This window comes from Cornus florida, unplaced genomic scaffold (assembly GCF_030987335.1).
Source record: "Cornus florida cultivar Cherokee Brave unplaced genomic scaffold, ASM3098733v1 CherokeeBrave_3.0.0_Hap2_Chr06, whole genome shotgun sequence".
Taxonomy (NCBI): domain Eukaryota; kingdom Viridiplantae; phylum Streptophyta; class Magnoliopsida; order Cornales; family Cornaceae; genus Cornus; species Cornus florida.
This window is the reverse complement of record NW_026775576.1, coordinates 26,187,823-26,259,911: the sequence shown is the minus strand read 5'-3', so window position 1 is coordinate 26,259,911 and position 72,089 is coordinate 26,187,823. Positions and strand designations below refer to the sequence as shown.

General features: G+C 36.5%; 1 protein-coding gene and 1 long non-coding RNA gene across 2 annotated transcripts; both read left to right on the top strand.

Annotated features, from left to right (window-relative positions):
• Positions 1-16,091: 16,091 nt before the first annotated feature.
• LOC132311226 (uncharacterized) lies at positions 16,092-44,554 on the top strand. Its single transcript, XR_009482882.1, has 3 exons — positions 16,092-16,694; positions 39,683-39,775; positions 42,206-44,554. It is a non-coding gene; the product is annotated as an uncharacterized LOC132311226 (long non-coding RNA).
• Positions 44,555-51,954: 7,400 nt separating this feature from the next.
• LOC132313892 (uncharacterized) lies at positions 51,955-52,377 on the top strand. Its single transcript, XM_059812830.1, has one exon. The coding sequence runs from the start codon at positions 51,955-51,957 to the stop codon at positions 52,375-52,377; it is 423 nt and encodes a 140-aa protein (XP_059668813.1).
• Positions 52,378-72,089: the final 19,712 nt, after the last annotated feature.

Below are 72,089 nucleotides of genomic sequence, written 5' to 3'. Positions count from 1 at the left end.
CCGAACATCGTGGGATGTGTCAGGTGTGTCTAGGAGCTGTTTGAGGTATTTCATGGAGTTTAGGACTCTTTGAAATACAAGGGTTACCATTTTGGCATTTTTTCATTTTTCGGGCTAAACAGTTCTGGTTGGGACCAGCTACCGGGATTCTTGTGTACGGGAATTTTTTTTGGATCCATTACATTCTATGCAAATTTTTATGGTTGTGTGTCATTTCTAAGTGGCATATTTATATATGAATTTGTGGTAGAAATTAATGTTAAAAGAAAAATCTTTTTGGAGGGGGCCCACCATCACCCATTTTAGTGGTCATGAGACCATGTTTGGTCTCATTTTTCATTCTTTCTCCCGTAAGCCCTCTCTCACTCTCTCATTTCTTGGTTTTTCTTTTTCTTTTCTTCACCAAATTCAATCCTTGATTACTCCCTTAATTTTAGGAGTTTTTGGGTGCTGTTTGCGGCAAATTGGAGGGCTCTTTGAGATCTTCACATTGATGCAAGCAATTTCTTGTTTGGCCAACTATTGATACAAAATTAGGGCTTGGAAATTGGGGGTTTTGCATCCTAAGAGGTAGGGGTGTTCTAATTCATGATTTCTTATGCTTTTAGTGAATTAATTCTTTATAAATTGTTGAATTGCATTCTTAATTAGTTTAAGTTCTTGCAAATTGTTTAAATATTACAAGTGAAAGGTGTGTCTATGTGATCGTTGATATAATGTGTATACGTATACATTTGTGTAATGGAATTTGTGTTTTGTATGCCTAATATGCTTGAATAATGTGAAGTGAAAGCATGAGTTATGGATTTTGGAAATTTACTTTGAATAATATGTGTGAAAGTTTTATGGTTGAATTGACGAATTGAAGCATGAAGCATTTATGCATCCATTAGGGAAAAGAGAAGGGAAAATGTTTTAAAACAAACAAAACTTGTTTTGGGAAATTTTTTTCTAAAAGTGTTTACGAAAACCCGGACGCCAAGGAGGCGTCTAGTGGTCTGTGGTGTTAGTATAGTCTAGAGCGGAGTATGGTTGAGCTAACTAGGCCGGATGTGACGCCTTGGATATGCCTTGTGGTCGTGGATGGTTAGCCAATCCTTCTTATTGGCCTTAGGATTTTATCTAAAGGTTAATCTTATGTTTTGATGATTACAAACCATTAATGATGTTTAAGTACTAATATTTTCATTGAGTGAAGTATAGTTGGTCAATCATTCAATTCTCAATGATGAGCTAGAAGTTTCATTTCAAGCATTCCAAACACTTAAGCAATGGATTCAAGGAAGCATCAAAGTGCAAGAAATTAAAGAAGAACTCGGACTTCAAAGATTACACAAAGCATTTCAAAGAAAGAAAGAAAGTCTTCATCAAGCCTAAACGATCATGGTCAAAGAATGAAGAAAAGAGTAGAAAGGATGGTGAGAGCTTAAGATTCAATGTCAAAGTCTTTATGAATTCATTTGAAGCTCATCTCTATAGGACCATGCATATCATACATCATTTATATGCTTCTACATCATTAGCAATAGACTATGAACTTCAATACATATATATTTAACATATGAAGTCTTTGCTAAGAATGAGTTAGTTCAAGCTTACATAAGCTTTGAAAGAACTCACAACTTAAGCTAGAAATGCTAAGACCATGCACATTAATTATAACATTTATTTTGGTCTCTAAAAAGAAAAGGAAAAGGCATTGAATTAATTTTTCATCTTTAAAGCCTTTGTTGCCAGAATTTGGTAAATGACTCTAGGACACAATGCACTTGACATTTATCATCTTCATATGCCCTAGACTCTTAGAAACAAGCGTTGAACAAAATTGAATCATTCATCAAAGTCCTAGGGGCTAGAAAGATGGATATCTCAAAAGAAGCAATTTTCAGCCTAGAAAAATTTCAGACTAGCTTGCACTAAAACTGCTATAACTATTTGTGTAGTTGGAATTTTTACACAAGGCCAGTGGCATTGGAAAGCTAACTTCAAGCCCTTGAGTTTAGACTCAAATTTCACCTAAATTGGATTTAAAATGCTGAGATATGAGCTTCACAAAATACCTGATTCTGCTCTGCGAAAATTTTGACCAGGTTGCAATTAAACAGCCATAACTTTATCTATGGTTGGAATTACTGAGTAAGGATGATGGCTTTAGATAGCTGACTTCAAGGAAATAAATTTAGACTCAAATTTCACCTCATTTGGAGTTTCATGGACTGAGTTATGTCCATTTGAAGTCATGCACTTTTTTCTGTCGAATCCAATTTAGCAGCAGCCTTCATAAAGCAAGAGCAACCTCTATAAGAAATAGAGCCAGCTCTCTCAAAGAATAGAGTATGCTCAATGAAAAATTAGAGAAGGCTCAAAGAATAGAGAAGGCTCAATGAAAAATTAGAGAAGGCTCAAAGAATAGAGAAGGCTCCATGAAAACTAGAGAAGGCTCTACAAAATTAGAGAAGGCTCAGGAAAGTAGAGAAGGCTCTACAAAACTAGAGAAGGCTCCATTTTTTTACTGAGCCGTCTCCATTTTAGAAAAAGAGCCTGCTCCACTTTTTTAATGGAGCCGCCTCCATTTGAAATTGAGCCGCCTCCACTTTTGCAAAGAGCCGGCTCCTTTGAGGGTTTTGAATTACAACGGCAATTTTTCTGCATTTCTTTCCTCTAACCACTTCTAACAGCTATATTGAGCTATGAAATTCTATAAATACAGAGGGGTTGTCTATTGAATAAGTTGACCATTTTTTAGAGACATTATAGTGCATCAAAGAGGGCTTTTGGCTCTACCATTATACAGAGCTTTTGTTCTGGTTATACTCACTCATAGAGCCTCTGTTCCGACATTGATCTTTATCTCATATACAAGCTTCCATAGTTGAATCAGAGTGAACTTCAGAGAGCATTTCGTGAGCATTTGCTAAACTTTTATTTTAGTATTTCATCAGAGCTTTTGTTCTGCATTTTCCTCATTATCTCTCAACATTTCATACTCAGAGTTTGAGCTTCACTTGATTTCATATATGCTCTATTGTGAGGTTTGATTTGTATCAGTTCTTGAGAGGATTTCTTGTACTACAAATTCTTTCTACAAATCTGCTGTAAGCCTAAAAGGAAGAGTTTCTCTTAGTAAAGAAATTGTAAAGGCTGGTGTGGCCTATGTAAAACTATGAGAGGTGGTCTCTTAGCAAGGATACTGTAAAGGGTTGGTGTAACCCAAAAGGAAGCCTAGGAAAAAGGTGTTCTCTTAGCAAGAAAGAGAAGCAAGGTCTTGCTTCAATTGAAGGTTTGCTCTCTACCATTAAGGAGAAGCTCTAAGGAATTTGGAAGTCTCAAGAGGAATCTTGAGCCGAGGAGTAGAAGTTTTTGAACCTCGCAAAAATCGCTGTGTCATTGTTTGCAATCTCTCTTCCCTTATCTCTTTTACAATTGTGCTAAATTGATTACTTTCATATCTTGTTTATTGCATAATTGGTTATACTGTTGATTAGAAATTGTATTTCCATAATTTGCGAAAATTGGCCATTGACTCTATTCACCCCCCCTCTAGAGTCAATTCTTGGGTAACAATTGGTATCAGAGCCTAAACTCTATTAAAGGATTTAATAGTCTTAGAGTACGATCGTGGCCAATAATAGTAGTATCACACACTTAGAAGGTTATCCCATTGATAAACCTACTTGTTTTGATGGAAATGATTATATTTATTGGAAAATTAGAATGGGGGCATTCTTAAAATTTTTTGATATTGATGTATGGAAAGTTATAGAAAATGGTGGTTATATCCCAACCAAAGTTATTAAAGGGAATGAAATTCCTAAATTAAAAGGTGAATGGGATGAAAATGATCATAGATTAATACAATGCAATACTTTAGCCATATGCCATCTTTATTGTGCATTAAGCAAAAATGAGTTCAATAAGATTATCTTTTGTAAAACGGCTAAAGAAATTTGGAACTCACTTGAATTAGCCTATGGAGGATCAATTAATGGTGAGGAATCATATATGCCTATGCTTATTGAAAAAGATGTTGCTTCCATCATAAATGAAAATGAATTAGTTAGTGAGATGTTTTCTAGTTCTACTAACATTACTAATCATTTGAATTTTCTTAGTAGAACTTACTCTTCTTCCTAGAGTGAAGAAAATAAAGCAACTCAAAAGAAGAGTACTGCTCTCCAAGCTTCTAGCAAAGAAGCAAGTGACATTAAAGAGTTGGACAAACTTTGTCTCATGGCCGATGAAGATGAGGTAAATTCTAATCATGAATTTTTTGATATAGAAGCCTCTTATAGTGAACTAGTTGATGCATATAATGAATTACTTGATGCGTTTAAAGAGTTACATGGTGTGCTAGATAAAATGACCGTGAAATGTTCTTCTCTTAAAAAGGAAAATCACAATCTCTCTCAAAGACATGAAAAAGTCCAAATGGAAAATGATTCTTTGAAAATGAAAAACCATTATCTTGTGCAAGAATTACAAAAGATCCAACTTGAAAACGAATCCTTGAAAAAGGAAAAAGGATAATGTACTGTCTATAGAGCCACCATCAATTGATTGTGTTTCCGAGTATAAATCTTCAAAGGAAGTCATTGATGATCAAAATGGCACTGTAGCAAAGACAACCAAAGGAAAAGAGATCTTAAGTCTTATGCTTAGAAATCAAAGAGTTGTCTATTTCAAAAATGAGATAAGATATGATCCTCATACTAAAGATGCATGCTTGTTGAGAAGAAGAAATCCTTTGTATGAGTACCCAATCTTCTAAATGTAATTATTATAAAAGATTAGGACATAAGATTCATAATTGTCTATTTAGAAAGAAGTTGAGGTCCAAGAAAATTTGGGTTCCAAAAGGAACTTATGCTCCATTATCTAACTCATATGGAACCAAGAAAATTTGGGTACCAAAAGGAGAATTTGTAACCTTTCCTTGTAGGGTTACTTGATGACATCTTCTTCAATCAAGGATTAGGAAGGAAGCATCACACTTGGGAACAAACCCAAGGGCTAGGTAATTGGTAACACTCCACACAATCTTTCCATACTATGAATTGCTTAATTCATGGTTTGTTGAAATCATTCATACATTGTGGAAATTTTCTTTTATTATAATTCAAGTATTCATCAATTATGCAAACTATTTTTAGTGCATGATTTTTTTTTGGATTGAAAAATTATTTTTCATGCATTACATTCACTTGAATTACTTGTAAATTATGTTTGGAATGATACATCTTAAACAAGAAGATAGATTTTGCTTGCTTAGAAGGGAAATTGGAATGTCCTCAGAAGAGGAATTTTTTTAAGTGAAGCAAGCAGCAGCAGAGCAAGCTCCATTCAGAAAAAGAGTCGTCTCTTTGAAGAAAAAGAGCCGTCTCTACACAAGGCAGAGCAGTCTCCACAGATGATATCAAATTGCTTGCTCTCGGGATCTCAAAAATTTTAAGAAAGAGCCTGCTCTATAAAAACAAGAGCCGGCTCCCCAACGTGCATACAAAATTGGAATAGGAAGAGCCGTCTCTAGAAAAAGGTAGAGCCGGCTCCTTCAGTGCTATTTTCTTCCAATTCTCGGGATCTTCTCTGCAGACAATTGAGCCTACTCAACAAAAAGGAAGAGCCGGCTCCTAAAATACCTTAAACAACCAACTCTCAGCATCTCTCAAAAGCCCAAAAGAGCCGTCTCCAAAAATTACTTGAGCCGTCTCCAAAAACAATCTTAAGCCGTCTCCAAAAATTTTAAGAGTCGTCTCCACAAATTATCTGAGCCGGCTCCACTCATGTCCTTTGTTTTTTTCTACTTCCTCTCGGCACTTCCTCGTTTGAGGTCCTAACAGAATCGTTCCAGAGAGTTAGGAGACTTCATCTTGCTTTGGGCGAATTCCTCTATTTTGTTTGGGCGCTTCCACTGATAGTGACACTTCATTGAAGAACCCATCTCCAGAGAACTACAATGAACAGATCCAACAGGTCCAGTGCTCTAGTTCAGACCCTATACTTCTGGAGTACTCATGTCCAGGTCTGGCCAAGTTATATTCTATCAAAACAGTTCGGCGAGCTTCATTCTAATCATCAGTAACCGAACCATTGATATCGGCCACCGTCAAGGTTCAAAGACCAAACCAAAAGCTACAGCAGCTCTGTTCACAATTTACATCATCCTCAGCCTCCGGCGAGCTTTCCTCTATTTATGAACTGAGTATTTCAGTCCAGTGAAGATGCTACAGTGATCAAATTTTCCAGCGACAGCTCAGCTCAACGAGACCCAAAACTGAAAGCTCTGAGCTTGTATTCAAGCTAGTTCCGGTGAGCAAATTACAAGTTCCAACTGTAGTTTCAGTTGGCGGATGAGACATAGCTATCTCCATCAGTACCGGCGAGCAGCACCAACCAAACCAGACCCATCAACCTCCATTGTTTCCGGCCCAGCTTCATTCCCATCATTAATGTCCGGCGAAGGTCCGAGCTAGTACGAACAAGTAGAAGTAGCCCATAGTAACAGCAGCATGCTCCAGCTGAGGCAAACATCAGTTCCAATTTATTCTAGTCCGGCGAACTCAATTATTTTGTATATCAATCCGATCTAAATAAATAGCACTTCCAGCAAGCTTCAGTCAAATCCAGTAAGTTGCAGAGTCTAATTTCCTCCGGCTCCATATAAAATTGAGCCGGCTCCAATCCTGAATGTCCCTCGTTTATACTCTTGGTATTCTCATTATTGGACATATCAGTTGCGAATTCCAGAGAGCAATTCAGCTATGGCATCCCTTTATCTTCTTTGGGCATCTTCACATAATCTTAAAAATGATGAGAGAGAGCCGGCTCCTTATAAAACAAGAGTAGGCTCAAGGAATTTATAGAGCCAGCTTTATACAACATAAGAGCCGGCTCCCATGATGGTTATAAGCATCAGTCTCTCAGCATCTCAAGAAGAACACAAGAGTAGGCTCCAATAATGCTATGAGCCGGCTCCATCTTTGTTGTTATATTAGTCTCGGCATTTTCTCTATTGGGCGTTTCAGTTTAAACTTCTAGAGACATGAACTAAGAACTCTAGGACTACTTCATGTGAATTGGGCATCCTACCAAGTATTTCTCTTTCTCACATAAAAGATTCAATCATTCTAGTGAGATTTGCTTAAATCTATGGTTTTATTGCGTCTTTTCAAGTATTTAAGCATAAACTTCTGTCCTTCCTTTGTTTAACCTTTTAAATCCCTTATATAGAGATTATATTTTAGAAATACTGCATTCAGTTTATTATCAAATCCCATTTGTTCTTGAATAGTTTAAACATGTGTCTTCTATGGGTCATTTGGGTAGTATTTGCAAGGTTCTCTAGATTTTCTTTTTTTGACTAAATTTATCACATTTTCAAACCCTAGACATTATTATATGAAAATTATCTTGGTGGTTTTCAAGCATAAATTTTTCTTAGCACTTGGTATCAAAATTTTGACTGGATGAGAATTTTATACCAGGATATTTTATTATTTCAAAATCCTTTTACTCATCACTTTTTATCTTCAGTCAAAACTGATTTGAGTTTTGAAATTATCAATGAGTTTTTCATTGGATTTTTTTTTGAGAATTCTATCTGTAATTTTCAGTTCAAAATTTAAAATTATCCATGGCTTCTATAGATGTAAAATGAAAATTTGCTTCAAATTTCTTCTTATTTGTATAAATCTTTCAAGTTTCTTATGCACTACTTGCTACTAATTTAAATATTTAGTCATCTATTCTTAAAATCTTCACTATTGAATGAGTATATGAATTAAATCTCCAATTTCATTTAATGTTAAGTTTATCCTCTAAGGTAAGACTCATTTACTTTTCCTCTTAAATTCATGCCTCTTTGATATTCCCAGTTACCATTATTTAAGCATGATTCTCTCTTTGCATTCTATCTTAAATCCTTCTTTGTCAAACCCTCATAACCCCAGAAATATCATGTGGTGATTTGAACACAAATTTTGGGCTTGTTTTGTGAATCTATGCTCTAAATTGTAAGTTTTCCTGTGATTCCATTCAAGTTCCATATTAGGTTTCCATTTCAAGGCTGATTTTATCAATTCCATATCTATTGACCTTGTTGCTCAACAATTGTCTTAAGGGGTTTCAAGTATGCATTCTCTTTGCTCTTAAAACTATGGCTGGATGTGCAAATTAAATTAGTTTTTATTTGCACAAATGCTTGGGATTTTAACTTTTACTTCTATTGAATTTCTATTTTGAGTGTTTCTTGAGCATTTAAAATTTTTATTCTATGGCTTTTTCTTTACGTATAAAGAATCCTTCTCATAGCCAAAATAGGAGTACTCAACTTACCCATGATCATGAATTTGGCCCTAGTGATCCCAATCCTCCTCCAGATGGCATTTGTGTCAACATTCTTCTTATGAATTGAATTCTGCTATCTATAAAATGAAATATTTGCCCTTCATTTGCCTTTTAATTCATTTTTTCTCTGTTATTTCATGCGATGGCAAGTAACTTTTTTATTCCTCCCACCTTTTTGAGATGACAAAGGGGGAGAAAGATGTGTGATTCATTATGCTTGTTATGCTTATGCGTATATTGCTTTTCACTTATTTTAGATGTATATTGAAAGGGGGAGTCTTATACACTTTAATGTCTAAAACACTTTAATGTCTAAAATATTTGTTGTAAATTCAAGCATGCTATGATATTCAAGATATACTTATTGATAGGGGGAGCATTCTTTCAAAATGCAACTCCATCTTGACAATAAACACATCAATGTTTTGTCATCATCAAAAAGGGGGAAATTGTTGGCCTAAGGATTTTATCTAAAGGTCAATCTTATGTTTTGATGATTACAAACCATTAATGATGTTTAAGTACTAATATTTTCATTGAGTGAAGTATAGTTGATTAATCATTCAATTCTCAATGATGAGCTAGAAGTTCCATTTCAAGCATTCCAAACACTCAAGCAATGGATTCAAGGAAGCATTAAAGTGCAAGAAATTAAAGAAGAACTCGGACTTCAAAGATCACAAAGCATTTCAAAGAAAGAAAGAAAGTCTTCATCAAGCCTAAACGATTATGGTCAAAGAATGAAGAAAACGGTAGATAGAATGGTGAAAGCTTAAGATTCAATGTCAAAGTCTTTATGAATTCATTTGAAGCTCATCTCTATAGAACCATGCATATCATACATCATTTATACGCTCCTACATCATTAGTAATAGACTATGAACTTCAATACATATATATTTAACATATAAAGTCTTTGCTAAGAATGAGTTAGTTAAAGCTTGCATAAGCTTTGAAAGAACTCACAACTTAAGCTAGAAATGCTAAGACCATGCACATTAATCATAACATTTATTTTGGTCTCTAAAAAGAAAAGGAAAAGGCATTGAATTAATTTTTCATCTTTAAAGCCTTTGTTGCCAAAATTTGGTAAATGACTCTAGGACACAATGCATATGAAATTTATCATCTTCATATGTCCCTAAACTCTTAGAAACAAGCCTTGAACAAAATTGAATCATTCATCAAAGTCCTAGGGGCTAGAAAGATGGATATCTCAAAAGAAGCAATTTTCAGCCCAGAAAAATTTCAGACCAACTTGCACTAAAACTGCTATAACTATTTGTGTAGTTAGAATTTTTACACAAGGCCAGTGGCATTGGAAAGCTGACTTCGAGCCCTTGAGGTTAGACTCAAATTTCACCTAAATTGGATTTAAAATGCTGAGATATGAGCTTCACAAAATACCTGATTCTGCTCTGCGAAAATTTTGACCAGGTTGCAATTAAACAGCCATAACTTTATCTATGGTTGGAATTACTGAGTAAGGATGATGGCTTTAGATAGCTGACTTCAAGGAAATAAATTTAGACTCAAATTTCACCTCATTTGGGGTTTCATGGACTAAGTTATGTCTATTTGAAGTCATGCACTTTTTTCTGTCCAATCCAATTTAGCAGCAGCCTTCATAAAGTAAGAGCAGCCTCTATGAGAAATAGAGCTGGCTCTCTAAAAGAATAGAGCATGCTCAATGAAAAATTAGAGAAGGCTCAATGAAAAATTAGTGAAGGCTCAAAGAATAGAGAAGGCTCAATGAAAAACTAGAGAAGGCTCTACAAAATTAGAGAAGGCTCAGGAAAGTAGAGAATGCTCTACAAAACTAGAGAAGCCTCCATTTTTTTGTGGAGCCGTCTCCTAGAAAAAGTGCCTGCTCCACTTTTTTAATGGAGTTGCCTCCATTTGAAATTGAGCCGCCTCCACTTTTGCAAAGAGCCGGCTCCTTTGAGGGTTTTGAATTACAACGGCAATTTTTTTGCATTTATTTCCTCTAACCACTTCTAATAGCTATATTGAGCTATGAAATTCTATAAATACAGAGGGGTTGTCTAATGAATAAGCTGACTATTTTTTAGAGACATTATAGTGCATCAAAGAGGGCTTTTGGCTCTACCATTATACAGAGCTTTTGTTCTGGTTATACTCACTCATAGAGCCTCTGTTCCGACATCGATCTTTATCTCATATACAAACTTCCATAGTTGAATCAGAATGAACTTCAGAGAGCATTTCGTGAGCCTTTGCTGAACTTTTATTCTAGTATTTCATTAGAGCTTTTGTTCTGCATTTTCCTCGTCATCTCTTATACATTTCATACTCAGAGTTTGAGCTTCACTTGATTTCATATATGCTCTATTGTGAGGTTTGATTTGTATCAGTTCTTAAGAGGATTTCTTGTACTACAAATTCTTTCTACAAATCTGCTGTAAGCCTAAAAGGAAGAGTTTCTCTTAGCAAAGAAATTGTAAAGGCTAGTGTGGCCTATGTAAAACTAAGAGATGTGGTCTCTTAGCAAGGATACTATAAAGGGTTGGTGTGACCCAAAAGGAAGCCTAGGAGAAGTGTGGTCTCCTAGCAAGAAAGAGAAGTAAGGTCTTGCTTCAATTGAAGGTTTGCTCTCCACCATTAAGGAGAAGCTCTAAGGAATTTGGGAAGTCTCAAGAAGAGTCTTGAGCCGAGGAGTAGGAGTTTTCGAACCTCGCAAAAATCACTGTGTTATTGTTTGCAATCTCTCTTCCCTTATCTCTTTTACAATTGTGCTAAATTAATTACTTTCATATCTTGTTTATTGCATAATTAGTTATACTATTGATTAGAAATTGTATTTACATAATTTGCGAAAATTGGCCATTGACTCTATTCACCCCCCTCTTGAGTCAATTCTTGGGTAACACTTCTTTCGTGATGCCTTAGAGGTGCCTTGAGTCGGATTACGCTAACGATTTGGATGTTAAAATGGAAATGTTTCGGATATGGGGAGCGACATTTACATGACGTTGCACTTCATTAGAATATATGGTGTGTATGTGTTTGGATGAGAATTGTTATATACTTGTCGTTGTAGTTGTTGCCATGTACCTTTTATGGTATGATCCCATTTTCTTTTACCTATTCCTTACGTGATTCACAGGGTTATAAGATGTGTGTCTTAGGCACTTCCTACTGAGCGTTTAGCTCACCCCATTATTTTAACATTTTCAGATTCGAGAAAAGAAGTGGCGGACGACAATCCACCACAACCTTAGCTTGGATTAGAAGAATGTCTCTGTTGCTATCTTTTGAATTTAGGCCTCATTTTGTAAAGTGTTGACCCAAAATGTATCATTTTGCAGCATGTGAAGTATTTGATTCATTTTGTATATAGCCATTGGGATAATGTAATTAAGTTTAATTACACTAAATCCTTTAGTGTATTTTATGTAATGTGTTATAAATTATGTTAACACTGTTGTTGTTGCTTTTGTATTAATGGCTGAAATGTATAAAAATATATACGTGGGTGTGTTGGTGCTGGGTGATTGGTTATCAATGTCGGTATATTTTAGTTCTTTAGGACAGTGAACATTTTGAGTGTGTATAACCCAAAACCAGTCGACGTGAAATTCCTACACGTTAACCGAATGACCTGAACCAATCGACGTGAAATTCCCACACGTTGACCGGTATGTGGCAGTGATCTTTTTTGCTGTACACGTCTTAACTCAGTCGACGTGAAATTTTTTTTACGTTGACTGGTTCCTATGTAGTAAATATTTGTGGCTTATTTTTCCATTTTGCCCTTATCCATTCACTCAAGTGTATTGTCACACATTATAAGGCCTAGTAAAATACAATAATTATATTTTAACTATCGAAAAAACTATATTGCCCTGGACTTTATCTTATTTATCATGCGACACAAGTAAATGACCATTATACCCTTTGAGTCTCATACCATTAGAATTGTGACAAAGACCATCTTACCCTTGTTGGACTTTAATATACAAATTTAACGTGAAAGGACGATATTACCCTTGGATGATTTTGGGTCGGGTAACGACCCATTTAATGATCCAAATCCAGTGGATTTGGGTCGTTACATGTCTTAACCTTGGGATTTCAATATTATGTATAATTCAGAATTAAACTCAATAACATTCATTTAATTCAATTTAAAAAAAGATGAATCATGAATTGCAGTTAATTATAACCTATTTTCGGGCGGCACAAATTATCTACCTACCTACTTCAAACTAATTTTGCAGTATAACCTATCTTCCTTAGGCATAGATTATGAAAACATTCATTCACAAAAATAGTTTATGATCTCTATTCTTATTGTCTGAGAAACCTTTAGCCGCTAATCTCACACAATAAGAATAGGTTGAATTCGGTTTTAGAAGAATTAAATTTAAGACAATGTATTTTTTTTTTTTTAATTTTTTTTTAATCCAAAACTAATTTATTTAATAAAAATCCCAATTGCTTAGAAGATTTAAGTCAATTGTTCAAAATCATGTAATCAATTACACATAATAATAAAATCCCAAAGTATAGAACAGTCAAACCACAATAATCGAATTCGGGTTACATTAATGCCCTAAGAGAGGATTTAGCTACTCATGATGATGAAATATATCATCTTTGTTGGTGTAGACTTCATCATTATAGACTGCACTTTTCTTCTGTGGATCTTCGTATTCAATTCTTCAGAGAATATCCCAAAAACCTTAAAAGCTGCTACTAGATTTAGAATTATTTGCAAGAGAGAAGAACTTCTTTTCTATTATGTAACGACCCTAAAATGATACCAATCATAAAAAAATAAATAAAAAAATAAATAATAAATAAATAAATTCGGCATGACCTCTGCTAAAAGGGGTCCTTTCACAACCTGTTGAAATGCATAAAAAAAATATATAATGGCCTCACTTGGCCATAAACTAATCTATTATGTCCCAACGCACAATACAAATAATACATTTCAACATTTCTTTGATCCATTCATTATGCCTCAATAGAATTCATTTTATGGTACAACAACCACATACCATTTAATCCAAATATCATAATTACAGTCCCAAAAACATGGCTAAGATTAAAAGTCTGTGTCTTACAATGTTTAGATAACTTATATTAAAGTTACAGCCCATAAATATAATTACAATAACAAGAGTCCATAAGTCTTAGTACAGAATAATGTGCTAAGTTTTACAAAAATAGTGGGACTTAGATATTAAAATAATAAAATAATCATCTAATCCATACTAGGCCTGTGGTGGAACATCATCCGCCACTTCTTTCCCGTTATCCTAAAAAATGTTAAAATTAAGGGGTGATCATAAACTCAGTAGGAGGTGCCTAAGGTACACCTCTTGAGACCCCGTGAATCTACATAATGAATAGGAATAAGGAAATTGGGATCATACCATGCCGGGAAAAACAAATATAACCATAATACCACATCATAATGAATAGGAATAAGGAAATTGGGATCATACCATGCCGGGAATAACAAATATAACCATAATACCACATCATTATTCCGATACCACAAATGAATATGCCATGTAATGAGATGCCATGCCATGCCATGCAATGTCACTCCCCATTTTTCAAAACCATTTCCATCATCATTTCTAAACCGTTAGTGAACCCATCCTATGGCAATTCCATGGTGGCACGAGAGGATGATTGGCTACTGTCCCTGACCCATGGCAACTCTATGGTATCATTTGGGGCCCAGGTAACTCAACCACACTAAGGAGATCTCCCTAGTCCCCTCTAGGCCTCACTAACGCCACGGTCCCTAGGCAACTCCTAGGCGGCCGGGTTTTTTGCAAAATTATTTTCAAAACTTTTGCCAAAAGCCTATTTTCATTTCTTTCAAAATCATGTTCCCATTTCTTTTCCCGATTCGTGTATGGATGCTTATTGTTTCACAATGTCATAAAAATAAAGAATTTCATTCTTTGTAAATCAACATTCACAATATCCATGCTTTATAGAAATCTCTAAAATTTAACATCATGCTTCAAAGTTATAATTTCAGCACATAAATTATAATAGGCATGAAATAAAGTCATTGAAGCATAATTTCTCATAACACATAAACACATACATATAATCATATCTTTCATGATACAATAATTAAATCATTTTAAAGAAATCAACACAAATGTAGCATGTTAAACATCAAACAAGAAGAATAATTCATAAAGGTGCAAGAATGTATGAATTAGGAACCCCTACCTCCAAAATTATGAAAACTCCCAATTTTGTGCCCAAATTTCGAAATCCCTAGAGTTGGCCAAACAAGGAATTGTTTACACCCACGTGTAGATCTCGCTGTGGTGTCCGATTTGCCGCAAACGGCACCCAAAAATTCTAAGTGGTTGAAGATTAATCAAGCTTAAATTATGTAGACGAAAAAAAAAGAAAAGAGAAGCAAGTGGGACAGAGAGATACGTAGCAGAGAGGAAGAAAACAAGGGTCTGCTAATGACCCTCAAGTCTTTACATAAGGCTAAGTGGTGGCGGGTCCCACAATGATAAAATATATTTCTTAATAATTATATATATATATATATATATATATATATATATATATATATTCATTAACATTACATATGGCCTTTCACATCCTTTTATAGAAGTAACTGACTTCTATCCATGGTTGGATGGACTTTAGGTCTTCTGGGGTCATCTAGGCCCGTCTGGAACTTAATGGGACTTAATTAGAATTAATTCCACACTAAAAAGTTTTCCTGAAGGGAAAAGGCTCGAGCAAAGAATCTTGGCTCAAGCTTTTTTGGCTGTGCTCGAGCTTTTTGGGAAAGGCTCGAGCAGGAATTTCATACTTAGCCAATTATTTTTCGAAGTATCTTTTTCTATTAACACTTAGAATATTTTTGGACTTTTTCTTCAGGGTGCTCGATCACCTTAGCTGGAGTGCTCAAGCAGAAAGATTTCTGCTCGAGCTTTTTCGTTTCTGCTTGAGCTTTTTGGGAAAGGCTCGAGCTCTAGCAACTGGAATTTTTGAAGCGTCTTTTTATCTTCCCATGGGGGTTTATGCTCGAGCTCTTTGGAAAAGGCTCGAGCACTTTGGCCTTCTAGGCGAGCTACAGGTGCACAATCCCACTTCGCCTAGGTGTTGATGGGGCAAGTAGTATATGTAGATTCAACACTAGTCTATGGCACAACGTATTTTAAAGCCGTGATGGCAGTGAACCCACCAGAAATTCAAAGTTAACTGTACTTAACCTGGAGTAGTACTAGGATGTGTGGCCCCCTAAGAAGTCTCTGGTCCGAGGGATCGAGTCAAAATTGGACAATATTGTGTCTGCTAAGGGTGAGGGTTGTTACAGACTGATACTTCTTCGGCAAGAGCAGTAACGTGTGCAATTGGGTAACAAATAATTAAAAGACTATTTTTAGTCTTTTAGTTTCATTTAAAATTTATTTATAAATATTAATATATAATTGATAGGAAAAATTGTAAAATTGCACAACTCCATTAATAAAGTAAACGGCGTCACATTACACATCACACATCACATATAGGGGTGATAGGTGAAATATTGAAACTTGGAGGGGTGTAAGTGAGATATTGGCAAAGGTCACGAAGTGCAGGTGAAATTTATCCTTAAAAATTATTGGTGGGGCAATTTAGACCCAAATGTATTGAGAGTTTGTCAAATATGAAAATATAGCAACCATAAAAGTAGCCCCAAAAGGGATTCCAGCGAGCATCAAAGCATGTGAACAATGGCCTATGCGCATGTGTTTAGGTTCGGCATAAATAAATCATTTTCCAATATATTTTCTTAACGACCATTACAACGTTCAATGTGCCACAAGTAACTTTGAAGCACTCACATGGACAAGAACATTCAACAACTTAAGAAGTTCTTGTTAAGTTCCTATATGTACGTTTTTTTTTTCTTTTTCTTTTCTTTTTCCCTTTTTTTTTTTTTTTTTTTTTTTTTTTTTTTTAACATGGTCGCTTTTACAAAAATTGTCATCCATTTAATTTTCCGGAAGAAAAATCAAAGCCGATTAAAGACTTTCGACCATATATCCTGTCACGTTCCTAATCTCCTCCTCTCTCCACTCTGTTATGAGCTTTATATCAAATATAATCACATCCTTACTGAGTTATTGTAATATATATATATATATAGTTTGGTCGTGAAGAAACTTTTAGATCGAATACAACTTTCTAAGGACGTTTGAAAGGTGTTTGGCCAACGATCACGGGCAGGAGGAAAACAATAACGACGTACTGCTCTGCTGCTCAGAACATTCACCTGATTGTTAGTTGGTATGTGGCTTATTATTTGAGCCTAACGAGTTGGTTGCTCTTTGTTAACTCAGGTATACAACTAAGCTTCGTCTTTCTATTATTTTAAAGACACTGCTTATCGATCTCATATTTGATCATTTGCCTCTATTTCTATATTTCTGCATCCTAGTCATATCCAAATATCTAATCACGAAGAGAGAATTGGTCTTGCTTATTTTAAAATTTGTTCGCTGTGTGCTAGAATGCAACTTTACCCAATCTGTCAACCTAGATACTCGTATACAAACTTTATCATATGTGTTGCCCAAAGAATTGGGTCTTTTGGCAAACTATAGGAAATTTTCCAATTGAGAGATTTGTGCTCAAATATAAACCGATTAAAAGATTTGTGTAAAGATTGAAATTAAAATTAAATTAAAAATTGAAATTAAAATTAAAATTAAAAATTGAAATTAATTTTATCAATCACCAAAAAAAATTAGCTAATGGAAAGGCAATGCAAGTGCAATATCAAAAAGCACAAACTAAAGACAACGTAGATTGTTCATTTTATCGAATACTAGTGTGCAACAAGATTTTAGCAAATTAAAATGTAAATATAAGCGCTATTACTCCAAGCAGCAATATACTCTATTTCGCAAAACAAATCTACTCAATCCAAGCATACATCCCATCCTCCCTTTTACTGTACATAATAATAAGAAATCTCATGACATCTTCATAGAATTTACAATTAATGAGAGATTTATCAAATAATCAAACACTTGCGTGCAAGTGAAGGTAAATAAGCTAAATCTAGCAAATGACCATTCAAGTTTAAGTGCGATATGTTGGGTTTTATTTCAAATAAAAATCATGTAGAAATCAAGTTGTAATTAATTAAAGAGTAATTTAGATATCGTACCTGATTAGAAGATTAAACTTTTGATATATTTTGAGAATTCCTTAGTGCCATTTGAGAGATCTGAAAAATTAGAGCGTTTTACCCTCTTCTGAAAGTTGTCGATACGATATGACTGAATAAGGGTTTTAAAACCCCTATATATAACAACAATAGGGGGGGACAACTTTTCTATAAACAAGCATATCTAAGTCTCCCTTCCTATCATGGAAACTTAGATATCAATGGTTAGAAATAAATCACACCAAATAAGTTGGAAAACCACAATCCAACGGTATAAAACCATACTCCCAATTAGACCACCAAATTGGAAAGTACAAACCCAATCCATCAAGTATCAATAATCACATTGCAATCCTACTTTAGAAAGCGTAGTGCGCAGGACCATAAAATAATTTTTATTGTTTAAATATATATATTTATATATATATATATATAAATTCCAACAATCTCCCACTTGGTCCATGCACTCTCAGTTTTATAAAATAACACTATGGATTGCAACACACTTTATAAAAGTCGAGTGGCCACTCATTTTTATTTAGAAAACACAATTATCGAAATTGATGGATTGAAACTTTAGAACACTGTCCTCCATAAATTTCCTCAATAGTGGATCATGAATGCGTAGACAAGTAATATATTAGTTTAAACAGTTCTATGGTCTCAAAACCGATTCCATCTAGGATTCAAGCAAATATAGTGGTTTTACTGTACTTCATCAGATATGCAAACTGCATGTGATCTAAACGCACACCTCACTATCCGTCCTGCTTCATACCATCGCGGTATGTCACCTGAACATATTACAGCAAACCGCCAACCTTCTGTTCAGTGTGAGGGTTTACCGATATGGAGCCAATCTCATATCTAACCCAAGCTATCCTCATAGAGCGTTAACACTCCCACATGTAAACTTTAGTAGTTATGTTTGGATTTACCAATGTGGTGCCAATTTCACATCTAGCCCAAACAACTTCATGAGTACAATACCACTCTCAGGTAACAAGAATAACACGTGCACATATCATATACAACAATGTAATAATAATAATAATGATGCATCATAACTTTATTTTCATGCAAATAACTGTCACCAGAATGTGTAAATAAACTGAAAGAAACAACTACAATGTAACATGATATAATAGAGAAATCAGACATCATAACATAATGACTCTTGAATACCTATCCGAATCACGTGCTCTTTAAATATTTTTGGCTGAAGACCTTTAGTGAGAGGATCTGCAATCATCCTTGCTGTATCTATATGGGGAACCTCAATAATACCTTGTTTAACCTTCTCGCACACGTAAAGGTACTTTACATCTATGTGCATATTACGCTTGGTCAATTTTTCATTTTTCACATATTTTGTGACAGCTTCATTATCACAGAAAATTATCAAAGGCTTGTGTATGGAGTCCACAACCTTTAAATTCGCAATAAACTGTTTCAACCACATAGCACATTTGGTCACTTCATAACAACTGATCAACTCTGCATACATAGTTGAATCTGCGATAATAGATTGCTTAGAGCTTTTCCATAATACAGCTCCCTAAGCCAACATAAAAATATATCTAGAAGTGGATTTTCTACTACTCGAACAACCTGCATAGTTCGAATCAGAATAACCAACTATCTCTAAACAATCTGATTTCCTGTACATTAAGATAAACTCTTTTGTTCTCTGAAGATACCTCAAAACTTTCTTCACTGCCCTCCAATGAGCAATACCCGGATTTTGCTAAAATCTTCTAAGTATCTCAACCATATAACTAATATCTGGTCTAATGCACGTCATAGCGTACATCAAACTTCCAACTGCAGACGCATATGCAACAACATCAATTTTAGTTTTCTCAATCTGATTCTTAGGACATTGTTCCTCTGAAAAAATATCCCCTTTTACAACTGGAACCTCACCAGGTGCACAATTTTCCATCCCAAAATTTTTAAAAATTTTATTAATATATGTCTTTTGAGATAAACCAAGTGTTCCTGTCGTGTGATCTCTATGGATCCTAATACCCAAGACAAACTCAACATTGCCCATATCCTTCATATCAAAATGACTTGATAAAAAATTCTTCGTATCATGTATCGCATGAATGTCATTACTAGCTAGTAAAATATCATCAACATATAAGACAAGAATAATAAAATGACTCCCACTGACCTTGAGATATATGCATTTGTCTCCAACATTCTCCTTAAACCCATAGCTAGTAATCACTTCATCAAATTTCAAGTACCACTTTCGTGAAGCTTGTTTGAGCCCATAAATTGATTTCTTTAATTTACACACTTGATGTTCATGTCCCTTAACCACAAAACCTTCAGGTTGAGACATGTATATCTCTTCCTCAAGGTCTCCATTAAGGAATGCTGTTTTCACATCCATCTGATGGAACTCAAGATCATAATGTGCAATAATAGCAAGAATGACTCTCAAAGAATCATTTGATGAAACTGGAGAGAAAGTCTCAGAGAAATCAACACCTGGCTTTTGCTTGAAACCTTTAGCCACCAATCTAGCTTTATATCTATCAACATTTCTAAGTGAATCCCTCTTGGTCTTAAAGACCCATTTGCATTCCACCACATTGCGATCTGTAGGTAAATCAGCAAGCTCTCACACCCCATTAACATCTATAGAATACATTTCATCTTTCATAGCATCTATCCAACTAGAAGATTCATGACTCTCCATGGCTTCATTAAATGAAGTTGGATCCTCATGCTCGCCAATGTCAACCTCACTAACATACACCTCAAAATCATCAGGTATAGCGGATCTCCGAGTTCTAGAAGATCTTCTAAGTTGATCAGGCTTAGAAAGTGGAATAAAAGTTGAAGCAAGAGGCTGCATACGAGGAATAGCTGAAGGGTGGGACTAGGAGCTCTGAATGGAATCACTGAAGCTGGAATTAAATCTGTAGTAAATGGAATAGGCATAGAAGATTGCTCCTCTATAAAAATAAAATAAAAAATACGATGATCCAAACTCCCACTAGATTCGTCATTCTCAATAAATTTTGCATGACTGGTCTCAACAATCTCCAAAGGTCTCGAGGGACAATAAAATCTGTAACCAAATGATCTCTCAGGATACCCAATGAAATGACAAGTAACAGTACGAGGATTAAGCTTCTTAATATCAGGATTATACAACTTTGCCTCCGCAATACATCCCCACACATGCAAATGTCGAAGACTAGGTCTACGACCTGTCCAAAGCTTGAAAGGTATTTCAGGGGTTGCTTTACATAGCACCCTATTAAGAATATAAACTGCCGTTTTAAGAGCTTCTCCCCAAAAATTCTTAGGTAGTGAAGAATGGCTCATCATATTACGAATAGCATTTTGATAGGTGCGGTTTCTCCTCTTTCCAACTCCATTTTGTTCAGGAGAACCAGGTGTGGTATACTGTGGCACTATACCTTGCTCCTTGAAGTACGTGACGAAAGGACTATGATTCACACCCTCCTGGTCCATTCTCCCATAATACTCACCACCTCAGTCCGATCTTACAATTTTAATCTTTTTGCCTAACTGGTTTTCAACTTCAATTTGATAGATCTTAAACATGTTAAGTGCATCGGACTTTTGGTGTATTAGGTACAAATAAGCATACCTTGAGAAATCATCAATAAAGGTAATAAAATACCTTTGTCTTCCTCGAGAAGCGGTAGGAAACGGACCACAAATATCTGTGTGAATAAGATCCAAAAGACTAGATGACCGACTAGCCTCAAAGTTGCGTTTCTTCTGCATCTTCCCCTTCACACAGTCAACACATAAATCAAAATCTAAAAAATTTAGTGGTTTTATAATCTCATCCTTGACCAAGCGTTCAAGTCTCTTTCGAGAGACATGCCCCAATCTCCTATGCCACAACATAGATGAATCCTCTATAATAAAAGCACGTTTTGATCCGGAAGGTATTGAATCCACAGAAAAACAAGAAGTAGGTACATGAGAATTATCCAACAATAACTTATATAAACCATCAATTAAACAACCATGTCCAACTATATTATTACCATAATGAATAGTAATTGAATAGTAACTGATCCATCACCAAAAGAAAATCGAAAACCGAAAGCATTAAGTCTTGAAACTGAAAGTAAATTACGCCTAATAGTTGGAACATAAAAAACATCCTGAAGCTCTAAGGAAAAAACTAGTGTGTAACACTAGCGAAATCGTCCCAACAACAGCAACATGAATTACAGCAGCATTACCCAACACCAATTTCTCCTCAGCCCTGGGTTTTCTCTGGCTTCGAAGTCCCTACTTTATTTTTCTTTAACCAATTTTTGTAGCTGTAGCAGTCCTTCCTTTGATGTCCTTTCTTTTTACAGAACCAACATTCATCATTCGCATTTGCATACTCAATGCCTTTTCCTTTGTTGTCCTGCTTTCCATTTTTCTGAATTGCCTGATTCCCTTTCTTGCCACCTTTCCACTTGAAGTTATTCCTGCTTTTACTGCTTATGGCAAGATGAGCTGCCTCAAATTTAGCACCCTTGAGCCCTATTCCTCGGTCACACAAAGTGCCAATAGCTAATTAATGTCCCTTTTTGTCTCTTGTGAATTATAATTTACCTTGAAAGCATCGAAAGATCTAGGTAGAGAGTAGATCACCATGTGGACCAATAATTCATCATCAAATGTGATTCCCTGCTCCCTGAGACCATTAACCAGCTTGCATATCTTATAGATATGCTCCCTCACTGAACCACTGCCATCATAACTGGTTGACATAAGTTGTGTCAAATAATAATACTGAAGTTGCTTCTTGGTACCCATGAACTGCTTCTTAAGTAAATCAAGAAGTGCCTTGGCAGTATCAAATACAGGAATACCACCACGAATAGTCTCATCAATAAAAGCACGGATCAACCTAATGGCCATGGTATTAGCTTTAGTCCACTTAGCATGCAATAACTTTACTACTTCAAAAGACTCTTCAATGATTGCAGCGGGTTTCTCCTCATAAAGTACAAACTCATAATCCAAGAAACCCAACATAATATCAACACTTGTCCTCCAAGTAGTATAGTTTGAACCATTCAATGGTTCAATCCATGTGAGCTATCTTTGAATAGCGGAAGCGTCCATAACTGTAATACATGTTATATCAAATAACATAAAAATGAACATATAAAATAATATGTTACAGGTTTAGGGATTATTACTTTAATTCGTGCTTGGGGTTTTAAGCCAAATTTATCAGGGTGTTTTACTATATGCAAAACCGTCCACCCTACGAGAATATATAAAATGCCATCTAAAAAACACCTTTTGGCAGAATTTTAGATTTTATTTTATCCCAAACTTGCAATCAAATCGCACATAAACCTATTTGATTATACTTGAATTGTTGCTAAACACTTCCACTACCTTTTGGCAAGAGGGTTATTTAGTTATAATCTAGGCACTCTCAAATATTCTACTCACTTATCCCACACTAAGACATTGATTACCTTTTGGCAGAACAAATACCCTCATATAGGTAAGTGCACTATGAGACCTCAATAAAACCAATGTTTTAAAATTTCAAAAATAATAACCTCTATGAACGTGTCACTTTTAAGCAGGCATCACTCACTTTGACTATTAATTTTGAAACGGTCACTTTACCGATCCTCATAAACCCCAATGAAAGACCTTATCTTTAGAAGTTTCATTTTAATCAAATTCAAATTTATTTATTTAATGTACATAAACTAAACCAAACCAAAATATGACACAAATATCATAAAATTAGGTCATGTAATTTCATCACCATTATATGGGATTACTATCAATTAGTTAGTGAGAGATTAATAAATAATATATAAAATTACTACCTCATATATATGAAATAATTTAAAGACTTAATTAAATATTCAAAACCATATATCTTTCTATATATTGTGTTTCGAAATAACTCACATAACAACATAACAACATATAAATGAAACCGCTAGATATATATATATATATAGCATAACAAACTTGTTGTTTAAAACCCTCGTTCGGCGTGCACAAAAAATTTCATACAAACTGATTGCATACAGTCTCGTTCGACGTGCACAAGAATTATCATACAAATTCATTGCATAAAACAAACTCTAAGAATCTACATACAAATTGATTGCATACAATCTCGTTCAGCGTGCACAAGAATTAACATACAAATTGATTACATAAAACAAACTCCAAGAAGCTGTATACAAACTGATTGCATACAATCTCATGCACAAGAATTAACAACATACAAAAGAATCCTACTGATTAGATATATATGAATCAATTGATTGGTTAAACAACAATTATTACAATATGCAATTAATTCATATTAAAATCATATTCGGAAAACAAACACAAAACCGATCCAAACAGTACAAAACTCATGTACACAATTTGGAATCAAATATAAATTTATTTATTTATCCTGTCCTTAATTTAAAATAATATATAATGTGAATTCAATTCACTGATCTTAATTTCTACAAACCCTAACCTTGCTCTGATACCAATTGTTGGGTTTTATTTCAAATAAAAATCATGTAGAAATCAAGTTGTAATTAATTATAAAGTAATTTAGATATCGTACCTGATTAGAAGATTAAACTTTTGATACCTTTTGAGAATTCCTTAGTGTCATTTGAGAGATCTGAAAAATTAGAGCGCTTTACCCCCTTCTGAAAGTTGTCGATACGATAGGACTGAATAAGGGTTTTAAAACTCCTATATATAACAACAACAGGGGGGGGACGACTTCTCTACAAACCAGCATATCTAAGTCTCCCTTCCTATCATGGAAACTTAGATATCAATGGTTAGAAATAAATCACACCAAATAAGTTGGAAAACCACAATCCAACGGTATAAAACCATACTCCCAATTAAACCACCAAATTAGAAAGTACAAACCCAATCTATCCAGTATCAATAATCACATTGCAATCTTACTTTAGAAAACGTAGTGCGTAGAACCATAAAATAATTTTTATTGTTTAAATATATATATATAAATTCCAATACGATATTCAAAAATAAGGAGAGATAAGGGTAGAGAGATGCAAAGACAAAGAACACCAAGTCTTTACATTTTCGGCACCACCACTTATGTCCATGCCCCAAGAGTACCCCTTGAGGATTTTCAAAATCCACCATCTCACTTCTCCTTCGCTAGTAGGCTAAGAGATTATCCACTCTCTTTCACAGGTGGAGGGCAAACCTTTACAACTTTCTTTCATGGATAGAGAGCAACCTTTACAATGATCTCAAAAGATAGATGAGAGATGATGTTCAACAAGAGAAATCCCTCAATGGATAGATATCAATATAAGCACAAAATCTAGGGTTATAGATGATGCATTCAAGAGAAAGCTCAACTCTAGGTTTTCAAGATGAACCACAATGAATGATTTGCCAGATTAGGCTCAATGGTGGTTCCTAGGATATTCAAATCTAAGCTCATTGATAGATCTTACCTACAAGGGATGTTCTACCAACAAATGATTTACAAATCTAGGCTTCATAGTTGATCTTGCGTACAAGATAGATTCAAATTTATGCACAATGATGGGTCTCTCTATTGCTCTCTTGCACACCCAAAATGTCAATGAAATTGGGTATTTGTAACCCTTTAAGATTTATGACCATTGACGAACTTTAGAACATGTTTGGGAACACTTAAATCTGACTTTTAAATCATCCTCGAACATGTAGACATCTAGTATATCCATATTATTATTATTTTTATCTGGACAAAAAACACTACTCACACACACTTTGTTCCATGAAGATTTGAACCGGTGTGAACATATTTTCTGTCTGAAAGAGAAAAGTCCCACAATTGTGACCCTCTATTATTCCTTGCAATGCCAAATTTTAGGAGAGAAGAAACATTCCAATTAATCTAAGTTCTCTATTTTTTTTTTCTCTCTCTCTCTCTCTTTAATTATTTATTTTAGACTAGGAAGAATTAAGAACCGGTTCAAATAGTCAAACAAAATTATTTGACTAACAAAAGTCAAAGCCGAGTAAAGACTTATACCATATTATCTCACCAACCTATAATAGTGTTTGCCCAAGGCATATCAAAATTTAGTGACATTCTTATTGTAATCTCTCTATAGTTTGTTTGTTTGTGAAGAAACTTTTAGAATACAAACTTTCTAGGGACATTTTAAAGATGTTTGGCCAAAGATCAGGCAACAAGAAGGACTCATTGGCTCATTGCTCTACTTCTTACCATATTCACCTGCTTGTTAGCTGGTATGTGATTTACTGCTTATTTAAGCTTAATGAGTTGGTTATTCTTTGTTTAACTCAGGTGTATAACAAAGCTTCCTTTTTCTATTTTATTTTATTTTTTATTTTTTATTTTTGTTGAGTGGAAATGAAAAGGCCTATTTAATGATGAACAATAGAAATAATTGATGGGTTCTTCATAGAATGCCTTGAATTAATTTTCTTGTATTGTTTATATGCTCTCAAGCCAGTTTTCTAGTTGAGAAAGACACAAAAAGAACTATATATATATATATATATATGTCTTTCTATCTAAACACTCATTAAAATATATGGGCTTGACTATAATAGAGAGATTTTAGTCTAAAAGAACTTAGTATATACTGTATAAGTGAAAAGAATTAAAAGGATAATAGGTTCAATATAAAGAATAATAAATTTGATGACAATTTTTGTCCTAACAAGATTCAACGATGGAATTTTTTATTGATAGCTTTACATCATGATTAATTTATTGAGCAAATGGATGCAAATACTTTTTTTTTCTTTTCCTTTTTCCATTTATTTGGAAACTAAAGTAAGGAATATATGGAGGGTTGATAATAAGGTTGGATAGACGTTGGAATTCAATTTCCATCATCAATCTGAAAAAGAAAAAGGTAAGAGAAGGAGAGGGCGATAAAAAATAAGTTATTAGAAATGACGTCAAACATAGTACGTGAAAAAGAATGGAGACAGCGAGTTCACGTGGTCTGACACATATTTGCATAGGATTAAGGCAAAGATGATAATAATTATTAGATAAATATGAAAGGTGGACATCAATCTAAAACTGTTATTGAAACACCCCAAACCTGTTCCAAACATACATTACAAGATCTACCTTCCTATAATAACATTGTACATACATCTAAACGAACATTCATGATTTTCCCGAATATATATACATCCCAAAATATAAGTCCTTAGAGTCCATTAATTACATGCCGTAAAGGAAAGTGTGCTAAAGATACAAGTTTACATTTTACATGACTTTTACATGATTACAACATATACATTGATACAAAACAAAAAATGTCACGAAAGCTAGTCCAAGTCAATCTAGGCTTGTGGAGGGAGGTCCTCGACAACCTCTTTTCCGTGTCTTGAAAAAAAATTATAATAATGATGGAGTGAGCACAACAGCCTAGTAGAAATTGTCTAAAATGCACTCTTTAATACTTCCATGAATCCACACAAAGAATAGCTATAAGTAAAGGGGTCATGCTTACCCGGGAAAAATAACTAAAAATGTAATTAAATACAGTGCAATAAAATGCAATGTAATGTCACCTCCGTTTTACAAACTTCCCATCCAACTAAAATGCAATGTAATGTCACTCCCCGTTTTACAAAATTCCCATCCAATGGCTCAGTTGTTAAACTGTTAATGTAACCCGGCCCGAGGTAACCCCGCGGCGCCGCGAGAGGAGGATTGGCCACTATCCCTGACCTAAGGTAACCCCTTAGCGTCACTTGCGGTCTAGTAACTCAACCACATGCAAGACAATTCCCTACGTCGCCTCTAGGTCCCATTAACGACACAGACAGAAGGTAACTCCTTGCTGCTCAGTTTTCACGAACTTTAGTTCAAAACATTTCCCAAAAAAAATTTCAATTTGCTTTCACTTCAAAACTCCTCCTTAACAAATCAGTTTTGTCCCATTACTTCCCAATGCAATGCATGATTGACACATGCTTCACAATATTATAATACCACATCATTACTCATATCGAAATCCAATTCTATAAACATACTTCGGTAACAAATTTTATCATGGCAGTAAGCTTCATAATAACATACTATTACAGCCTTCAAGAAATCAACATAAGCATGTTGTCATCTAATCTATTCAACATAAAAGTTATATTAGACATAGAAGACATATAGAAATTCTATGGATATACTTTGGCAGCAAAGTTATCATGCAACATGTTTCAAGGACATTAGGATTACTAGAATTTCAGCTTTATGCACATAAACACAAATAACATTTTAAGAGCTCAAATTCCATATTTAAAACACATAACACATCATTTCTGTCTAAGCTACAAAATTTCAGATTTTAATTACACAACATGCTTGTAAAGAAAGCGTAATTCAAGTCATATAATGGTTCAATTTAAAGGATTTAATTCACAAGGAAACAAAGGGTGTGAGGGTTAGAACAACCCCTACCATAACATGCAAAGCCTTACAAGGACTGCCCCCAAATTTCTAAGTCCAAGCTCAACAAATGAAAATTTAAAACCACCAATGAAATGAGGAAGGCAAAAGGAAGAAAATCCTCTTAAGGAGCACAACCAAAATCCCACTTCTAAGGGGATTTTTGAATTTCAGATTTGAAGAAATGGGTCAAATTTCTACATCTCTCTTAAGGTCATTTCTCTCTTCTATGGCAGCCTCAACATTCCTTTATAAATTACCCAAAATCAAGCTTAAAAAAAAATGGCAACAATGGAGGAAGGAAATGGGTTTTGATAAAAAAAAAAAGGAAGAAAATAAAAGAAGGAAGAAGAAGAATAGGAAAAAAAGAATTGCTGAAGTAGCTACATGAAAGTGCTCAGCTACTGCATGTACTGAACATGCCATGTGTCTATACATGTGTCAAGCCCAAATGTGGTCAAAGGGTAGACCATACACAAAGACTAAAATGCCCTCTTCATACTACCAAATCACCTCTATACCATGACCACAACAAAAGGCCATACCACCCTTAAGAAATGAAACAATGACGTACAACACAACCAATTACATTAAAAACATATATAAATAAATAAAATAAATACAAATTAGGAAACATCATAGCCTCCCCAACATTAAAAGATTTCATCCCCGAAATTGAGTTGTACCTAAGGAAGAAAACAACTCCGGATACTTGGAACGGACATCTTGCTCTCGTTCCCAAGTAGCTTACTCAACACCGTGATGTCTCCACAAATCCTTCACTAGCGGTATCGTTTTACCTCTTAACACCTTTTCTCGTGTGTCAAGAATCTGGACTGGTCCCTCTTTATAGGAAATATCCTCATCAATGTCCACATCAACCCAACTCAAAATGTGAGACGGATCCGGCTCGTACTTTCGTAGCATCGATATATGAAAGACATTGTGGACTTTGTCCATCTGTGATGGCAAAGCAAGTCTATAGGCAACCTCTCCTACCCGGTCCAAGATCTCAAAAGGTCCAATGAATCGTGGCGATAACTTACCACTCTTCCCGAACTTTATCAAACCCTTCCATAGAGAAACTCGTAGAAAGACATGGTCTCCCACCTCAAAGGATAGCGGCCGTCTCTATTTATTTACCTAACTCTTCTGTCGGCTTTGAGCTGTAAACAACATCTGTCTGATCAGCTTAATCTTCTCAATAGTCTCAAGTACAATGTTGGGTCCTAAGGCGGCTGTCTCGCCCACCTCAGTTCGACAAACAGGAGACCTATAAGGTCTACCATACAATGCCTCAAATGAAGCTATCTGAATACTCGCTTGATAACTATTGTTGTAGGCAAACTCAATAAGTGGAAGGTGATCCTCCGAACTTCCTCCCAAATCAAGTACACATGCCCGAAGCATATCCTCTAAGATCTAGATGGTATGCTCCAATTGGCCGTCTATCTGTGAATGGAATGCCGTATTAAGATGCAACGATGAACCAAATGCTGCTTGAAGTCCTTCCCAGAACTTTGAAGTGAACTTGATATCTCTATCTGAAACAATAGCCACTGTAACTCTATGTAACCTTATAATCTTTTTCACATACAATCTGCCAAGTGCCTGTGCGGTGTCTGTCGCCTTAATAGGCAAAAAGTGAGTTGTCTTGGTCAATCTATCAATGATGACCCATACGGCCTCGTTACCTCTCCGTAACCTTAGAAGACCTGTCACAAAATCCATAGCAATCTGCTTCCATTTCCACTGCGCTACAGGCAATGGTTGCAACAAATCGGCTGGTCTCTGATGCTCCGCCTTTATTTGTTGATAGGTGAGGCATTTAGCAACAAACTGAGCCACATCTTTCTTCATTCCGTTTCACCAATATTGACGTCTCAAATTGTGATACATTTTGGTACCATTTTGATGAACTGCAAAGCGGGAAGTGTGAAACTCCCTTAAGACGTCCTCATGACAAACTGAAGGAACAACCAACAAACCCTTGAACCGTAGACCTCTATCTGCATGCAAGGTCCAATCCTTCACTGTCTCATCACTAGAGATCAAGGTGTGAATGGCATCTAAGTCTGGATCCAGTCTCTGTGACTCAATCACTTGAGTAACAAGAGTAGGCTGAGCCACGAGGCTAAATAAAAATGCTGACTCACTGCCAACATCATCCTCACAACACTGTAGTCCCATCTCTGCTAAGTCCTTCAACATCCTCCATTTTCGAATGGCTAAGCTAGCTAAGGTACCACGTGACTTTCGGCTCAAGGCATCAGCTACAAAATTTGCTTTGCCTAGATGATACTGCAAATCAAAATTATAGTCTTCCAGGAACTCAACCCATCGCCGCTGCCTGTTATTCAAGTCTTTTTATGAGAAAAGGTACTTGAGACTCTTGTGATCTAAAAACACCTTGAATCTCTCACCATATAGGTAATGCCTCCAACATTTCAAAGCGAAAACCACTGCTGCTAACTCCAAGTCATGGGTGGGGTAGTTAAGCTCGTGAGTCTTCAACTGTCGAGACCCATAAGCCATTACTCTACCATCCTACATCAACACACAACCCAAACCATCACGTGATGCATCGCAATAAATCACATAATCCAAGCCACGTTCGGGTATCACCAACACTGGAGCTGTAGTCAATCTTATCTTCAACTCCTGAAAAGATGACTCATAGGCCTCGTTCTACATAAATCTGATTCCCTTCCGGGTCAATTGTGTCATTGGAGTTGCTAAGCGAGAAAAATCTTTCACAAATCTCCGATAGTAACCCCTTAAGCTGAGAAAACTTCGAATCTCAAACAAATTCTTGGGACATTCCCAATTCAGAACCGCCTCTATCTTTGAAAGGTCAACTGATACACCATTTTTTGAAACAACATGCCCCAGGAACTTCACCTCTTGTAGCCAAAATTCACATTTCGTGTATTTGGTATACAAACAGTGCTCTCTCAAAATCTGTAACACTATCCTCAAATGGATCTCGTGCTCCTTCCAAGATCATGAATACACAAGAATGTCATCCACAAATACTACCACAAACTGGTCCAGATAGTTGTGGAAAACATGGTGCATCAAGTCCATGAATGCTGCTGGTGCATTAGTTAAACCAAAAGGCATCATGAGGAACTCCTAATGGCCATACCGTGTACAGAAAGCTGTCTTCGGAATGTCCTCATCCCGAACTCGCAACTGATAGTAGCCAGATCTCAAATCAATCTTGGAAAAGTAAGCAGCTCCTGGCAACTGATCAAACAAATCATCTATCCTTGGTAAATGATACTTGTTCTTGATGGTGGCATGAATCAACTTCTGCTAATCAATGCACAACCTCAAAGAACCATCTTTCTTTCTAGCAAATAAAACTGGTGCGCCCCACGGTGACACACTTAGTCGGATGAAACCCTTCATCCTCAAGTCATCAAGCTGTTTCTTCAATTCTTCTAACTCAACTGGAGCCATACCATAGAAATCGGCACTGTACCTGGCATCAAATCAATAACAAAGCTCCACCTCTCGATGTGGAGGCAACTCTGTCAAGTCCTCCGAAAAAACATCCAAGAAGTCACTAACAACTAGCGGATAAACCCCTCCCATAACATCATCTTCTTCGGCTAAAAGACTAGCCAAGAAGTAATCATCACGGCCTCTTCCATGATTCCATAAAAGGATAAAGTATGGGAATCACTCCGATCTCCCATGAAAAAGAAACAATCCCCCTCGAGAGTGCAAACTGTGATTCTACTTTTAAAACAATCGATCATAGCCCGAAATGAAGCTAACCAATCTATCCCAAGAATGACATCAAAGTTAATCATTTCCAAGAGGATGAGATCAAACACAAAAGTCTGCCCAGCAATCACAATGGAACAATTCTTCACCACTCGGCTCAAAGACATTGAAACCCCAACTGGTGTATCAACACATAACGCCTGGTCCATGAAACTGACTTGTAACCCCGATGTAAGTGCAAATGTTGATGATATAAAGAAAAAAAAGATGCACCAGAGTCAAACAAAATGCGGGCCCAAGAACCAAACACTGGAAAGATACCTCAAAGAACTGATGGTCTAGAAGATGCATCGGCCTGAGCAAGTGCAAAGACACGCCCCTGTGGTGCCTGTGCTTGAGAACTACCAATCTGAACACTTAATTGCTGTGCTAACATAGTAGAAGCATCCCTCCTGATTAGCCGTGATCCCTGAAAAGACATTACAGGCTGTAGTGGCGGTGGCAGTCTAAAATCTGACTGAGCTGTAGCAGATTGTGGCTGTCTCTACTGTAACCCTCTACCACTACCTGTGCCTGCTCCCTGATTTGGACAATTCTTCACCCTATCGCCCTACTGGCCACAACCATAACATGCTTTTGGTGCTACGGAAACTATAGACGAGTTTATAGGACATTTGGACTCATAATGTCTAGGCTGCTGACACTGATAACAAATAACCCCATTTTTATCTGACCCAGTTGGCATAGGAGTAGTAGGAGTGGATCGTGCATACTGCTGCCCCTGAAACTGAGATGAACCACCCCTGTTCCTTTTACATGAAGGTCCCTCTGAAGATGACCCTGCATTCCTCTTTTGCTTCTACTGTTCCCTTCTTGCATCTTTATCTTTGGTCTCTGCCTCTAGTATCAATGCTCTTTCCACTGCCTCAGAATAAACCTTGATATACTATGCCGTTATTAGCAGCCTCATTTTGCAATCAAGACCAGAAACAAACTTTCAAGTCTTGTCAACTTCATTGCTTACCATCTCTGAAGCAAAGCGAGAGAGAAGTGAATTTGTTCTCATATTATGTTATTGACATGTTGCCTTGGATAAGGCCATTAAACTGATCCCTTAGCTCCCATCTCTTGGTTACCAAAAATTATTTCTCGTAGAACAGCTCTTTGAATGTTTCCCAACTTATATCTTCTACCTTATGCCGATTGGTGACTGACTTCCACCAAAGCTTAGCATTGTTTGAAAATTTGTAAGTGGCTAGGATGATTTTCAAGTGATCATCCATCACATCCATATAAGTCAAATGGGTTTCCACTTGGTCCATATAGTCGTCTGCTACCATTGGATCTGCACCACCCTCAAACATTACTAGTAGTAGCTTAGAAAACCCTTTAATAATCTTAAGACGTTTTTATGCTGGCGTCTCCTCTACTTGAACTACTGGTTACGGTATCAACTGCGGATGGGTAGCAATTGTAGCCCTCAAGGCTTTTTGTAACAAATGGTTTAATGTTAGTTCCGCCGAACCTTTACCTTTTTCAACGGGTGCATCAACATTGTCCCTTCTTGTAAGAACACCTCTAGGGGGAATCAAGTCCCTAAGAAGTGTATCCTCTTCAACTGGCTTCGCGGAATTGGAACTAGAGCTTTCACCAACATCACCTCTTGTCGGCTTAGGGCCAACTCCCTTTGGTTCCTTTTGCAGTGGCATCACACTATAAGATGAAAACACGGATCAAGAAATAGTGACACTATTGACTGTCTAAGAATAACTAAAGAAAGGACGTTAAACATGTAGCACGTATAAGTAATGCTACATTCAACAAGGAAACATGTAGCCACATGAACAAGTAGGCATGCTTGCACATCATTAAACAATTAAGCATATTGGCAAAAACACATAACCACATAAGCAAGGAAACAGTTAAGCATGCTTGTCAAATAACAAAACACATTAACAGGTAATCACACAATGTTCGTCCTAATGGTTTTCGAACCTCGTTTTGATACCACCTTTGAAACACCTCAAACCTGTTCCAAACATACATTACAAGATCTACCTTCCTGTAATTACATTGTACATACATCTAAACGAACATTCATGATTTTCTCGAATAAATATACATCCTAAAACATAAGTCCTTAGAGTTCATTAATTACATGCCATAGAGAAAAGTGTACTAAAGATACAAGTTTACATTTTACATGACTTTTACATGATTACAACATATACATTGATACAAAACAAAAGATGTCACGAAAGCTAGTCCAAGTCAATCTAGGCTTGTGGAGGGAGGTCCTTGACAACCTCTTTTTCATGTCCTGAAAAAAATTATAATAATGATTGAATGAGCACAACGAATCAGTAGAAGTTGTCTAAAACGTGCTCCTTAATACTTTCGTGAATCTACACAAAGAATAGCTATAAGTAAAGGGGTCATGCTTGCCCAGAAAAAATAACTGAAAATGTAATTAAATGCAGTGCAATAAAATGCAATGTAATGAAATGTAATGTCACTCCCCGTTTTACAAACTTCCCATCTAACTAAAATGCAATGTAATGTCACTCCCCATTTTACAAAATTCCCATCCAACACCTCAGTTGTCAAACCGTTAATGTAACCCGGCCTGAGGTAACCCCCCCGGCGCCACGAGAGGAGGATTGGCCACTATCCCTGACCTAAGATAACCCCTTACCATCCCCTCTAGGTCCCATTAACGACACAAACACAAGGTAACTCCTTACCGCCCGATTTTCACAAACTTTGGTTCAAAACATTTTCCAAAAAAAATTTCAGCTTGCTTTCACTTCAAAACTCCTTCTTAACAAATCAATTTTGTCCCATTACTTCCCAATGGAATGCATAATTGACACATGCTTCACAATATTATAATACCACATCATTACTCACATCGAAATCCAATTCTATAAACATACTTTGGTAACAAATTTTATCATGGTAGCAAGCTTCACAATGACATACTATTACAGCCTTCAAGAAATCAACACATGCATGTTGTCATCTAATCTATTCAACATAAAAGTTATATTAGACAGATAACATATAGAAATTCTTTAGACATACTTTGGCAGCAAAGTTATCATGGCAGCATGTTTCAAGGACATTGGTATTACTAAAATTTCAGCTTTATGCACATATACACAAACAACATTTTAAGAGCTCAAATTCCATATTTAAAACACACAACACATCATTTCTGTCTAAGCTACAAAATTTCAAATTTTAATTACACAACATGCTTGTAAAGAAAGCCTAATTCAAGTCATATAATGGTTCAATTTAAAGGATTTAATTCACAAGGAAACAAAGGGTGTGAGGGTTAGAACAATCCCTACCTTAACAAGCGAAGCCTCACAAGGGCTGCCTCCAAATTTGTAAGTCCAAGCTCACCAAATGAAGATTTAAAACCACCAATGAAATAAGGAAGGTAAGAGGAACAAAATCCTTTCAAGGAGCGCAACCAAAATCGCACTTCTAAGGGGATTTTTGAATTTCAGATTTGAAGAAATGGGTCCAATTTCTACATCTCTCTTATGGTCATTTCTCTCTTCTATGGTAGCCCCAACATCCCTCTCTAAATTCCTCAAAATCAAGCTTCAAAAAAAATGGCAACAATGGAGGAAGGAAATGGGTTTGATAAAGAAAAAGGAAAAAAAGAAAAGAAGGAAGAAGAAGAATAGGAAAAGAAGAATTGCTAAAGTAGTTACACGAAAGTGCTCAGCTACTGCATGTAATGAACATGCCATGTGTGTATACAAATGTCAAGCCCAAATGTGGTCAAAGGGTGGACCATACACAAAGACTAAAATGCCCTCTTTATACTACCAAATCACCTCTATACCATGACCACAACAAAAGACCATACCACCCTTAAGAAATGAAACAATGACGTACAACACAACTAATTACATTAAAATATATATATAAATGAATAAAATAAATACAAATTTGGAAACATCACAGTTATGATACATTTTGATTATGTTGGATTGAAAAGGAATATGGATGATAGCATTTGTTTTGGAAGAGAACATAAATGTACATAGAAGACAGAAAAAAGCATGGATACACTACTGGTGATTTCGAGAATAGAGATAAGGTGCCAAAATAGATATACAAACAACATCCTTATGCATCCTTGTTGTTTACACCCTAAATTTCAGTCAATGACTACTTGACACGTGGCTAGTTTTATATAAAACTTGCCATATATCAATTTTGTTTACACCATAATTATCAGCCATTTTCCAAAGGAAGGTTGCCCTGGTCGATTCGAATAGAAGATATTACAATGTTCTAATGGAAATCACTATTTTCTAAAGACTTTGGCTAAAAACCAATTCAAGGTGGACACATAGCTTAATTAAAGGGCCACAACTATAAATATTTACACCATAATCATTGGTCACTTTCCAATAGAAAGTTATTGTGGCCGTTTCCAATGGAAGGGTGATATCCAAACATGGGTACAATCATAAAACAACATGTGGATTCATCTAAGAAAATTATTTGGTGAAATAACTATTTTAGGACACGTAGCAACCAAGGAAGTAAGCGGTTATATGCAAATGGAAAGTCATGGGACACGTGGTAGCCAAGGAAGTAAGCGGTTACATGTAATTGGAAAGTCATGGAACACGTGGTAGCCAAGGAAGCAAGTGGATATATGTAAATGGAAAGTCATGGGACATATGGCAGCCAAGGAAGCAAGCGGTTACATACAAGTGGAAAGTCACTGGACATGTGGCAGCCAAGGAAGTAAGCGGTTACATGCAAGTGGAAAGTTATGGGACACATAGAGAATTTCCATTAGAAGAATGGTTATTCCCAGCTAATGGAAAGTCATGCTGAAAATGGTAGAAATGTAGGAAAACGTGGTCCTACACATGCAAGCACTATGAAGTCTGAAGAATGCAGTAGGACATATGGCATGAATCTAACTAATTCACTTGGAGGCATCTAAAGTTGGCAATGAAACTTCCCATGCTAACTATCATTCCACAATTCTATAAATAGGGCATGATATTGAAACTTAAAAGGTTTGTTCAACACATACAACTATAGCAGCATTTCAATATAATTTATCTTTTCATTGCAATGCACTTTCAATATGTCTAGCTTAAGTTCTGCACTTTATTGCTTTACATTAGAGTATTATACATTTAAGTCCTTTACTTTCAAAAGTAGCTCATTCCTGTTTTGCTAAATAATAGTCCCGAAGTCCTTTTTCAAAGGCTAAAAGAACCTAGAGGTGTTCATTCTAGACTTGTTCACAATCGCCTGGACTTGCAATCTTCTATCTGGAGTATTGTCTGGATCTTTCTTTGGAACTACAGCAGTTCTTGGCACATTCATCCGGTTCCATCAGAACCGACCAGTTTTACAAGCCAAACATAGTCGCACGCTCGGCGGGACCTTCTGAACACCAGTTTTGCAAGATTTTGCTGAGATTGAAGGGAAGCAGGCTAGTAAACTTCTAGTCGATAATTCACATACCGTTCTAGAAGAAGAAGAAAATATAATTACAAAGTTTATTAAAGCAATGTCAAGCGGTGCCATTTTTAGAAATTTTCAGAAGTCGGAACGATTTTTGGGCTCGGGAACTTCTCCCAGTTTTGCCGTTGTGTAAAAGGGCATTGTGGACGTTTTACTTATATATGTATATACATGTATCTATAGTTTAGAGGAAGATATTTATGGCACAAGGAAGGAAATATATGGTTTATAGGAGGGCAAATTGGTAACTTGACATAATTTAGAAATCACACAAACGGTGACAAGTGGCAAAGGAGGGACCACCCCCTCAAATTGTAAACTTGCCAAGCCATCCCTCCTCCCTCCCATTTCAGAAATCACTCACTCCCTCTCTCTCTTTCTAAGTCTTTCTTTCTCTGTATATATCTATATATCCACACATATACTTCATGCTTCAAGCTCTAATTTGGAGGTTTTAGAGTGTGAGTTTGTGGAAGAGCAAGTAGGAAGTTTTGCTCCACTAGAATAGGGCTTCCATTTGACATCCATCTTGCAAGGGGTTGAGGATTTTGAATTTTGGCTTGCACTAGGGCTTGTTTGGCTAAGTCACAGAGGTAGGAGTTTTCTTTCTAATGTGATGAGCGCTGAAAAGTGTGCATTTAAACCCCTTAAGCTTGAGTATTCTAGGACCTTATTCTATCTTATTTTTCCGTTTTAGTCTAATTTCATGTTTTTGTCTATTTTAGGTCAGTAATGTTAAAATGGGCTAAAAATGGTTTCTTAAGGCCTTTTTAGAGTCAAACTAAGTATGGGTGAGAATCTGGAGCAAAAGGAGGCGGATACTGAAAAACTGCCAAGTGAGATCGATCGGAGAAAAGTGAGATCAATCGTAGAAAAGTAAGATCGATCGGAGAAAAATGAGATTAATCGAACTCTGATCGATCGAAGATATTTTGGATCGATCGAAAATGTGCCGGTAGCGAGCTGTCTTATTCCCACGAGCCCGAACTCCACCTACCACATAGTTGCGGGATTAGATATTTTTGGGCTATATTTCTGACTTAGTGACTAAGAAAAGGACCTTGTATTTAAACGGAATTGAACCATTTTGTAAGAGTGCTTTTTATCATTTTATTTTACATTGTAATTTTTATTTTCTCTCTCTAGAAAAGTTAGAGTTTAGGGTTAGAAGAAAAGAGAAGAGTGGAGGCTCCAAGAACACATCTCAAGATCTACACACACTCTCTCTTTAGAATTTAACAAAGAAGAAGAGGAAGAAGATGGAGCCATGTTTGGGGATTGCCCTTGAGAGTTCCAAGATCATACTCACCTCCTCCATGATTGGCTAGACTTCTCTTTAGGGCTTGGATGAGCCCCAAGTTTATAATCTAAACCTCTATCTTTTTCATACTTTTTGGGGAATAATATCTTGTTATTATTATTTTAGTCTTGTGAATTTAATGAATCTTGGGTTCTCTTTTGATTTTTATGGATTAATTCTTCTATTAATTCTCTATGTGATTACATGTTGTCTTATGTGTGATTATTTGAGAATTGATCTCTACATTAGTTTTTCTATATTAATTGTGTGTCTATGTGTGGTTGATTGAGAATTTAGTGATAGCTAGACATGGTTTTTATTAGATGGGTTTGTTAATTAATTTGATGGATTATACTTATGCTTGATGGGTTGTTTTACAATTTAATTCATGCTTATAGGTAGGTATACAATCTTTACTTGATTTGATATTACATGGCTTATTATTGTAAATTCCATGATTCTCTAATTTGATGTGTGCTACAATTGTGAATAGTTTGATGGGTCATGCTTAGAATTGATGGGTTGTGCTATAATTAGTTTATTTGTCGGTTAGGTAGACAATTCATACATAAATTTGATGGTCCATGCTTAATATTGCAATTGATAGTCGCATTTTGTTCACAAGAATGTTTTCCCCAAATTAGTTGAAAGTGTGTGGTTTGGTGAACAAGCTTGGTGGCAATTCCAATAGACCCTAAGACCTCACTTCTCATCTCTAAAATCCTTATCTCAACTTAGTTTTATTTTACTTGCATTTAATTAATTTTTTTCTAGTTTAATCAACCAATCTCTCTCTTTTGCAATCAATTGGTACATTAGAGTCGAAATTAAATTCCAACACGTATAATCTCTGTGGACGCTTTATTAGTTGTAGTAGTGGTTTTATAAATGTAAATTTGACTAGAAAGGCTTCCGAAACCACATTCATATTTTGACCTTGCGAAGCGACCTCTCGCATTAAAAAGTCCATTTTCTTAATCACTTAGAGGAAGGGGCGAGACTCGTCAAATTTTGGCGCTGGTTCCAGGGATTAACGGTTTTGTTAGAATTAAACTAGACAATAGTGTTCATTGGATTGCTTCAATTTTTATTTTATTTTCCTTTGTATATTTGTTTCTTATTCTTGATATTATTTGTCAATTAGGTACTTGACTACAAGAAAGGCAAACTTTGGAACTTGAAGCAATCATTGGAGCTTAAAGCTAACATTAAAATTTGAAGTTGCTTAAGGACCTTTGTGAGCAATTCTTGGAACTCTTGTATTTTAATTGTTTCACTTCTTTACATACTTGTGATAGCGCTTGTTAAGGCTCATTATATTGCTTAAATTTTTGTCTAAGCACTGGCTCGTATAGAGGCCATTATTTGTTGCATTTGGATTTTGAATGTGGATGGAGCCATTGTTTGATCCAAGTTTGGGGGGGAACTTACAACCCTTCACCTTATGCTCCTCCATCATATTTTAATCCTTATGAGATTGAGTCCAATGTTCAACATGCATCATTTTATCATAGACTTGATCACTCTTTTAATCCTCCTTGTGACTATTACCCTCCCCCACCATTTTATGAAGAACCACCTTATCACCTTATTCACCCGAGTTTCAAGAAAAAGTGTTAGCTCTACTTGATGGGCTTAATTCACAAACTCAAGATATTAATTCTCATTCTCAAATCTTAGCCAAGCTTGAAGCTCAAGTTGAGCAAATTGCAAGTACTCTTTCTCATCAAGAGAAGGAGGAAGAGGCAAATGAAAAAATGGTCAGAACTTAAATTTATATAGATGAGGATGATGAGAGTGAAGAAGAAGAAGTAGCAAGTGAGCAAATTGAGGAGTTAATGAGTCCACTAATGGCTAATTCAATAGAGCACAACATGATTAATGAGGACTTTCCTTGTTTTGATTATGATTTGATTCCGGCCTTTGATACTTTAGAGAGTGGGGAGATGTTGACCACTATAGATGTAGGAGAGAAGGAGGAGGAACTTGTTGAAGAGGGCCTTCCTTCTATTATCTCCAATGACCTTCTTGAGACATGCCTTTTTGAAATGTATAAAAATTGTGGTTTTGACAAAGAAAGCTCTATAAATGAAGTCAACTCTCTAATGGACTCCATGGCTATTTTAGAGGGTGAAGAGATGGTGATCATTGAGGAAGAGAAAGGGGATGAAGAGAGTGCAATTCCTATTAGTCCAAATGAGTCTTTGAAAGACAATGCCTCACCAATTATCAAAGTGAATGATCATTTAAATGTGTTTCAAGAACATAACAAAGAGGCAAGCCTAACCATGATTGATTTTGTTTTCAAGACCGTGGATGAAATGAACAAAATCTTCTCTTTCATTTCTTTTCAAGTCATTCTTTTGGAGGACGATTTCATTGTCGTAAGTGAGGCATCAAATGAGAAAAGTGAAAAAAGGGTCAATAAGGATTTTTCATATCCGGTTTTTGATTCTTTTGATTAGTGAGTTGAACTAACATCTTGCTAGAGACGTTAAATACTAGTCATTCGTAGAATTTCACAACTCTACTCCTCCCCCATTTCTTTTTATTTTTCATTTTCTTGTGTACATTCTTCCATCCATTTTTCAATCTTTATTCTTGTTGCCATCATTGGGGCTTAGCACAGGATTTCTGCACTTTCATTTCCAAATTAGGCATTTGGTGCCAGTTCGATCGATCACAAGTATACCCTGGATCGATCGAACCTCTCTACAGTCGATTCTCTGCATATTTTAGGTCTCTGTGTATTGTTTGAACTTCATATCCGATCAATCTAAATAATTTTCGATCGATCTGGATACCCTTATGATCGATCTCACTTCTATACTTAGAAAATTTTTTGAAGCTCTGCAAATTTTATACTCTCTGTCCCATCGCGTGAGCATAGAGATTGATCATGATGTGATTGATCTAAGTCAGGATCGATCATAACTTTACCCCTTTGACTTTTTGACTTTTTCCTTTTTCTATTTTTAATTTAATTTTTTATTTTCATTTACTTTTGTCATTTTTTTTTTTTAATTTTATTTACTTTTCTCTTTAAAAAAAAAAAAATTATTTCTTTGTATTCTTTATTTCCTTGCATTTTTATTTACTTGCCTTTTTTCTTTTTCTTTTTTTGTTTGTGTAGATATTTGTTTTGTCTAAAAAAAAAAAAATAATTAAAAATAAAGATTATTTTTAAACTAACATTCCGTCTTGCTAGAAACGTTAAACTTAGCACCCATTTTGCATATTACTTGTATTTTTCGTTTTTCTTTGCGTGTTTAAAAAAGAAAAAAGAAAAAAAAAAAGAGTAAAATAGTTTTATTTTTCATTTTTCATTATTTTGTTCTTGCATCCTTTCTAAGTTTCTGTTTTTTATTTATTGCACTATACATGTTCTTTTATTGCATTTTACCTTCTTTATTTTTCTTTTTATATTTTTTTCATGCATCATATTCTTTATTTTTCTTACATGTTGTCTATACATGCTTTCATGAAATGAAAAATACAAAAATTTGTTTCACCACTATGCCCTTATGTGTAGTCACGTATACTTTCATGCTTTAGTTAGGGCATATCTTTCTTGCATCTTGTGTTATATTGCCTTAGAATGCTTGATTTACTTATCTTATCGCATTTGATATTTGATGTGAGTTTGCTAGTGTGGTTATTCAATTAGGTTGTTGATTCCAAGTTTGGGGGTGCACTCTTTCCCAATGGATCACTACCGGGCTCAATGTCTTTGCCACCACGGTATATTCTTTCCATCTTTTCCATTATTCTCATTGCACATTGAGGACAATGTGTGGTTTAAGTTTGGGGGTAAGGGTCCTTGTTGCATTCTACTTAAGTTTGAGACTTAATTGCATGATTAAGATTGAAGATCCATGTTAGATATTATTTTGATCATTTGAGGACTATATTGCTTAAAATTTAAAAATTGCTTGACTTAAGAGTCTAATACTCCTTATATGCCTTATAGATGCCATTTAAGAGTAAATTTTTTGAAAGATTGATATCTTGTTTGCATTTGTGATCCACATCATCTTGATTCTGTGATTGTTTTGAGATTCATTCTAAGATTCTACACTAGCACAGGCGCACACTAGCATTCATTTGTGGGGTACATGCTTTGTTAATTATTGATTTGGTTATATCCCAATTGAGCTAGTAGTGTATTGAAAGTTTTCATTCTTGATAAAGGTGGATAACAACCCCTTTTCACTAAGTAGCCAGGATTCTAGCCTCATCAAACACTGAATTTCTCGCACCGAAAGGTGGAGGGCCCAAACTCCAGGTTAATAACTTGGTACGAAAAAAAAAAAAAAAAAAAAAAATTGCAAAAGTAAATAAAAAAGTGAGGACTTCTCCCAAAAGGTGAGAAGTGAAAAATGATTAGATGGAGGTTGTTTTGATTTATAGCTTAGTTGATTTGAGCTTGTAAGTCCTTAGGGGTGTTTAAACACCTAATGCCCTAAAGCCGTCTGGTTTGGGAGTCATTGACCTAACATTCGACCTCATGGATCGCTAGAAAGCTTAATAGATCACTACATTGCACCATGCTTCCATCTTTGATCCTCTAGGTTAGTTAAAAAAAATAAAAAAATCGAGTGAAAAGAAAAAGTGCACCTAGATAAATAAAGCTTTAATAAAAGGTCCACTTTTTGTTTTGATGATTGGGACTAGATTTGTGTGCTAGTTTAAGGGTAAGGATGTAATCATTTCTTTAGTTGGCTTAGCTAACAACATATTTGATGCCGATCCACTCAAAAAGGATTCTAGTGTTGTTTTGATTTGCATGATCATTGTCTTGATGTGTGGAGGACCATATTTATTTGTTTGATGTTAAGATTTTGGGAGATTGCTTGGAAAGGGTTGAAAAATTGCATACTTGAGGTAGTTTTCTCCCGATGCTTATTTTGTATATTGGTGCTTCTTTAGTGAGAAAGAGCTCAATGTTTGTGGGTATCATTTCTGGAAACCCTCACGAGATTTCATTTGTCCACTAGGGGTAACCTAGGGGCTTAAAAGGCTTGTTGCATGTGCTAAATGTAATCGTGTTCCCTACGAAAGTGGCGTTATCCATTTATTACTTTCTAGTTCATAGTTGTTCAGTTGTTCATTTCATTCCTTTACTTTGTAGTTCATTGCTAGGGACTAACAATATTTAAGTTTGGGGGTGTGATGAGCGCTGAAAAGTGTGCATTTAAACCCCTTAAGCTTGAGTATTTTAGACCTTATTCTATCTTATTTTTCATTTTAGTCTAATTTCATGTTTTTGTCTATTTCAGGTCAATAATGTTAAAACTGGCTAAAAATGGTTTCTTAAGGCCTTTTTGGAGTCAAACTAAGTCTTAGTGAGAATTCGGAGCAAAAGGAGGCTGGTGCTAAAAAACTACCAAGTAAGATCGATCGGAGAAAAGTGAGATCGATCGGAGAAAAGTGAGATCGATCGTAGAAAAGTGAGATCGATTGGAGAAAAGTCAAATCGATCGGAAAAAAGAGAGATCAATTGAACTCTGATCGATCGAAGATATTTTGGATCGATCAAAAATGTGCTGGCAGTGAGTTGTCTTATTGCCACGCGCCCGAACTCCACCTACCATATAGTTACAGTATTAGATATTTTTAGGCTGTATTTCTGACTTAGTGACTAAGAAAAGGACCTTGTATTTAAAGGGAATTGAACCATTTTATAAGAGAGCTTTTTATCATTTTATTTTACATTGTAATTTTTATTTTCTCTCTCTAGAAAAGTTAGAGATTAAGGTTAGAAGAAAAGAGAAGAGTGGATGCTTCAAGAACACATCTCAAGATCTGCAATCTCTCTCTAGAATTCAACAAAGAAGAAGAGGAAGAAGATGGAGCCATGTTTGGGGATTGCCCTTGAGGGTCCTCCATGATTGGCTCGACTTCTCCTTGGGGCTTGGATGAGCCCCAAGTTTGTAATCTAAACCTCTATCTTTTTCATACTTTTTGGGGAATAATATCTTGTGATTAGTGTTTTAGCCTTGTGAATTTAATGAATATTGGGTTCTCTTTTGATTTTTATGGATTAATTCTTTCTATTGATTCTCTATGTGATTACATGTTGTCTTATATGTGATTATTTGGAAATTGATCTCTACATTAATTTTTCTATATTAATTACATGTCTATGTGTGGTTGGTTGAAAATCTAGTGATGGCTAGACATGGTTTTTATTAGATGGGTTTGTCAATTAATTTGATGGATTATACTTATGCTTGATGTGTTGTTTTACATTTTAATTTATGTTTGTAGGGTATGTAGACAATCTTTACTTGATTTGATATTCCATGGCTTATTATTGCAAATTCCATGATTCTCTAGTTTAATGTATGCTACAATTGTGACTAGTTTGATGGGTTATGCATAGAATTGATGGGTTGTGCTACACTATTTTATTTGTCGGTTAGGTAGACAATTTATACATAAATTTGATGGTTTATACTTAATATGGCAATTGGTAGTCGCATTTTGTTCACAAAAATGTTTTCCCCAAATTAGTTGAAAGTGTGTGGTTTGGTGAACAAGCTTGGTGGCAATTCCAATAGACCCCAAGACCTCACTTCTCATCTGTTAAATCCCTATCTCAACTTAGTTTTATTTTACTTGCACTTTAATTAATTATTTTCTAGTTTAATCAACCAATCTCTCTCTTTTGCAATCAATTGGTACATTAGAGTCAAAATTAAATTCCAACACGCATAATCTCTGTGGACGATCCCTACTCACTATAGTTCATTAGTTGTAGTAGTGGTTTTATAAATATAAATTTGACTAGAAAGACTTCCGAAACCACAATCATATCTTGACCTTGTGAAGCGTCCTCTCACATTAAAAAGTCCGTTTTCTTAATCACTTAGAGGATGGGGCAAGACTCGTCATAATGCCTTAAAATTTGGCTCTTGTTGAGAGTTATTGCGTAGTTATTTCATTAATTTCTAGTTAAAGGCTATATTATGAAGTTGTTGTTATGTGAGTATTGATTTGGTATTCAAGTGTTCAAAGTATGCTTGTATAGATGGAATTGTGTCACTCTGTGTTGAGATTAAATGCTAGCATGATTGTATAGTAACAATTGTTTGAAAAACAAGCATATGGATAAATATGTGGATTATGTGCTATACTTGAAACCATTTTGTAGAAGCAAATACCATGCTTATGCTCATTGATTGAAAATTCCATGTTATGTTTACATTGTGGAAAAAAAAAGCCTTGCATTTGCTATTGTTACTAATTTAATGGAATTTAGACTACAATGATGCATAAACATGACATAGTGAGAAAGGGAAAGGGAATAAGGGTTATAGAAAAATGATTTTGTAAAAAGTGACTGAATTTCGCGAGTCCGGTGCTAACTTGACCTAAAGGGAGCACGTGTTGCTTTAAGATGCGTAAAGTTTATTACTAGGCCCCAAATGGCCATCAGTTTAGAGGCCTGGGATAGTTAATCAATCTCGCCTCAGTATAGTCGGTTAGCATCTTTGGTGTGTGTTAGGATCGGTACAGCCCAAAGACGGAGGGACATGGTGCATTGCATTTCATTTCATGCACAACCTTTTTATAATGTATAGTTGATATTGGTGAAATGTAACTAAAACCCAATGTATGACCCCGATTCTGTTTTAGTCCCATTATATGTTTCATAGCTCAAGGGAGTCTAAAGTTAACGCCTTAGACAACTTCTACTGAGTCTCCATGCTCACACCTTCCTTTAATATTTTTCAGGTCATGGTAAGGACATGATTGATGACGGACCTTCGCAAGGATAGATGATGTAGATATCATCCTCTTTTTATAAATTTTTGTAACTAATGTTAGCGACATGATTATTATTTTTTTGTATAAGGGTTTTAATTCGGGCATTTTTGTAAAAAGTATTGCAAATTCGGTTTTAAGGACCTTAGCCATGTAGTTGCGACTCATTGGGTTACCCTTGAATTATTTTGGATATGTATATGATGGTGATGAGGACAATGTCCGTATTTGATCATCTATGTATTTATTTTGAAATGGAATGATGATGATGATGTGGATATGTTAATGAATGACATTTAGATCATTTTATATCCGTATCTATGAGTTGGGACAGGTATTCTAAGGTCTAATTGATCATATTATAATATGGGATTAAGTACCAAGTTATGGTAGTAAGAATGGAAAATTTCAAAAAAATTAATCTTGGGCCGAAGTACTGTTCACCAGAGAGTTGCCAAATGGATGACTGGTCGCCAATCTGGGCGACCAGTCACCACTTATCAGGCGCGCGCTCCAGGTGGCCCTTATGCGCATGCTGAGTTGCCCAGGGGTGTTGGACGACCGGTCCCCACTTCCATACTTAGCCAAAATTCTTTTTTTCTTGCATTTTCAAAACCCGACTTCAACGCATCATATCTTTTTCGTTTTAAACTCGATTGGACTCGTTCTTGAGTCAAAGTTACTTGATTTTAAATCCTCTTTCACATGGTGTAGGTTTTATCTTATAAATTTGACAAGAAAGGATAATTTTACCCTTAGTGGCCAAAAGGTTTTGAATGAACTCAAAGTCTGAGGTAGGTTATTTATGTGACCCGTGGTGGCTAGAAGTGACTAATGTAATCTCTTTGAGACTCTTATTGTGTAGTTGGTGTAAAATGACTATTTTACCCTTGAGTGTCCTCAGGTTCGGGTAAGGACCCAGTTAGCGATCCGATTCCCCAGGTTTGGGTTGTTACAGATTTGGTATCAGAGCCGAGGTTCGAAAACCTTTAGGATGACGTGTAGTGGCTTACCTAAATGGGGTAGAGAGTTGATTTGCATTGAGTATGTGTTCTGTGTTAAAGTGTTAAATATTCTAGATGCATATTTACTTGCTACGTGCTTACTTGCTTAAGTGTTATATGACTATATGTTTAAATGTTAAGGTATGCTAATTACATGGCCATGTATGTGAGGTATTTATATGAATTGAGCATGGATGTAAATTGATTCAATGTTGGGGACCGTATTAAGCATGCTATGTGTTTTAGTGTTACCATTATCGTTGCGTGTGTTGCATGAGGACGTCGTTCTCGGGCGGGCTATATTTTATTGCTGTTTTTGAATCGCTTTCTCATTTAATAGTGCCATGCCACCAAAAAGGGATCCCGGGGAAAGCTTTAGCTCTAATCCTATGGAGAGGGTTAAGGAGTAAGTTAAGGAAGATGTGTTGTTGCGTGACTTAGTTCCGTTATGACGGGGATAAGTACAGAGGAATATTGAGCCGCCTACTTAAGTAGGCGAGGACTAGATTTGGCAGACCCTATATGCAGTCTTTTAGGAGGTACTTCGGTCTACGGTGGTGTCTTCATCGCAAGTTGTGCCACAGCCAGCCCCACCACTGGAAAAGTGTGAGTCATAGAAGACTCTTGACCACATTGCTAGGTATATGAAGTTGATGTCGACCTTGTTTGAAAGCTGTCTGGATCCGCTTATGGACAGTTTTATGGATAGGGTGGAGAAGTATCTTAATGCTATGGATTTGTTGTTGGACAGGTTAAAGATCATATTGGCTACTTATAACTTCACTGAGGATGCAGAGATTTGGTGGAAGACCATTTCTCACACACACAATATGAACACTATGACCTATGGCAAATTTAAAAAGCTTTACTATAAGAAGTACTTTTCAACACCTAAGAAGAGATAGTTGAAGATAGAATTTGATGGTCTCAAGTAAGGGAACATGACAGTTACGGAGAATGAGAACAAGTTCACATCCCTTTCAAGATTTGTACCTGGGATAGCAAATGATGAAGAAGAGAAGACCTTGAAATTTATGGGTGATCTTGATTTCACCATTAGGCTGGTAGTGGTCGTCGGAAAGCTAACAGAGTATGCAAAAGCTATGAGGAAAGCCTTAGTAATTGACGCAGAAAGCAAGGACAAATGGGCCATACGGAGTCTTATAGACAGGGTAGGAATGTGGGTGCTACTTCCAAGATTCAGTCAAGGAAGAGGCACAGGAATAAGCCATCAGGGTTTTAGGGACATCAGGTGCTAGGTTTGTACCAGCAGCTATGGCTTCTATGGGTTCTTCTAGACTAGATGTCGTGTGTTTCAAGTGTAAGTAGCCCAAGCACTTCAATGCACAGTGTCCACAGACTCAGTCGATTCAGAGAGGATATTTTGGGTGTGGCCAGTAGGGTCACTTGGTGAGAGATTATCTACGATAGAGTAGTGGTACTGGCAGGGGTGGAGGCTCATAGTAGAGGCCGACACAGTTTGCCATAGTTCAGTCAGGGTTTTGACCACCACCACCGCCACTGCCAGCTATAACATCTCAGGGTCCCCGAATGGGTAGAGGAGCTCCATCTAGTGCACCTACACAGCGGTCAAGCTATCATACCAGTGGTTCTTAGGGCCAGAGTGTGTACAGTTACTTTGGCTGCTACTCCAGCCGAGCCATCATCCAGTCCATCAGTTATCAGGGGTATGTTTCTTGTGTCCCATTCATGGGCTAAAGTGGTGTTTGATTCTAGTGCTTCGTATTCTTTTATTACGTCATCATTTGCACGAGCATTGGGATTAGAGGTTAGCCAGTTGAATAGGCTACTTTATGTGGACACACCTATTGGGGATTCAGTTATTCTTGATAGAGTTTGTCGCGGTTGTACCATCACGATTGCAGGACGTGTGCTTGAGTTTGATCTCATCCTTCTTAAGATAGTGGAGTTTGATGTCATTCTCGGGATGGATTGGTTGTCATCATTCAGGGCAGTTATTGACTATCTTAGAGGTCGGGTATCGGTTTACACCCTTGAAGGGGATTGTTTCTGTTTCATAAGAGATCAGTGTGATTCCCTTATTTCTTCATTTTATCGCGTTAGAGGTTAGGATCGATGGGATTTCTTTTTCGCTAGTCTCTTAGCCGATGATTATGAGTTTTACAGGGTCGAGTGGTTGGAAGTTGTATGCGATTTTTTAGATGTATTTTCAAAAAATTTGACTGAGTTGCCTCCATCTACAGAAGTGGAGTTTGCCATAGATCTTATGCCTGGTACGATGCCCATTTCTATAGCACCGTATCGCATGGCACTGGCTGAGTTGGAAGAGTTAAAGAAGAAGTTAGACAATTTAAAGACAAAGGGTTTTATTCAGCCTAGTGCTTCACCATGGGGAGCACCGGTCTTGTTTACAAAGAAGAAGAATGGTTCTTTGAGGTTGTACATCGATTATTGAAAATTGAATCATGACGCCATCAAGAACAAGTATCCATTGTTTACGATTGACGACTTATTTGATCAATTCAAAGGCGCTTGTTATTTTTCAAAGATCAACTTAAGATCCGGCTATTACCAGTTGAGTGTAAAAGAAGAGGACATTTCTAAGACTGCGTTTTGTACTTGGTACGGCCATTACGAGTTCTTAGTCATGCCATTTGGTTTGATGAATGCTCTGGTGACGTTTATGGACTTAATGAATCTTGTCTTCTATGTTTATCTTGATAGGTTCATTGTTGTGTTGGTGGATGACATATTAGTGTACTCATCGTCTAAGGAGAAGCATAAGATACATTTGAGAACAGTGTTGCAAATTGTAAGGGAGCATCGGTTGTATGTCAAGTATGAGAAGTATGAGTTTTGGTTATTGGAAGTGAAATTTCTGAGGCATGTTGTATCCAAAGGACGAGTTTCAGTTGACCCTTCCAATATTGAAGCGCTGTTAGATTGGGAGAGTCCGAGGAACTTGTTCAATATTTGAAGCTTTTTGAGTTTAACGGGATATTATTAGAGATTTGTGTAGAATTTTTCTCGCCTAGCCGCTCCTATGACGAGGCTTACCCGTAAGGGTATAAAGTTTGTGTGGAATGAAGCATGTGAATCTGCATTTCAAGAGTTGAAGACGAGGTTGACAATGACATCAATTTTAATCATACTAAAGTATGGCTTGGGTTATATCATTTACTATGACGATTCCCGTGATGGTTTGGGTTGTGTCTTGATGCAAGACGGGAGGGTTATTGCTTATGGGTCTAGACAGTTGAAGACTCATGAGCACAACTACCCTACGCATGACTTGGAGTTGGCAATAGTCATTTTGCCTTGAAAAGTTAGAGGCATTACTTGTATGGCTAGAGGTTTGAAGTCTTCTCATATCACAAGAGTTTTAAATACCTTTTTGTGCAAAAGGACTTAAATTTGAGACAGTAAAGATGGGTCGAGTTCATGGAGGACTACAACTTTGACTTACAATATCATCCCAGAAAGGCGAATGTTGTAGTAGATGCTTTAAGTAGAAAGTCCCGTGGAGAGATAGTTTGTCTTGCTATTCAAGAATGGAAGATGATGAAAGATATTGTGGCAATGGGGTTGCATTTTAGTGATAGTAATGAGCCCGCTACATTATTTAGTCTCGTGGCTCAACCGACACTCATTAGTCGGGTTATTAAGGCTCAAAAGCAAGATAGTGAACTTGAAGTTATTCGTTCATGAAATTTGGGTGCAGAGATAGTCAAAGGTTGGACCTTATGTCCGGATAAGACTTTATGGTTTAAGGGCTTGACAGTTATTCCTACGTCTTGTCGTGATGATATTTTGTGGGAGTTTCACACTTCTCATTTTGGTGCATCCTGGTAGCACAAAGATGTATCACAATTTGAAACATCAATATTGGTGGAAAGGAATGAAGTGGGATGTGGTATAGTTTGTGGCTAAATGTTTTACTTGTCAACAAGTGAAGGTCGACCACCAAAGGTTAGCAGGAATACTTCAACCGCTAAAGGTGGCACAGTGGAAGTGGTAACATGTCATTATGGACTTTGTGATAGGGCTTCCAAGGTCAATGAGGGGCAATGACGCAGTTTAGATCATAGTTGACAGATTGACCAAGTCGACTCATTTTCTACATATGAGTGGGTCGGATGATATTGATGCGTTTAGCCGGTTATATGTGAAAGAGATTGTGAGATTACATGGTACTCTAGTAACTATTATTTTAGATAGAGATCCTCGGTTTACCTCCAAGTCTTGTGAGGGATTTCAGGCGGCACTTGTAACCTAGTTACATTTTAGTACGGCATTTGATCCGTAGACGGACGACCAGTTTGAGCATACCATTAAGATTTTGGAGGATATGCTTTGGGAATGTATTCTTCATTTTGAAGGCAGTTGGGAGGACCATCTGCCACTAGTTGAGTTTTCCTACAACAACAGCTATCAGACGAGTATAGAGATGGCTCCTTTTGAGGCGTTGTAAGGTAGACCTTGTAGATCCCCGATTTGTTAGACTAAGGAGGGTGAGGCGGCTATCTTAGGTTCAAAAGTTATGCATGAGACTAAGGAAAAAGTCACGCTCATTCGATAGAGTTTGCTCATAGCCCAAAGCTGACAGAAGAGTTAGGTAGACAAACGGAGGCTACTGTTGTCTTTTGAGGTGGGAGACCACATGTTTTTGAAGGTCTCGCCATTGAAGGGTTTGTTGAGGTTTGGGAAGAGTGGCAAGCTATCGCCATGGTTCATTGGCCCGTTTGAGATTTTAGAGTGCATCGGGAAGGTTGCTTACCGGTTGGCATTACCACCAAATATGGATAGGGTTCATAATGTATTTCATGTTTCTATACTTCAGAAGTATGAACCGGATCCGTCACACGTCTTAAGTTGGGTTGATGTCGAGGTCGATGAGGATGTGACCTACGAAGAGAGGCCAGTCCAAAATCTTGACAAACGAGACAAGGTGTTGAGGGGCAAGACAATCCCATTAGTGAAAGTTTTGTGGCGTCACCACGGCGTGGAAAAGGCCACTTGGGAGCTGGAACAGGAGGTTCGTTCCAAGTATCCTGACTTGTTTTCATCTCCAGGTATGACTTGATTTCAGGAATGAAATCCTTTTAAGGGGGGTAGAGTGTAAAGTCCCGATTTTTTTTTTTTTTTTTTTTTTTTTTTGATTTTTTAAAAATATATTTTAATTTATTTATTTTTCTTACCTCGATTCGCGGGCCCCGTGGGCCCCAAGTGGCATTTTGGTCATTTATTGAGCCGAGGGTTTTAGAAATATATTTTTAATTAATTTAAGTGAATTAGAGGTGCGGTGCCATTTTAAGAAGTTTTCAGAAGTTGGGATGATTTTCAGGCTCGGGAACTTCTCCCAGTTTCGCCGTTGTGTAGAAGAGCAATGTGAACATTTTACATATATATGTAAATACATGTATTTATAGTTTAGAGGAAGATATTTATGGGACAAGGAAGGAAAATGTATGGCTTATGGGAGGGCAAATTGGTAACTTGGCACAATTTAGAAATCACAGAAATGGTGACAAGTGGCAAAGGAGGGACCACCCCCTCAAATTGTAAACTTGCCAAGCCATCCCTCCTCCCTCCCATTTCAGCAATCACTCACTCTCTCTCTCTAAGTCTTTCTTTCTCTCTATATATCTATATATCTACACATATACTTCATGCCTCAAGCTCTAATTTGGGGGTTTTAGAGTGTGAGTTTGGGGAAGAGCAAGAAGGAAGTTTTGCTTCGGCTTCCATTTGACATCCATTTTGCAAGGGATTGAGGATTTTGAATTTTGGCTTGCACTAGGGCTTATTTGGCTAAGTCATAAAGGTTGAGAATTATTGCATAGTTATTTCATTAATTTCTAGTTGAAGGCTATATTATGAAGTTGTTGTTATGTGAGTGTTGATTTGGTACTCAAGTGTTCAAAGCATGCTTGTATAGATGGAATTGTGTCACTATGTGTTGAGATTAATTGCTAGCATGATTGTATAGTAATAATTATTTGAAAAACATGTATGTGGATAAATATGTGGATTATGTGCTATGCTTAGAACCATTTTGTAGAAGCAAATACCATGCTCATGCTCATTAATTGAAAATGCCATGTTATGTTTACATTGTGGAAAAAAAAATGGCTTGCATGTGCTATTGTTACTAATTTAATGGAATTGAGACTACAATGATGCATAAGCATGACATAGTGAGAAAGGGAATGGGAATAAGGGTTTTACAAAAAAAATGATTTTGTGAAAAGTGACAGAATTTCGCAAGTCCAATGCTAACTTGACCTAGAGGGAGCTCGTGCCGGTTTAGGATGCATAAAGTTGATTACTAGGCCCCAAATGGCCGTCGGTTTAGAGGCTAGGGATAGTTAATCAATCTCGCCTCAGTAAAGTCAGTTAGCATTTTCAGTGTGAGTTAGGGTCAATAGAGACCAAAGATGGGGGGACATGGTGCATTATATTTCATTTCAAGCACAACCTTATTACAATGTATAGTTGCTATTGGTGAAATGTTATTTGTGATGGAAATGTAACTAAAACCCAAAGTAACCCTGATTCTATTTTACTCCCATTATGTGTTTCGTAGCTCAGGAGAGTCCAAAGTTGACGCCTTATGTAACGACTCAAACCTGTGGGTCCGAACCATTATCCGGGTCCTTAATCGAACCCGAGGTCACCTAAGTCAAACTCCATCATACCATAGGTCATCACATCATCATTATGTCTTAATTATATTGTATGGGCCTTTAAAATAACTATCCAAGACCTGGGGTAATTTGTGCCAAAGAAGGAACAAAAGGTCACAAGGTAGCTACAGTTGTTGACCGAAATAGAGTTCCGGTCGACCGAAGTGAACCCCTTGTACCAGTCGATTGAAGTAGCCATTTCGGTCGACCGGTTGTGACCCTAAATAGTAGCTAAGGCTAGTAGAATGATTGACCGACCGAAGTGCCCATTTTGGTTTGCCGAAATGGCCTTTCGAGCTCTGAAATCTGCAACTGAAATGCTGAGAATGAGGAGATGATAAAGAACAATGGTAAGGACTTTGAAACTAATAAAAACTTGCTCTAAAACCCATAAACATAATATGTTACATTCATGGATAAAAACTTCAACAATTTGATGCATAACAACATTATTTTCCCCATCCAAATAAGAAATACATAAAGTCTTTACAAATAGCTCCATTTACATCAAAGTAGAGTCAAAGGTACGTAGTTATTTTACAGTGACTTGTTATACCACTTAAATACATTCTAAATGATGTTTTACAAAATAAATGGGCTCAATACTACAAAAAGAGTGCAAAACCCTCCTTTAAACCCTTTATGCTTGTGGTGGACTATCATCCGCCACCTCCTTTCTGTGACCTAAAAAATAATAATATAAGGGGTGAGCAAATCAGTAGGTAGTGCCTAAGATGCACCTCTTGAGGCCCTGTGAATCCACACAAAGAATGAAAAATAAGGAAGCGGGATCATACTATACCGGGGAAAAACATAATCATAATATCATACCAATAATTCAAATCAAAAGTGAATATGTCGTGCAATAGGATGCAATGCTATACAATATCACTCCCTATTTTCCAAAACCGTTTCCATCATCATTTCCAAAACCGTTAATGAAACCCGTCCCATGGCAACTCCATGGCGGCACGAGAGGAAGATTGGCTAATTGTCCCTAACCCATGGAAACTCAATGGCATCATTTATGGCCTAGGTAACTCAACCACGCTAGGGCGATCTCTCTAGTCCCCTCTAAGCCTCAATAATGCTGCGGTCCCTAGGCAACTCCTGGTTGGTCCATTTTTCATAAAGCTCTTTATCAAAACTTTTCCCAAAAACCCTTTTCTTTCATTTCAAATCAATTTTTCCATTTCATTGCCCAATGACATGCATGAATATCCTATAGATTTCAATGTTGTGCTAATAGAGAAATTTCATGCCTTTTAAGTTAATAATCAACAATGGACATATTTTGTAAAAATCTGTAAAGTATAATTCATGCTTTCAATTCACAAAACTTAACACCAAAGGCACAAAGGGCATATATTATCATCAATTAAGCATACTTCACTTTCATATACCAAATAACACGTTATCACATATTTCATCTATAACATTTAAGCTAATTTACAAGGAATTCATACAAATTAAGCATGCTATGTCACAAATTAAGAAGAATAATTCACTAAAGCCTAAGAAAGTGTGAATTAGAAACTCCTACCTCACTTTGATGCAAAAACTCCCAAAATGAGCCCAAAATTCAAAAATCAAGGGTTGGCCAAAATGGTGCTTGGCTTCTATCAACGCGTAGATCTCACCAAGCTTTCCTTTTTGCCGCAAACAGCACCCAAAAACTCTAATTGGTTGGAGAGAAATCAAACCTTGAAAGCTTTGTATAAAAAGAAAGAAAAAAAAAAAGAAAGAGGGAGAGAGGAACCCACGATTTTGGAGAAGAAAAAATGAATGAGAAGGTGATATGTGGTGATACAAATGGCTTTAGTGCTATGTGGGGCCATGCACTAAATAGAAAAAATCTTTTAGCTTAAATTTTTTACCATAAACTTATATATATACAAACAATGTTACATCCACATTTAAACAATCAATTTATGCGCAAAATAATTATGCATAAAGTGCCATAGACCCATAACACAACTCCCATACACAAAAATTTCGGTAGCGGGTCCCACGTGGGACCTCCCGGCCTAAAAAATAGAAAAATGCCGAAATGGAAACCATTGCATTTCCAAGGGTCCTGAACTCAATGGAATGCTTCCAACCAACTCTTAGACCACAACTGGCACACCCCGCGGTGTTCGACACGTAAAACGAGAAAAAACGAAAATACCCTCGAAAAATCAGGAACTTCCTGAAAATGGAAAATGGTAAAAATAAAAAATATTACAATCTACCCTCTTTAAAGGGATTTCATCCTCAAAATCTACCCTCCTTATAAAGAAGACCCACAACCACATACTTTTCGAGAACACCTGACAAAACCCCGGGACCATGAATTCACTGACATTATTGCCTTTGACAGTAGACGTCACCAAGCAATCACACACCACTGCCACTAAAACCCAATGCGGATACCCATTTCTCACCTCATGATAACACAAGACTAACTAGACCTTACACCTGACTCAAAACAGACATTAGTTTACTCTACACAGTCACAAAAGGCTCTAAAGCCTGAGAAAAGAGCAGTAATCAGACCACCGAATAAGACAACATCCAACCTCAACTTATTCTTCAAAGGACATGCAAAAACCCAATTTTATACATCTCCGTCAGACCAGGCACTCGCTATCTAACACGTAGCTACACCATCAGATAACTGTACCAACGACCACCAACCGCACTATACGACAATCATCATACTAAACAATTACAAGATAGCTAAACAATAATTCTCCTAACGATTACATAATCATGAGTCATAAGAACAATAAAACGTGGTACCATGCACCCAGGACACAAATCCTCAAAATAAGATCTTCAATAATCAATGAACGTACAGCAAACCCTTTATCGGACACTTGGTCCTACCTAACACACTTCGTTACCCAAAACAATTCATCTGAATCCACACTGTCATACCAACACAACACACTGTACCATACTCTCACTATCCACGACCAGTCGAAACAATCAATGACCTTTGACCTGACATCGTGCTAAAGAGGGATTGATTTAGGAGGAATGGTTCGCCAGGCCATTCTCATCCTCGATCCGATCTCAGCACAGACGCTATTCTTATCCTCAGGTCCACAGCTAAAATACAATCTCGCACAGTTCATAAAACAACGATGAGATCCATTCACTATCCATCCATCGTTATACATAACCTTAACTACTATGCAATCATATAGCAGCTTTTAGAATCCCAATCATGCCTTAATCACACAATCATAACAACCTAAAAGCAACATGACACCAAATACCACAATCATCGACCAGCATATAAGCTCTTTAGTCTTATCTAAACACCCATACCAAGTAGATAATAACATCATTCAGTTTAATTCTTACTTCTTCAAAACACACAATGCAACCATCTTATGCCTGAAACCTTAAAGCAAAAGTCAATTATCCCCATTATTCCTCAATAGAATCCTAAAACCACTCTTTGCATAACATTCTAACAATGCCAACACTTGTCCTTAAGATATTGCTCAAATCAGACATTAATAAAAACATTCGAATACATAACTCACATCACATCACCTAACCATCCATAAGCTGCTGTTCATGACACATTCCTAGCCATCACCGATAGTACCATACACTAAAAACACAACCCCTATTTGGTAAACCGTGCCTCACATTCCACTAGTCAAAACCACTTTCAGAACAAGTACTACAAAGACCAAAAACTCCACCTCCCTCTGTGGAAGTGAGTCGACCCATTAAATCAGGACCTTTACCAATGAACTCTAATAACAAAACAAACCACACACGGGTCCGTCCACCTACGGATGCGTACAACTCCTAAATGGAGAACAAAACTCTTGATAAATGACGCCCTTGCCAGGACTAAAAAAAATGAAAAGTGTAACGAACCCTACTCTCACAAGAGACTGACAACTCACACCAAAATGCACCCGACACCCTGACACACACTACTCACCAATCATCCAACTGTGGACACCCAATCCCACCTGAGATGAAATGAACTCCCTACACACAAAGAAGAGAACTAACTGGAAACACATACAGGATTACGACCTCAATTCTAGGCAACCTTGCCACTAACAAACCATCATACACTATGAACACAGAAACCTTGCATACAATACACCGTGATACCCATGCTAACCAAAACTAATTAGATAAAAGCACCAACGCTTACGACACACTAATACTGGAAACGATCGTAGCCCTTCGGATAATTGCCACTCCCAAACGACAACCTCTAAGCCATAACATGACACTTTACCACCCATTCCATCTTTACCTTCCCAAATGACATTATTTCAATCACCGAGCATACAAGACTCGTAACCTCAGTCACAACAACCTATTGACTCTTTAAAAGAAAAGGATGCCCATATGGTAACACTGCTCTCGCTGGCTCTAAAAACTAAGCCGACCATAATTGCCTCAACTAGCATATAATTCCATCACCCACCTGACAACGCACAACAACACTCACAATCCCAAAACCACATTCGGATCATACCTCAAATCGCCCCTCAGCACTAGACATCATATTATAATGCCTCGACTTCCACCATCCTCGAATGACAACTCGAACCTCTTATCTCACTGGATCATTAAGCCACTACCAAACGATTCTTCCTTAATCATCCTTAAGACAACACCATCAAGAAAATAACCATTACTCTTGATACTGCCCACAACGATCACTAAAAGAACCTCCATATAGTAATGCCATGCCGACAAATTCTTAAAACAAAACAAGCACAAATCTCAAAATACTCAACACCCAATTGTCTCTTTAAAATCATCAACGATGATCAATCACTCACGCTTAATTGACTACTTAAACCACTCTTTCTAAGGTGATCTATATGCCTAAACAAGGAAACTTCATGCACTAGGTTGAACATCATTATCTCTCCTCCGCACTGTTCCTTAGAACACCCTTGGCCCCGATAAAAGTCAAATGACCTACCAACTAAATAAACAAGATCAACCTCGTCTCAGTCATTCTTATCATCAGTCTACCTTTTTAGATTCTCAAACACCAACCACTATCTCTTGATACGTCAAACACAACTTGAATTACAACTCCAGCCCACAACATTCAACTTCCAAAACATAGTCCATTTAGTAACACAATACCTACCATCTATCACCTCATTTGCAAGCAACCAAACACTTTAATGACCTTATACAACCTGCCCTATCGTGCAACCCTGCACTACACAGCTAAAACTAACCACTATACACCACCTCGAGACCTTCTAGACAACTGTGCTAACCCAGAACCTCGGTCATCGGCCGAGCCATGCAACCGACTCACCGAGAGTCGATTACCCCTAGTACACTCCCGTAGTTTCCCAGAATGCGAATAACCTCTCCACCAACCATAACCAACACACTTTCTTAGACCGTACAAGAACATTTACCATGACCCGTTTGAAGAGAACCTCCACACCAAACCGTAACCCAAGTCACAAACACTAACCTCCTAAGGTCATACCTTTCTCCCTCAAAACCCTCACTCGCACACCTGACCTTCCCAGTCACAAGACCCCATCCACCGATGCATGAAACTCACACACAACAAAGACACCATACCATGAATTATGAAACCGTTCCAATGTCATGCTCTGTGCACTACACCAAATACAACAAGAAGATTAAAAATAATCACACACCAAATAGCTCAATCCATGAGCTAGAAGCCTAAGCCGCCCATCCGATAAGAACCAGCACCAAAACAACTCTAGAGCAACCGAGCTCCTCACCTACTCAGGTAAAAAACATACATAACCATCTATACCGTGACAAGTACTCTACTGCACTAGCAACCATTTTATGCTCTACCGTATAAACACATAAGAATATAAATATGCACGTATACAAAATGAATGAAACCACTATGCCATGCTTATTACTTATCACATTATCATAAAGAAAATTGCACTAATCGTGCCTACTTCTTGCCACCATCGTATATCTCATACTTTCCGCCTTATCATATATGGCATTCTTGCAATTAACATAAATACTTTATTTACATGTATCAGCAATTTAAACACGTATGCACTTACAAATATGCATGCCTTCAAAATTGTAAATATGTAAGCAATAAAGCAGATAATCAGTTATACATGCTCTTCAATAATTGAACATCTTATCACATAAGCATATAAACATGCAATTCAACTTTCCATGCAATCCTAGGTAGGCCTCTACCTATTGTCCTACTGGTTTTCAAACCATTGCTCTGATACCAACTTTGTAACGACCCGAACCCGTGGGTCCGAACTGTTATCTGGGTCTTTACCCGAATCCGAGATCACCTAAGTTGAACTCCATCATACCCTCAGTCATCACGTCATCATTATGTCTTCATTATGTCATGTGGGGCTTTAAAACAATTATCCAAGACTCAGGGTAAGCTATGCCAAAGAAAGAACAAAAGGTCACAAGGCAACTACAGTTCGGTTGACCGAAATAGAGTTCCGGTCGGCCGAAATGAACCCCCTACACCGGTCGACCGAAGTAGCCATTTCAGTCGGTCGGTTATGACCCCAAATAGTAGCTGAGGCTACTGGAATGATCGACTGACTGAAGTGCCCATTTCGGTTGGCCGAAATGGCCCTTCGAGCTTTGAAATCTGTAATTGAAATGATGAGAATGAGGAAATGATGAAGAACAATGGTAGGGACTTTGAAACTAATCAAAACCTGCTCTAAAATCCAAAAACATAACATGCTACATTCATAGATAAAACTTCAACAATTTAATACATAACAATATCATTTTCTCCATCCAAATAAGAAATACACAAAGTCTTTACAAATAGCTCCATTTACAAAGACTTGTTATACCACTTAAATATATTCTAAATGATGTTTTACAAAATAAATGGGCTCAAGACTACAAAAAGATTACAAAACCCTCCTCTAAACCCTTCATGTTTATGGTAGACTATCATTCGCCACCTCCTTTTCGTGACCTAAAAAATGATAATTTAAGGGGTAAGCAAATTGCTCAGTAGGTAGTGCCTAAGACACACCTCTTAAGGGTGAATCCACACAAAGAATGTGTGACGGCCTTAGTTTTTCAAGCCAGTACGTCATGTGATGAACCAAGATTGACCCGATAACGAATCCGAATGCGGAAGCGAAAATAAAAAACAAGACTCTGAGAAGTCAAAGTGACCTTCCATGAGGTCGTGGAAGTCAATGAGAACTGATGCGGGAACGAATGATCAGAAAAAGACCGAACAGGCCCCCAAGGGCAAAATGGTCATTTCTAAAAATATAAAATCGGGTGCTACTAACCATACCACTAAAAAGACAACAAAAATTGAATTAAATTAGACCTAATAATCACTTGATTCGGAGTCCGGATGAAAAAGATATGAAACTCCAAAGTTTCATAAAAATCACATTTTTGGGTTCGAAATCAATACAGCAAGGGTATTTCGCAAGGGGTAAAATGGTCTTTTTAGACTAAAATGGATGCAACTGAGCATACCGTTAGATAGATCAGGAAAAATTAATGAATCTAGACTCAAGAATCACTTGATTCGGAGTCCAGACGAAGAAGATATGAAACATCAAAGTTTCATAAAAACCAACTTTTGGGTTTAAAATCAGTGCGGCAAGGGTACTTTACAAGGGGTAAATGGTCCTTTCAGATATAATTTGATGCAACCGTACATATTGTTATATATACCAGCAAAAAGGAATAAACTTAGACTCAAAAATCACTTGATTTGGAGTCCGGATAATGAAGATATGAAGTCTCAAAGTTTCAAAAAAATTAACTTATTTTCCGAGTAAGAAATCTGGGCAGGAATAGTGTTTTTACAGCAAGCAACATTTCATTTTTTTCTTGGAACTGAGGCTAAAAACGGATCCTTAAACGAGTTTTTCTGGAAAAACACAAAGAAGAAACCCCTCTTAAAATCACTTTTTCTACCCGGCATTATGAAAGGAACGGAGAAAAACACGATGTAAGATCCCTAAAATGCCCCTAGATGAGCCTAGGTCAAGAGGGACCCAAAAAGCTGCTACATTAAATTTCTTCAAGATCAGTCCACAACAGAGAGTAAAAACGGGCTATCAAATTAATTTTTCTAGAAAAACACAAAAAAGAAACCCCTCCCGAAATCAAGTTTTCTATGTGACATACGAGAGAATTCAAAAAAAACTCAATGTACAATGCCCAAAATGCCCCTCCATGAAATCTGGTCATGAGGGTCATAAAGCTGCTAAATGTAAAATTGGAAGCTGAACTTTGCAATGGATTTCTAGTATCAAAACGACATTTTCTGGAAAATCATGAGGAAGAAACCCACCCTAAAATCACGTTTTCTATGTGACCATGTGACGACCAGAATTATTTTCCTGAAGGAAAACCCCAAAATGCCCTAAAATCAAATTATGCAATAAAAATGCAAAATGAGTCCATAGGAGGCTCATTTCACCAAAGAAGAAGGTTTGCCTAGAACCGACCATGCACACAAATGTAACATACCTATTAGGACGTGTTACAATGGTCCAAGGCTTAAAAATACCACCGATGCAAAATCCGACCGCCCAACGGGCAAAAAGGCAAAAATGAACAAGAAAAGGAAAATTTGGAAGCCAAAATTAACAAATGATTTCAAATTACCATTTGGCCCATGGCCACACTTCAAACATGATTTATAAGACCCTATGAAAGAAAAAAAATATAATTCCCACACCCAATGCAACCATGGTGAAACAAAAACTCAACATTTTTCAATATTTTCATAATATTTCATGAAGTCAAAATTTATATAGGATACAACATACATGTCATTGGCCCTCCGGCCTCCTCTCATACACGTCAAATACATTGTAAAGGGTGTACTCATGTACACATTACATATATGGAATCAAATATATGACATATAAGGCTACAAATAGGATTTCATGCTAACATTTTCATGAAATAGATATTTCAAGTCTATGAAACTTTCATGGCATAGTGTGTATCCCAAATCAAGGTTCCTGTACCTGAAAAATGTCCCCACTATGAGCATACATCGACCTAACATTTTACGATTATATCACCTTAAGGTGAAATATGTCAAAGGGGCTCATGCCACCTAACTTCTATATCAAAATGAGACTCAGGGAGCATCCTAAGCTACTCATGCAATTTAAAGTGAACAACGGCATACAAGTGTACATGCTCAAGTATACTAAACAATGTTAAACATGTTGTACAACATACAAGCATACATTTCCAAGTATACTAAACCACATTAAGACAAGTCATGCAATGTCTAAGCATATTTACACAAGTATGCATTTTGTATGAAAATCTCGTAAATCAAGTGTACCGACACAAGTATACTAAGCTAAGAGAGATACGCCTAAGACAAGTATACACGGCACAAGCATACTAAATGAAATCTAAACTCACAGAGCAAGCATACAAGTTCAAGTACACTAAATGAGATCTAAATGCATAAAACAAGTATACAGTTTCAAGTATACTAGATAAGATTCAAATATCCAAAGCAAGCATTAATTCTCAAGCTACAAGTAATCCATAATTAACAACTTCAAATTTAATGCGAAATCAAATAGTGGAAAGACTAGGATCCTTGGCTGCAGACCAATCGAGTTATACCGGGTTACTAGCCCACAAGGTACTACCTAGTGCGCACGTGTATAAGTTATTCTGGGTAATTACGACCCACAAGGTACTACCTATTGTGCACTTCATATGACTTAGGAGACTCACGAATCCGTACTAGGGCCAAACCCTAGGCATCACATGAGTATGATCCTTACAAGCCTCCAAAAACAATAAGTTCAAAACTTATGCAAAATCATTAAGTTAAACCAAACTTATACATCTCAAATAATGTCTAGGAATCAATTTACATGTGCAAGTAAGGTTGAATTCACACAAATCATGTCCTAGAGTTCATGTCTAAATAACATATGACATGTCATGTTCTCAATATGCAATTTACATACAAAGCAAGAATATTTTACAACAATTGAGTCACATTACTATCCTAAGTCACAAGTACTAAATAAGCTTCAATTTAGTAACAAGCTTTCAAGGTAAACAATTGTAATATTCTAACAAGCTATATACCTACACAAGATATATTTAAACAAGCTTTTCAAGTCAATGATATTCTATATCATGCTAAGTCCAATTACCATTTTAAAAGGCCCCAAGTACTAATTCTATATCTAATTAGTAATATGCTCACAAGGTAATTAATTTCACTACATTAAAAGGAATTTTCAACCTAACATGAAAAGTCTCTAGATTTCATATTAATCCTAATTAAACTCAAATTAATATATGTTAAGGGACATAGCATAGTCTTCACATATATTATACCCAAAATCAATTTAAGTGACTACAACACTGAAAAATAAAATTAATTAAGCTAATTAATTAATTTTCTCTAGATTTTCAAACATATCTAAATCCCCTTAATTTAATATATGTTAAAGAACTTACTAAGGCCTACTTTAATATCACATTACAAGTTGATTCCGTGCTTGATACAACTAGGTGAATTAAACTTTCAAAAAAGATAAATATTAAATAAAATTTGCAATTCTTATTCAAATAATCCCAATTTAATATATATCAACCACCATACCAAGGCCTAAATTTCTAGCATGCCACAATTTAATTTTAAGTTGCCTAGCATCAATAGAATTAAATCTTAAATAAAGAAAATAATTAAATTAAATTCTATAACTTGAACAAGGCATGCTCACAAGTTGTATATGCTTATATAACAATCAATACAACATTAATATAACCCTAAAACATCCCCTACCTCAATTTGAGATGAAAATCTCAAAAGCTACCTAAACGAAACGGCTCTGAATACGACAATACTTCGGGGTTTTGTCGAGGACAACGTCGTGAACAAGAATACCAAGAAAGCCCCATGAAAATCACAACTTGACCTCAAACCCAAACTCAAGAAATGGTCAGAAATGGATTATAATAAGGGTGAAAGAAGCGCGTAGTCAAGATAAACATAAAACGCGAAGGCACTATGACTTTATAACAAAAGGAAGGAGGTTTAAATGAGAGGAGAAGGGTGGCAGCCCCCCTTGGGCAGCCATGGAAGATCCAGGTCGTGCATGGAGAGGGGAGAAGATTTCTTTTTGACTTTAAGTCCCCCTATTTATAGAAAATCTCAAAAAGTGCCCCGAACGGGACCCGCCTGGTCCGAAAATTTGAGCAAACGCGCTCAAACGGCAAAACTCCGTGAACAAAAAAGATTCAAAATAAGAAAATATGAAAACAGAAGAAACAGCTTCAAAAACTAAGTCCCGAGCAGAGAGATATGCCCTGAACAAGTTAAGTAGCAACCGGGGCTAGAAACCCTAAAACTGAAGAAAAATGACCAAAAGGAAATTCCATGAATTTACGAGTTAATAAAAAGTGAAAATGAATCCCGTGTGAGGATCCAAGCTCCAGACGAAGTATTTTACAATAACTTTCATAAATTGCAAAATGGCCCCTCTAAAAAGGGTTAATTGCACTAATGCCCAAGAATGAAAATATTTTCCAAAAATATTTTCTTAAAAACTCCTGAAATAAAATATCTTCAAAAGATATTTCCAATAAACACCCTAAGAAAAGAAAACGATTCTAAAAAACTTTGCATCCATGTCCCTATGGACACCGGGAGCAACCAGAGTACTTTTTTGCAAAAGTAAAGTTGCGTATTTCGTTGAAACCACTTAGAATGAAGATACGTGAAGTCAAAAACCAACTTTGAACACAAAGAGTGAGGTTATGCTAACAAAGTGACAAAAAAGGAAAGGACGAAATAGGGAAAAGGATGAAATAGGGAAAATGACGAAAAGTGAATAGTGTCGAAAAACAAAAAATGTGAAAATGTCTCGGTCCTCAAAGGAAGTTGTCAATCCAAAGAAAAAAGCCTCATAAACCATTTTCGAGCACTCAAGATGACACTAAGCGATGAGAAACTGAACTCAGAAAAGAAATTTCAACGAAAAAAATTCATCCGTAAAATTCTGAGGAAAAAGGAAAGGAAGGAAATGACTGGGTCATTACAACCTACCCTCCTTAAAGAGATTTAATACCCGAAATTAGGAACATTCCCAGAAGAACCGAACAAGGATCGTATAAAAGGTCACACTAAGGAATAGATCATAAAGTACCCAAGGACAACTCCAAAGGTCTCAAGATCAACGAAAGGACACGAAACCACGAATCGTGAGACACCTCTCCAACAAATTGACATACTAACCCAATGTCAACCACCCCAAGGAGATCAAGGCAACTACACATCAAAACAAGGAACACAACCAGAAGCAACATGGCAGCACGAATACTGACTAGAACCCGCCCACAACGTACCCAAGGTGTGGTAGCATCCACAGTGTTAAGTGCCCGCCCACACTCACATTACTAGCTAGGTAATGCAAGGTAGCATCGACGACAACTAACACTCGCCCACACACAACCTGTACGGTAGTATGACAGTATAAAGCCCTTATTCATCACCTGCCCCCAACAAACTTACCCGTGAAACCTATCGATACAAATGACATCAATGTCAAAATGATCATTACCAAAAGCACCACGGAAACCAGGTATTCTGTGAGAGTTGTGATATGGTCAAAAATGTCCGGTCGGACCATTCTGGCTAATCCAAAACTCTAATAACAATGTCATAGGCACCGCTACGCTTAAGGCCTTAAATCCTCAATACTGGAAAAACTAACAACCACAAGTCTCAAAACATTGTTGTCAACCACACCAGTCACGAATCCAAAGCCTGACAAGTCTATGCCTTCAAGCCAATGGATCAGACTTTATAAATCAAACAACATCATCATCGCCCTAGTCACAATGACTCCCAACAAAATAATGCACCCAAAATCTTCTACGTCATCGAAAAGCTGACCGACTATAAGGCTACGCCAAGGAATCAAGACATCGGATCAAGCTCACACACACAATCCCGACAACCAAGGTCATACAACCCCAAGCACAGTGTGGAATAATAAAAAGGAATAAACTAATAAAGCAATTAGTTATGAAACATATATATATATATATGTAAGTATACATTTACAAGTATACTAAGAAATATCGAAATGGAAATACTATAGATATATATGTACAAGTATACATTTGTAAGTATACTAAGCAGTACTAAATCCTTGCTAGACAAGTATACAGGCTCAAGTATACTAAACCCAAACGGAATGAAATAAATAACGTGCAAGCATACTAGGTACAAGTATACTAAACATAACTAAAATTCTATGCACCAAACAACTAAACACATAGTGTACAAGGGTAATCAAATATGGTACCTATCATATAGGGTCAAGCATCAAAGACATACTACACATCACCTATGACGCTAGCATGACAAACAGATATAGTAAATGGAAGACACACCACCTATACCAGCACATAGCCATCAAATAGTCACATCCCCTAACATGTTTCTAAGGCATGCTCAAAACAACAAGGTATATAAACATGTAGGAATGACTATGTAAATAACAATCCTGCAAAATCATAAGCAAGAAGGGATGAAATGCCTCTCGAAAGTACAAAATCACCGAAAGTGAATCCCCAAAACCTAGATGAGTCAAATCCCCCACCGCAAGGAAATGAATCATCTCCTAGAATGAACACTAAGATTCCTAAAACAAAGAGCCTACAAGTCTTTCCCAAGACTGACTCAACCCCAAGGTGGAGTCCTAACGCCACACAAGACAAAACCACCATTTTCAAAAGAAAAGGCATAAGAACGTCGCCGTTGAGGCCCACGAAGACAAAACTTCCAATCCCCAAGGAAGGACTTGAGTCAATCCGACTCATTGCCCCATGACGCTAGAAACAAAACCTCAATGACGTCACCACATCAAGGTCACCACGAAACCCCAAGAGATGATGCCCTAACATCAGTCTCAACCAACTAAGCTGGAATAACCCACAATGCCTAACCAAGACATAAAAGTAAGCAGTTTTCACGTAACATAACAATGGACTACGTACTCACACAAGTAGAAAAGAATCACATAAGGCATGTCAATGTAAACATCATACGATCATGCTAAGAATAACAAACACATGCAATACGCCAAAGCAAATAAGCAAAACCCACATGCTAAGCAGACAAGCATATACAATGTACCCAGACAACAAGCACATATAACATGCTAAGACCCACAAATATATACTATATACTAAACCAACAAGTATATATATATTATCCTAAGACAATTAAGTAAACTTCTAAACATAAGTCCACATAAACACGTAAACATGTTACCAAGAAGCCACTAAACACAGAGCATGGCAACACAAGTATGATATGCACCCAAAACCCTGTGACGGCCCTGGTTTTTCAAGCCAGTGCGTCCTGTGATGAACCGAAGATTGACCCGATAACGGATCCGAATGCGGAAGCGAAAATAGAAAACAAGACTCTAAGAAGTCAAAGTGACCTTCTATGAGGTCGTGGAATTCAATGAGAACTGATGCGGGAACGAATGATCAGAAAAAGACCGAACAAGCCCCTAAGGGCAAAATGGTTATTTCTGAAAATATAAAATCGGGTGCTACTGAGCACACCACTAGAAAGACAACAAAAATTTAATCAAATTAGACCCAAGAATCACTTGATTCGGAGTCCGGATGAAGAAGATATGAAACTCCAAAGTTTCATAAAAATCACATTTTTGGGTTTGAAATTAATGCAGCAAGGGTACTTCGAAAGGGGTAAAATGGTCTTTTTAGACAAAACTGGATGCAACTAAGCATACCGTTAGATAGACAAGGAAAAATTAATGAATCTAGACTCAAGAATCACTTGATTCGGAGTCCGGACGAAGAAGATATGAAACATCAAAGTTTTATAAAAACCAACTTTTGGGTTTAAAATCAGTGCAGCAAGGGTACTTTACAAAGGGTAAAATGGTCTGTTTAGATTTAATTTGATGCAACCGTGCATACTGTTATACAGACCAGCAAAAATTAATAAACTTAGACTCAAAAATCACTTGATTTGGAGTCCGGATGATGAAGATATGAAGCCTCAAAGTTTAAAAAAAAATCAACTTATTTTCCGGGTAAGAAATCTAGACAGTTATAGTGTTTTTACAGTAAGCAACATTTCATTTTTTTCTCGGAACTGAGTCTAAAAACGGACCCTTAAACGAGTTTTTCTGGAAAAACACGAAGAAGAAACCCCCCTTAAAATCACGTTTTCTACCCGGCAGCGTAGAACAAATAGAGAAAAACATACTGTAAGATCCCTAAAATGCCCCTAGATTAGCCTAGGTCAAGAGGACTCAAAAAGCTGCTACATTAAATTTCTTCAAGATCAGTCCACAACTGGGAGCAAAAACGGGTTATCAAATGAATTTTTCTAGAAAAACACGAAAAAGAAACCCCCCCCCCCCCCCCCCCCGAAATCGAGTTTTCTACGTGACTCATGAGAGAATTCAAAAAAACCTCAACGTAGAATGCCCAAAATGCCCCCTCATGAAATCTGGTCATGAGGGTCATAAAGCTACTAAATGTAAAACTAGAAGCTGAACTTTGTAATGGATTTTCGGTATCAAAAAGACATTTTTTGGAAAAACACGAAGAAGAAACCCCTTCTAAAATCACGTTTTCTATGTGATCATGTGATGACTTGAATTAATTTCCTGAAGAAAAATCCCAAAATGCCCTAAAATCATATTATGCAATAAAAATGCAAAATGAGTCCATAGGAGGCTCATTTCACCAAAGAAGAAGGTTTGCCTGGAAACGACCATGCATGCAAACGTAACTTACCTATTAGGACGTGCTACAATGGTCCATGGCTTAAAAATACCCCCAATGCAAAATCCGACCCCCCAACGGGCAAAAACGAAAAAATGAACAAGAGAAGGGAAATTTGGAAACCAAAATTAACAAATGATTTCAAATTACCATTTGGCCCTTGGCCACACTTCAAACATAATTTATAAGACCCTGTGAAAGAATAAAAATAGAATTCCTACACCCGATACAACCATGGTGAAGAAAAAACTCAACACTTTTCAATATTTTCATAATTTTTCATGAAGTTAAAATTTGCATAAGATATAAAATACATGTCATTGGCCTCCAACCCCCTCTCATACACGTCAAATACATTGTAAAGGGTGTACTCATGTACACATTACATATATGGAATCAAATATAAAAATTTTGACATATAAGGCTACAAATACGATTTCGTGCTAACATTTTCATGAAATAGATACTTCAAGTCTACGAAACTTCCATGGCATAGTATGCATCCCAAATCGAGGTCCTTGTACCTGAAAAATGTCCCCACTACGTGGGTGAGTAACATAAAGCTATCCGTAGGAAATAAGCATGCATCGACCCAGCATTTTACGATTATATCACCTTCAGGTGAAACATGTCAAAAGGGCTCATGCCACCTAATGTCTATATCAAAATGAGACTCAGGGAGCATCCTAAGCAACTCATGCAATTTAAAGTGAACAACGGCATACAAGTGTACATGCTCAAGTATACTAAACAATGTTAAACACGTTGTACAACATACAAGCATACATTTCCAAGTATACTAAACCACATTAAGACAAGTCATGCAATGTCTAAGCATATTTACACAAGTATGCATTTTGTATGAAAATCTCGTAAATCAAGTGTACCGACACAAGTATACAAAGCTAAGAGAGATACGCCTAAGACAAGTATACACGGCACAAGCATACTAAATGAAATCTAAACTCACAGAGCAAGCATACAAGTTCAAGTACACTATATGAGATCTAAATGCACAAAACAAGTATACAGTTTCAAGTATACTAGATAAGATTCAAATATCCAAAGCAAGCATTAATTCTCAAGCTACAAGTAATCCATAATTAACAACTTCAAATTTAATGCGAAATCAAATAATGGAAAGACTAGGATCCTTGGCTACAGACCAATCGAGTTATTCCGAGTTACTAGCCCACAAGGTACTACCTAGTGCGCACGTGTATAAGTTATTCCGGGTAATTACGACCCACAAGGTACTACCTATTGCGCACTTCATATGACTTAGGAGACTCACGAATCCGTACTAGGGCCAAACCCTTGGCATCACATGAGTATGATCCTTACAAGCCTCCAAAAACAATAAGTTCAAAACTTATGCAAAATCATTAAGTTAAACCAAACTTATACATCTCAAATAATGTCTAGGAATCAATTTACATGTGCAAGTAAGGTTGAATTCACACAAATCATGTCCTAGAGTTCAAGTCTAAATAACATATGACATGTCATGTTCTCAATATGCAATTTACATACAAAGCAAAAATATTTTACAACAATTGAGTCACATTACTATCCTAAGCCACAAGTACTAAATATGCTTCAATTTAGTAACAAGCTTTCAAGGTAAACAATTGTAATATTCTAACAAGCTATATACCTACACAAGATATATTTAAACAAGCTTTTCAAGTCAATGATATTCTATATCATGCTAAGTCCAATTACCATTTTAAAAGGCCCCAAGTACTAATTCTATATCTAATTAGTAATATGCTCACAAGGTAATTAATTTCACTACATTAAAAGGAATTTTCAACCTAACATGAAAAGTCTCTAGATTTCAGATTAATCCTAAATAAACTCAAATTAATATATGTTAAGGGACATAGCATAGTCTTCACATATATTATATCCAAAATCAATTTAAGTGACTACAACACTGAAAAATAAAATTAATTAAGCTAATTAATTAATTTTCTCTAGATTTTCAAACATATCTAAATCTCCTTAATTTAATATATTTTAAAGAACTCACTAAGGCCTACTTTAATATCACATTACAAGTTGATTCCATGCTTGATACAACTAGGTGAATTAAACTTTCAAAAAAGATAAATATTAAATAAAATTTGCAATTCTTATTCAAATAATCCCAATTTAATATATATCAACCACCATACCAAGGCCTAAATTTCTAGCATGCCACAATTTAATTTTAAGTTGCCTAGCATCAATAGAATTAAATCTTAAATAAAGAAAATAATTAAATTAAATTCTATAACTTGAACAAGGCATG

Coding starts and splice junctions, on each gene's coding strand:
- LOC132313892 (XM_059812830.1), top strand. CDS start 51,955: ATGTTTTTGAAGGTCTCGCCATTGAAGGGTTTGTTGAGGTTTGGGAAG.